This window comes from Triturus cristatus, chromosome 7, assembly GCF_964204655.1.
Source record: "Triturus cristatus chromosome 7, aTriCri1.1, whole genome shotgun sequence".
NCBI classification, from domain to species: domain Eukaryota; kingdom Metazoa; phylum Chordata; class Amphibia; order Caudata; family Salamandridae; genus Triturus; species Triturus cristatus.
This window is the reverse complement of record NC_140590.1, coordinates 113,986,572-114,058,660: the sequence shown is the minus strand read 5'-3', so window position 1 is coordinate 114,058,660 and position 72,089 is coordinate 113,986,572.

Genomic DNA, 72,089 nt, shown 5'->3' with positions numbered 1-72,089 from the left:
TGCCATGTCCCAGGCTACACCAACCACAAACCCAAGACTGGATGTCCGGGAGGCTGGGAGGGTGGGCCTCACAAAACACATTGTGAAAATGAGAAGCAGACACCAATGCCCTCAGCCCATATGGCATAGGTACATACCCATGCACAATGCACAGGGACTGGCAAAGTACTGACAAGGTCGCTGACACTTGGCCCTGCTGTATGCAGCACAAGGCCTTCCTGGGACCACTGTACACTCAAACACCAACTCCCCAAGCACAGGTAAATAGCACAGGAACTGACACTCACTGTCATGCCAGCATTCACCATGAGGGGACACACACATCACCTGGGAGACCCAATGTCAACTCACACTACACCCAACAGCAGTCCCGGTCACACACACCCCCCTTACACAAGCACACACCCCCGGGGCAGGCAACGGATTTACACACTCTCACAATGGACATGTGACACAAGACCAATCCATAGCCAAATAAGCATCCTAGCCAAGATTCTACAGGTCAAACACTCAGGAGAACATATCAATCTGTCCCCCGCAACATACCCATCCCCAAGTGGACATTGAGAGGAATGCTAGGCACATCCAACTACCTGGAGGAACTGTGACAACTTGAATATGTATGAAACATGGATGTCGCATGAAACAGCATTAACATTGTCTCTCTCTCACACACAGGGCAACGTCGTGGATCTCCCCCCAACACTGGGGGGAACAATCACAGTCCCCGGCTCGGCGTGAAGATGACCCCACCGGCAGCGACGACTCTCACCACTCCGTGGATGACCCCGACCAACCTGGCCCCTCTGGTGCCCAAGCCCCTGCAGCACATGCGTCAGGTACATCGTGCCAACCACCACCCCCATTGCTGCCACATCCCAGGAGACACCCAGGAGCCCTGCTCGCACTGAACAACAGAGCCAGTCTGACCAGGAGAGACAAGGTTCTCATGGCACCCAGGAGGAGGCAGGCAACCCTGCAAATGCCATCCCTCAGGGGTTCCGTAGACCCGATGTGCCCACAACGGCAGGCCAGGCTCAAGTGGGCAGGGGTGGTGGGAGTGGAGGCAGGCGGAGGCGTGAACCTGACTAGCCAGCTGAGGGAACCGGTATGTCCCACATATGCCACATCCTGGACACATACCGGCGTGACACCAGGGGCATCAGCCAGGTAGTGTCAAGACTCACAGAGATGCAGGGGACCCTCAACAAGATCAAGAACATGCAGGCCCAGCAACATGCCAGTCAACAACAACACCAAGGATGGATGGAGGCAAGACAGGCTGAGCTCCTGGCGGTGCAAAGGGACATGAGCCATTCACTCCGTCAGATTGCCGACAACATGGGCAACCCTCCCTGTGACAGCAGGCGCAGACCAGCACCAGCCACAGAGAGGGAGGAGGAGGAGGATTCATCCAACGGAGAGTACCAAACATCGTCAAGGCCTGCATCTGAGGGTCCCCGGAGGAAGGTGGGTGGTCCACGGAAAAGACCGTGAGAGTCAGCGGACCATCAACATCTCCCAGGTCACCTGGCCTGGCACTTGGCCCTCTGGCGCAACAGCAGCACCTCATCCAATGACATTCTCTGCCACATGGACTTGCTGGTCACAGTCTGACCAATGATGACCAACACTGTGCTCTGGACTCTGATGACTTCCAATGCCAAGGATACCATCTCCCCCTGTGAACTTTGGATTCTATTCCCCCGCTAGAGCACCTAATTTCACCTACCAAAACACGTACCCCACCGTGAATAAAAATATTATTTGGTTCCTGAGACGTTGCTGTCATGTTGCTTAAAACATATGTGTGTGTAAATGTCAAACTATGCCTGAGTGTTAAACTAACTCCAGCCATCCATACCCTGGGATCTGAGTCTGGTACAGGACACACATGGGTCACAAGGTATCATTCAAAGCAGGCATGGAGCAGAACACTCACCTCTGATGGCCACAAGCTGCTGAGGGGGGCTTGCAAGCGGACAGACCTATTTGGAAGATTATCATTAAGGCGTAGAGGTCATGGCTCATGTGGAGGTTCTCGGGAAAGGAGTCCCAGGTATGTGTTGGCAGGTGAGAGAACTATGTCCTGCATGCTGAAGTACGGTGGATGTGAAGAATGGTGGCCAGGGCAAGGTCGGATGCACGGAGATGGCCCAACGGGGTCTTGTATGACAAGACATACAAGGTTGGTTTTGTGTCAGGGTTGTGGACTGCCTCCTGAGTGTGGTTGGGGAGTGTTGAGGTCCTCCTGCAGCAGACAGTGATCCATTGCAGCTATCTATGGTGGACGGTGATGTGGCTGGGGCGCAGGATGTCGAAGCTGAGGTGTGCAGATGCACCCTGGATGTGGACAAGTTTACCGGGAGTTTGGATGTACGTGCTCCGTATAGGGCAGGCCAGTATTTGACACGGATGTTGTCGTGGACATGGGGGATGGCCTGTCTTTCCTTGAAGTGGATCTATCTGTGGATCATGTGCATAATGCAGAGGGCGTTGCAGCATGAGGTACAGATGCTGTGGACTGACATGGCAAATGTGTGCGAGCAATACATGATGCACACCATCTTGTGTGTGTGGCCACTGGGTGCCGGGGCAGGGTTCTTGCGGGTGGGACACAAGCACTTGACCCAGCTGTATGGGGACAATCCTCACATGATCAGCTCAGTCCTGTACAAGTCCAGCCTCAGGTGGCTCATGTACAGCCATTCATCAATGGATCTCATGCATTCAGGAATAATGGAACTGGCAATGTCTGCGTCTTTGGTGAGGGTGAGGAGCACTTGGCTGTCAATGGCATACCAGCTGATGAGGTGCTGTGCGCATGTGATGGTGGAGAGGGGGGTCCGGGACACATTGTAGATTGACACGCTGAGAGAGGATACCTCTGCCATGTGCCAGATGACGACACCATACTACATGCTGAAGCCTTGAGTCCCACTCCCATGGCCTTGCTGGGGTACAGAGCCGGTGGAGAGCAGGAGGGACATGACCTGGTTGGTGTGACAGGGCCTGGAAGGCGTGGCAGCGCTGTGTAGGCTGTTGGAGTAGCACACTCAGCATGCAAAGGTGTCGTGTGTGCGCTTAGGGTATGTCTGACAGCATGCGGTAGATTTGCGGATGGATATTGCTTGGAGTGTGGCTGCTACATCAGACTGTAGTGTGATGTGTGTCATGCAAGGACATGAGGGTCGTGCAATGTGCACGTTGCATGTGCTGATGGTCCAGCCTTTGCCACCGCGTGGCGCCATCTGTGGCATAGACTAGCTGAGGACAGCCAAATGAATGGGTGGAGGGAGGAAGGGAGGAGCATCTTTGAGGCGTGTGTGTTGCCAAATCAGGATACTCTGTGGGCCCTTGCTGCAGGGTCCGCAGCAGCAGGCAGCATGTCCTTGAAAATATTCCACAATTTGCACACAAAGACTAGGATGTTTGAAGGACAACTGCAACAGGCATGTGTAAAGGAAGGAGTGTCCGGTTGTACATGGCACACCCAGAGACAATGCATGCACAAACACCAAAGATGAATGACACCGGATCAGGGAACTGAAGACCGAGCTGCGCACAGGAGACACACCCTCAGCAGGTGTTGATGGCCCATTGTGTGGACCAACATGCCAAAATACATACACAACCATGGACTTCATGCACAATAGGGATCATATTCCATGAGGTACTGCATGCATGTTGCTAAACTACACATGGACTCCTCTGCACAATCTTTCACAACTATGCCAGAGATGCCGCATGCAAAGTGGCAAGAGACCAGCATTGACAGAGATGAGGCACCTTGGAGTGTGAGGAACACCTTTATTACTCAGGCTCACACTAAGGGAAATGCATCCTTTTGAACAGACTCACAGGTCATTCCTCTGACCATGTGGGACCTACACTGGACACCCCCTGCAACACACAGATGTGTAAAACCCTACTGAGCTGGCACACAAGTGAATTGTGTGAGCCAAACACCACTTGCTCCACACGGAGAGTCTGCAATCCGCCATTGAGCCTCTTATGGGGATGTCCCACACTATGTCCACCATCAGCATCCCGTTTGTTCCTGAGGGACGTTTGACACACATTGATGCCTTCATCACATTCCACAAAACATTACTGAATATCAAGTCATGGGAGCCATGCCACATGTCATGTGCCCCATGGTGAGTCGACAGGTATGCATGGTAACACAACATGCACAGGAGCAGTCCCAACATAAACCAAACAAGTACCACACACAAAATGCCTTGCTGCACTCCTTACCCAAAATGACTTTTCACCATGTCCGTGCATGGAACTCTGATTCAGCACACGTTGCAATACTCATGAGGAATAGCTGGAGGCCAACGAAGACACGAGCAGACGACATGCGCAAGAAACTGTGGATGACAGACACACCACAAGTCAGCAAAGAGCTAGTTATCGGCAGACATGGACATGTACTCGACAGGAATGATGTTGTCACCATGCTAATTTAACAAATTAGTGTCCATGCTAAAATGTGTGGAATGACATCATCACTTGAATGACACATCAGAACACACCTCCAAGTCACTTAGCACACAGTCAGCTGGACACACACATTGAAACACATGCCACACAAGGCTCAAAGCGTGCACACTCAGACACAGGGACTCACCATTATGAGAAGAAGTTGCGGATGAGCTGACTCCGGATGTCCTCCTCCTCCTCCTCCTCACTTTCCTCATGCCCAAGCCCTTCATCCTCCATGGGTGGATGTTCCTGCTCATCGGGATCCAGGATGAGTGGCACTGCCTTCTCCACCGCCATGTTGTGCAGCATGCAGCACACAAGGAAGATTTTGCAGACCTTCACCAGGGCATATGGGAGGGACCCGCCGGTCTTGTGGAGGCACCGGAATCAGCTCTTCAGGAGGCCAAACGTCCGCTCAATCACACGCCTGGTCTGCCCATGGGCGTCGTTGTAACGGTGTTCTGTGGCTGTTCTGGGATTGCGGAGAGGCGTCATCAGCCATGGCATGTTGGGATAGCCAGAGTCCCCTACATGGAAACATCATGTGAAGAAGTGGGTCAGGAGATGCCGTAAGATACAAAGATACGGCTAAACAGAGGACAAACAGAGTATACCCACCAACAAGACATGCTCGTTCGTCGTGCAGCCGCAGCATCATTTCTGGCACCCTGCTACGCCTCATGATGTAGGCATCGTGTGCTGACCCTTGAAAACGGGCACAGAAATGGGAAATCCACATGTTAGGTAGCCACACCACAAGGGCATTAATAGAGTGATAATGTTTGTGGTTCCGAAAGGCTACCTCCTGTGCCTGTGGTGGTACCAAAGCCACATGTGTCCCATCAATGGCCCCAATTACATGAGACATCCCTCCCAGGGCATAGAACTCACCCTTGACACCTGTCAACTGCTCACGAGTGGGAAAATGGATGAATTCATCCAGGTGCTCCAACATGGCTTCTAAAACATCATGCAGGACACGGCTGAACATTGTCTGGGACATGCCACCGACATCAGCTATGGTGAATTGAAAGGTACCGGTGGCAAAAAAATGTAGGGCTGCCATCACCTTCATCTTGGGGGTCAGAGCAGTAGGATACCTGTGTCGCGGTTGGAGGTGTGGTTCCAGCCGGGTGGTCAAGTGCTCAAACAACTCTTGCGAGAAGCGGTATCTTCGGACGCAGTCATGTTCACGCATGGCACCCAGGTCTGGCATTGGTCGGGGGAGTGGCGGTGCCCTGCAGAGATTTGGAAGGAATAACGATGAGCGAGTACATCACAACAACAATGTCAATGAAATGAGCACATGTTCAACAGCTAATACACATCTGCTAAATACAGAGTCTGGTCTGTGCAATACATCCAGCACACGTATGCCAGCAAGGTGATACTCCTACGAAGAGCCAGCTACAATAGTTTATTTGCAAGGTCGACGTGACATGCCATGAAACGAGCTGTGTGCCAGTGTAAGTGAACAGCCAGAGACATTACAGGAGTGACAGACATCCACATATCTGCATTTGAAGGATGTAATCCCATACAGCCAGCAGGCGGGAAGCTAGACGCACAGGTCAGATGTCATTTAAAAAGGGCAGATCACACACCTTTCCATGAAGGGGTACATGTCAAATGCTGATAACCCAGACATTGAGACAACGCAGATATGTCCTCAGGTCGCAATATCATGTTCGATGCATGCAGACACATGTCACGTGGTATTGCACATGTGGCATGGTGTGCGTAATTGTGCACCATGCACATATGCACACAGACACATGTTGGATGCTGCAACAGCAGATGGAGTTGACGGAACACCAACTGCAAGCTCATGGGAACACATGACACACACATGACATAGTCACATCGTGGCACGCTGGTAGTCACATGTCAGGTGAAATTATCCATGTACCTGCCATCAGGGGATAGTTGCGGGTGTTGGTGACTGTGGCATACCAGTGATGCTGTGCTTGACACGTTTGTACTACATGCACACATGTGCAAAGTGTGAAGGGGAAGTGTGCCACGTAGTGCCCCATCACACATGACATGTGTAAACAGCTCATCACACATCTATTGTGCCACAACATGAGGAGACATGTGCCACATCACTGCTTGACACACCTAGGCCCTGCACATGAAGGACTGCACTGAGAATGACTTGATGTACAGCCTTGTGCGAGTCTGACACCTCCATTCCTTTCGTGTGCGCCTCCTATCACCAGTGTAAGCTGTGAAACGCAGTACACACGCTCTGAGGCCATGAGTACGGGCCGTACACGCGTGAGTACGGGCCCTACTCGCGCGTGTACGGCACGTACACGCGTGAGTATGGCCCCTATCACTATAGTTGTGTTACCGTAGGCCATAGTGATAGGGGCTGTACTCATGCGTGTACGGGCCGTACGCGCGTGAGTACAGCCCCTATCACTATAGTTGTGTTACAGTAGGCCATTGTGATAGGGGCCGAACTCACACGTGTACGGCCCGTACACGCGTTAGTACGGCCCCTATCACTATAGTTGTGTTACCGTAGGCCATAGCGATAGGGGCCGTACTCACGCGTGTACAGGCTGTACACGCGTGAGTACGGCCCCTATCACTATAGTTGTGTTACCGTAGGCCATTGTGATAGGGGCCGTACTCACGCGTGTACGGCCCGTACACGCGTGAGTACAGGCCGTACACATGTGAGTACGGCCCCTATCACTATAGTTGTGTTACCGTAGGCCATTTTGATAGGGGCCGTACTCACGCGTGCACGGCCCGTACACGCGTGAGTACGGCCCCTATCACTATGGCCTACGGTAACACAACTATAGTGATAGGGGCCGTACTCACGTGTGCACGGCCCGTACACGCGTGAGTACGGGCCGTATCACTGTAGTGATGGTGCCCTAGTGGTACGTGTGAAACACGCCGTACCTGTGTGGGGATTTAAACATTATAATGGGGACACATGAGGGACAAGTATTAGGGCATAAATGCATGTTGGTTGTCATGGATAGCAAGTTTCAAGTTCAAAACTTTACATCATGTGGTCTGGAAAAAGCAGTTGGCCACATTATACATTGTTGCAAAGTGGTTGTTGACTTGACATTATGCTGCAAATTCGAAAGATGCTAAGGCTGTCACTGGTGTATGTTTAAAGGGATTGGAGGAAACGTAGGATGCAAATGAGTCTGACCAATCACTCTGTACTCCTGTAAATGAAATAGGCCAGCAATGCAGATATAAGGCAGGCAGAACCCATGAGAGGGCACTTGCCTGCACAACATGTCAGTCGATACCACTGCTGCTGTATTGTCTCCCTCTGGCACCATGTCAAGGACTGTGGAGAGGGCCCAGCCTTTCACCCAGGAGGAGAACGAGGCCCTGCTGGATGTGATCCTCCCACGGTACCCCATGCTGTATGGTCGACCAGGGGAGCAGGTGAGTGCTGACTCCACTACCTTTGCCTGTGCACCTTTTTTGTGTCTGTCACTTCTGGCATTGTGTCCAGGTGTGAGAGACATGCAATGTTGTTTAGAGTGGGTCCCGGGGGGGGGGGGGTGCATGGCTTATGTCTCTCATGCAGGGCTTGATGTAGTTCATGTGTGCACTCCTCACCTGCATTGTGCTTACTGTGACATTCACCATTAGTGCATGGCACATTCAGCCTGGCTAATCCTCTTGGGCATTCTTGTTCTATTGTCCTGTGGTGATTCAGTGGTCACCCCGGTGTGACAGGTGACTGCACCCACAGATGTGTGTGAGTTGAGTGGAGCTGTGGTGAGAGTGGTGAGAGTGTCCAAATGATGTGTACGCCCCCTGGACATTGATGTGTGTGAATGTTCCTTGTCATGTGGGTGAGTGTCTATGTGGAGTGTTGCACCACAGCTGCATGGAGGAGGCAACTGCTCGACCCATCTGATGTGAGAAGGAAGCCGTGCTGTGTGTCTGACTTGCTGAGCTAGCCCCACACCTGTGACACCCCCCTGGCAAGTGGCACATGTGCAGAGTGAGCTTTGTATCCGCTGTTGACAATGGCAGGTGATTGATCTGTGCCTGTGTGTGTCTGTGTACTTTGCTGCGGTTTCGCAGTGGCCTGGGGCATGTGACTGCTTTGCAGTGCTGGCCATCAGCCTTGTATTGCTTGGGATGCACAGTGTGTGCCATGATCAGGAATTGGTTCGCACCCCTCATGCCACCTGTGTACTTACTATGCCATGTAGTGCATTGGTGCGTCCACAGTGGCAAATGTCCATATGACTAAGGTGCTATTACTTGCCAGCATACTATGCCCTGTTCAACAAATCAAAGATGTTAAAATGTGTGTCTCTGTGACATGGTGCAGGTGTAGTGATGTTGTCCCACTTTGTCATCCTCACAGGTACCCGCCTACCATAAGGGGAAGATCTGGAAGGAGGCCGTCAATGCCGTTCAATCGGTGGAGGGTCGCAGTCGGCGCCTGCCACAAGTGAGGAAGAGATGGCAGGACATCCGGTGCTGGACCCGGAGGATCGCCCGGGTCATGCTGAAGGAGGAGGCTCCCCGCAAGCATGGCGGGCGCCAGCGCCTGACCCACCAAATGAAGCGTGTCCTGGCGGTGGTCTTCCCTGACCTGGATAGGCGGATACAGGAGTTACAGCAGCAGGAAGGGGGTAGGTACATGTGTGTTTGTTGTGTGTCGCCAGCTTTTGTTGCTGTTCAGTCGCCTGGAGACACTGCCAGGGTATATATGTGCAGTGCATATCCTGTTCCCCCAAGTCAACCTGTGCTGTTCTTCCTCCCTTCCCTTCCTTGACATGTGTTACCTGGTCTGTGTGTTATCACTATTGCACATGGTCATCTAGGCTGCCAGTTAATCAAGGTGCACACTGCTTTCAGCATCATGTGTGGGGGTGGTCGGCCTGTGCCCTGTTCTGTTCAGTCATTTGGGGGTGCATAATTGTTGGCACTGATGCTGAGTCTCAACATAGGGGTGTGAGGTTTCAAAAGAACAGACTTGCAGCATGCATTACCAATGTTGTGGCCTCAGACATGATGTGCATGAGTGGGAGATATGTATAGTGCCAGGACGGTTGCTCCTGTTACAGTCAGCTCATTCCAGGACCATGGAGCAGTGTGCCCACTACAGTCCCCTGACACAGCCTGCCCTCCTAATCATGTGTGTCATCCAACACTGGGCACATTCACTGTGGGTTCAGCATGGCCCTGCCTCTGTGGCATTCTTCCCTGGCCTAGGTTGTATTTTTCACATGTGTGCTACATGTGTCCACTGGACAGGGATACACCAGTTTGCTTGTGCATACTCACACTGGGCAGCGCCTGTGTGGCTATTCACAACAATCTGTTGATGGTTGTTTATGACAAATATGTTTTGCCAGCCCTACAAGGTGATGTTGTCTTAATGAAGCGAGTTTTCAAGCACAGTTATTGTAACCATGAATAGGAGGTATCACTTCTTGATCGGTATCAGTCACATTGACTCAGGTATGGGTGGGTGTGTGCGGGAGGGGCGTACATGTTCAACCCTGATTGTTCATTGCCAGTTCTGACTCGTGTGTGATAATTCGCAGTACAGAAAGTCACCGTGCAGTGCCCCCATGATTTTGGCCAGTGCTTAATGTTTGTGCTTCGTAGCCTGTATCAGTTTTTGACAATCATGTATCCTGCTTGTACATTTTTTGCACCTGTGTGTGGTTCAGATGCTACACAGTTGTGACTTTGTGTGCTGACATCTGTGGGTACATTCTGGCTTGCCATGAGGGTGTCCCCACAGTACAGCTAGGCTGTTTTACAAAACAATTGCAGGCCCATTAGCTTATTCATTGTCCTGGGTGTGGACATGTGTGCCACTCCATATGACAGTCAGTAGGTCATATGTGTAGCCAACTGTGTAATCAGGTGACGGATAGCCATGTGACAAATGACATTATTCAAGTTGTTACTCAGAGAAATTGTCCCTTGGCAATCACTACACCTGTCAACATGTCTCAATGCTTCATATGCTTGACCTTGTTGTTTTGTTGTGAAGGACAATAATGTGCCTGCATGACAGATGTCTCCCAAGGAAGTGCACAAGACACCACCTTTACACTTTCCTGGGACCCGCTGGCACATTTTAAAGTAAGGCACAGTTTGAACAAAACTTGTTTAGAGTTCATACATATACATGTTCCCACAGTGTGGTTGCATTTGGGTTAGTCCTTGGTTGTTGCCGATACCAACTTACGAGTGTCAAGTCATCCAGACCACCGTGGTGCCATGTATATGTACTTACTGATACCCCATTTCTGCCTAACAGTGGCTTATTTGAATGAGTCTGGCAGCTCAGACAATGACTGTGTACATGTAGTTTGGTGTGCACCCCCTTGTGTGACTTCTGTTATACAGACACGTGTGTGTTCTGTTCACAAAGTGGCACATTCACACATTCTAGACATGTCCATTGTGTAAAGGGTTGTGATTCTCCAGGAATCACAATGTATTTCTTTGGGGTTCCTAAGTACTCACAGGTCTCTGAGTGTGGGGACACCTTCTGCATTGGCATGTGGTATTTGGCCTTGGGTGCGACATTACCGTTGGGTTCACAGTGAAGAAGAGGTGGAATGCCTTCATAGACTTGCTGTGCTCAACTGATCCCAGACAGTAGCTTCTCAGGATCCTGGGATTTCAAGTTATTTGCTGTTGTGTCCTAATGTTCATTTTTTCCAAGTGGCATGGTGGGTCAACCAACTGGGGAGTGCAGGGCTTACATATGTGGGGAGTATTCTAGATGTTACTCATGATGCCTTTCCTGTTATGCACTGTTGCCTATTTTGTTTGGACTCATGTGTCAGATGTATACAGGTGACTGATTTTTTCCTGTCTCTTCACCTTGCCCTCAGCATCATCGGAGGACACCGAGGGAGACACCGGCACGGACGTGGAGGAGGGATCGAGCACTGGTGCCACCACTGCTGAGGAGTCGGCGGAATCTAGTGGCACGGAGGGCGAGGGGAGTGAGGTGGAGGACCTGCTCAGTACCAACACTGACTACAAGGCTGACGGGTCCGAGGCTGAGCTCCCAGAGGGGGCAGAGGCTGCTCCCACAGCTGAAAGCAGCAGTACATCTCTCGCCGCCCCTTCCATTCCCATCACCGCCCTCCCACTTGCTCAGGTCCCTTCTGTCCGTGCTAGGCGACCACATGTCTCCTTCATGCCAGGCACCGCACCCCCTGCCCCTGTCCCCCCTGCTGCCCTCACTGCCGAGTCTGTGGACATTCAGCGGCAGTTGCAGGTTGGGCAGACATCGATCCTGACTGTCCTCCATGGCCACACCAGACTGCTGACCTAGATGGTGTTGTACATGGAGGGCATGTCATCAGCGATGTCTGACCAACGCATATTGCTGAGGTCCCTGGACTCGTCACTGACGGCAGTAGTGAATCACCTGCAGCGCTGCGTCTCCCCCTACCCCTGCACCATCCACAAGTCCCACACCCATGCCTGTCCCAAGCACACCAAGACATCCACACACACGCACCCCACCAGACACAAGCAGCACACCACCACGTAAGGGCAAGCACACACCTCCTGACACGCACACTCAGGGAGAAGCAGGCACACCCACTGGGTCTGGGGCACACAAGCAGGCACGCAGCCACAGTCCTCGTCCACATGACTCACTCCCCAGTCCCTCCGATGTCACTTCCCTTGGCTCCCCTGCCCCAGAATCGGAGAAGGAGGCCTACTTCGCTGGGCTGGGCCTCAGCCCCACTAGTTCACCTGGCCGCAAACGGTCAAGGCACTCCACGGGTAGGGGAGTTAAGTCCCCCAGCCTGTCCACCACCTCCCCCAGTAGCGCTGCAGGCCATCCCTCCGACCCCCCCCCCTCCTTGGGGCCTGGTGTTTCTCCGGGTGCAGGGGAGACGCTTGAAGATCTGGCAGAAGTGTGCAGCGCCGAGCTCGCCTCCACCTTTGGTGCTGCCCCACCCCCTGTGGTGAAGTCGTCCGTCCCTGCACCCACCACACCTACCCTTCCCCCTCCTGCCCTGCGGTGCCTGGTCCTTCCCCACATGATGCCCCCCCCCCCCAGTCGCTGAACCAGAGGTTTAGTATGTGCAGGCAAGCTAGGGAAGACGCGTGGCCATGTGTCCCCCCCAAGGACTTCATATCTGGACTGGCCATTAGCCTTTGTACATAGTGTTCTTTACTACATCTTTTTTTTCATGCTGAATAAAGCATTTTCTTTTCCATTTTGAAAAGTCTTGCATTTCATGTATTGATGTTGATGCTGAGGCTTCAGGACTTGGGGTTGTGGGAATGTGCTATGTTTCATGGAAATGTTGTAGTCTGCATCTCATGGGGTGGAACCTGGTATCTGCGTGCCCTCACAAGGTCTCTGCAAAGAATCTTTGGTCATGTCTGCTCTTTGTGTTTGGAGACATTGTCCCTAGGAGTGTTCCTTCCTCTGTGGCACCTGACATCTCCCCTGCAGAGGGTTGCACAATTGTTGTGTTGCCCTGTGTCTACATTTCCTTTGTTGGTGATGGATCTCTTCAACTCTGGCCATGCCTGCTCAGCAATGTCTCCGGCTGCATCGTCTGTGCCATCCTTGGTACTCACTGTACTTGTGTATAGAGTATTTTGCCATGCCTTCATGGAGAAATTGTCCCTTTTCCGCACAATGCATGTGTGTAATCCCAGCCTAGCACACATATGGTACTTGTTCTGCTGGGTATTTGAACACCTGACTCACAATTGTGGGCATTGTATCTGTGGGAACTCCACCCTATTCCTTCCATGACAGACAACATCTTGGTGGCTGTCCCAGCACCTGTACATTCCTATCAGTCCTGGGATGTGCGTGACAGTGTGTGTTCCCTTTGTCTCTCTTACTTTAGTAGGCATTGACATGACCATCCAGTCTTGTGGCATGATCTCTGTGTGTGTATTGTGCTGCATCCGCCAGGGGTGGGTATGCATGTGTGATTTGTCCTCACACCCACATGTGGTGTGTCATGCAGTGGGGGAAAGACATCCACCCTCATGGGAGTGGGACACTGCTGTCAGTGATGTGTTGTTATGGCACTATCAACATAGTCCAAATATCGGGATGCGTACATACACCCAGGGTATTGGGATCATCTGATAAGGATGTACACACCCCCATGTCTGTGTCCACTGCTGGTATTCCTCTGCACCCACCCCTCACATGTCACTGTCCACTGCTGGGAGTGATAGGCACCCACCCCCATGTCTCTGTCCACTGCTGGGAGTGATAGGCACCCACCCCCATGTCTGTGTCCACTGCTGGGAGTGATAGGCACCCACCCCCATATCTCTGTCCACTGCTGGGAGTGATAGGCACCCACCCCTCACATGTCTCTGTCCACTGCTGGGAGTGATAGGCACCCACCCCCATGTCTGTGTCCACTGCTGGGAGTGATAGGCACCCACCCCTCACATGTCTCTGTCCACTGCTGGAAGTGATAGGCACCCACCCCCATGTCTCTGTCCACTGCTGGGAGTGATAGGCACCCACCCCCATGTCTCTGTCCACTGCTGGGAGTGATAGGCACCCACCCCTCACATGTCTCTGTCCACTGCTGGGAGTGATAGGCGCCCTCCCCCATTTCTGTGTTCACTGCTGGGAGTGATAGGCACCCACCCCTCACATGTCTCTGTCCACTGCTGGTATTCCTCTGCAGCCACCCCTCACATGTCTCTGTCCACTGCTGGGAGTGATAGGCACCCACCCCTCACATGTCTCTGTCCACTGCTGGTATTCCTCTGCACCCACCCCTCACATGTCTCTGTCCACTGCTGGGAGTGATAGGCACCCACCCCCATGTCTCTGTCAACTGCTGGGAGTGATAGGCACCCCCCTCACATGTCTCTGTCCACTGCTGGGATGACAGGCACCCACCCCTCACATGTCTCTGTCCACTGCTGGTATTCCTCTGCACCCACCCCTCACATGTCTCTGTCCATGCTGGGAGTGATAGGCACCCACCCCCATGTCTCTGTCCACTTCTGGGAGTGATAGGCACCCACCCCTCACATGTCTCTGTCCACTGCTGGGAGTGATAGGCACCCACCCCTCACATGTCTCTGTCCACTGCTGGTATTCCTCTGCACCCACCCCTCACATGTCTCTGTCCACTGCTGGGAGTGATAGGCACCCACCCCTCACATGTCTGTGTCCACTGCTGGGAGTGATAGGCACCCACCCCCATGTCTGTGTCCACTGCTGGTATTCCTCTGCACCCACCCCTCACATGTCTGTGTCCACTGCTGGTATTCCTCTGCACCCACCCCCCCCTGGCCCCCTTGCTGTGGTACACTGCTGTCCTGGGCATACACCACCCCCAATTTACAGCTGATGTGCTGCACCAAGCGGTAGACCAACTTTCGTGGCGTGTGTACGCCTTGCATCCATCATGTAATGGGGCCGTAGGGGTACGGGTGGTACGGCCCGTACCCCTGCATTCATAGGGTGTGCACGGGCCGTACCACGTGTACCCCTACGTCACCTCTACAATGGTGGTACGGCCCGTACCCACGCTCTGAGGTGCGTGGGTACGTCCCGTACCACCATTGTAGTGGTGATGTAGGGGAATGCGTGTACGGACCGTACCCACACTCTGGGGGGCGTGTGTACGGTCCGTGCATACGTACCCCTACATCACCACTGCAATGGTGGTACAGACCGTACCCACGCCCCCAGAGCATGGGTACGGTCCTTACACGCGTACCCCTACATCACCACTGCAATGGTGGTACGGACCGTACCCACGCCCCCCAGAGCGTGGGTACGGTCCGTACCACCATTGCAGTGGTGATGTAGGGGTACGCGTGTACGGACTGTACCCACGCCCCCCAGAGCGTGGATATGGTCCGTACACGCGTACCCCTACATCACCACTGCAATGGTGGTACAGACCGTACCCACGCCCCCCAGAGCATGGGTACAGTCCGTACACGCGTACCCCTACATCACCACTACAATGGTGGTACGGACCGTACCCACGCTCTGGAGGGCGTGGGTACGGTCCGTACACGCGTACCCCTACATCACCACTGCAATGGTGGTACGGACCATACCCACGCTCTGGGGGGCGTGGGTACGGGAAGTTAAAAAATTATAATTAATTATCATTAGTTATTTATTACTAAGAGCCTGATTATGAGTCTGGCGGTCTTGCAACCTTCAGGCTTGTGGTGGCGCAGGAGTGGCAGTCCACCGTTATGCCGATTATGACTTTGTAAATCATATTGGCGGTGGAGCAATGTTGGCAGTGGCGCAGGAGCATCACAACGCATGGTGGAGCCCCGCCATAAAAAAGCTGGGGGTGCAGGAACAAAGGGGGCCCTACAGGGCCAACATGTACCCCCGCCATGGGGATGCATTCAGGGGGGGGCACAAAATGTGCCCCTCCTGTCTATATTCTTCCCAGTTCCAGCATGGCATTGACGTCACCGTGTTTTCAAGGCACTGCCATGGGATAGGCCAAAGGACCATATTAGGAGTTGTACTTTTACAACTCGTAATACAGTCGGAGGTCCATTCATGGGTTTGGTGCAGAGGAGCCGGTGCCGCTGTGCCAACCTCTTAATCAGGGCCTAAATATTTAATTGGTAATAACTATGTAAATTGTGTATAATTTGTAATATATTTCGGTGTGGGTTGTTGTGTTTTTAGGGTTACAGGGTGGAATGTTTAAAAATAATAAATTTATGGATGATTAATTATTACCTAATTATTAATCATTTAATTGATAATTATTACCTAATTTTTAAATGTTAATTGTGAATGCATTGTATTTTACGTGTGTGTTGTTTAGTTTGTAGAGCAATAGGGTCAGAAGGTATTTAAGTAATCATAAATAAAAAAATATTAATTTATTCTAAATAGTTTTTTTAATTGTTTATGTACATGACATTTTAATTGTTGACTGTTATGTTTGTGGGAATTTTAGGGCCTGATTATGATGCTGGTTGGAAAAGCCGGCGTGGTAGGAGGAAGAAATCCGACCGCCAGGGACTACCCAACGGCCCCATTACGATACATGCACTGGTAAACTCCGACAGTTGGAAAGCCAGTGATTTCATATACAGCAGGAATGGTGGGGTCCGCAAAGGCAAGGAATGGTGGGGTCTGCGAAGGTATCGGATTTTGTAGTGATGGAGCAGGTAGTGCAGCAGCAGGTTTTGCAAGACATGATCCATGGTGTTCCAGGATGTGGAAAGGTGTGTGGAGTTGAGTTTGTCCTGTCTGTCCCTCTGTTTCCGCCAACTCTCATGAGTTGGTTTAACCGCCTTGGTCGGATGGCCTGATAGGCGCATCGTAATAGGGTGGGCGGTCGTTGAGGCTTTTCACCCATCTGCCTGTCTCCATTGGCGCCATCCGACATAGGGGCGTGGTCGGACTTTACTGTCGGAGTCGGAAGGGCCACATCGAACGGAAAACTGCCTATCAGTGGCCATTGTAATATGGTGGTTGGGAGGACTTCTTCCGACATGACTGCATCACTCTTTTCCGTCTGTGATGGTACCGCGGAGGCCCTTCCGAGTGCCATCGTAATCAGGTCCATAGTGTGGTATTTTAATTATATAAATAATTTTTGTTCTAATTGATATTAATTATTTACATTTTTTTATATTTATGTCATTTTTTAAATTCTAGTTAAAATGTACACATTTTATTTTTATGTTTAGAATATTTTATTTTTGGGTATTTAATAGAGCTGTTAAAATATGTTATTTGTGAAGAACTCTCTCTGTACTGTAGCAGTGAATGGTGTGGGAATAGTAAATGTTGCCTCATATGAGTCCCATGCTTTCCCTGCTGTTGCACCGACTAGAATGGGAATATGACATTTTACCACTTCTTAGTCCAACGCTTTCCCTACTGTTGCACAGACTGGATTGGGTATAGTTTCATTACACAAAAAAGAACAAAGCAGAAATGCCCCTTTCCACATGCACATCTACCCCCTTCATCCGCCGGAAAGTGATTTCTCCGGAATTTGGTATGCTGCTGTAGTGCTCTCCAAGCAGAAAGCCTCCCTCTGCCTATAGGAGGCTACATCAACTCTCAAGGTGGAAAAACGTCCCACTTGAGGTTTATATACAAGATGCACAAATGCCTTGGCACAAAAAGAAGTCCAAATCTGTACAACTGGCTTTAGCCACCCAGGTATGCAACAAGGAAGTCCATAAGACGGTCTCTATTTTCCTTTGTATGTAGATCGGAAAAAAAAATACGTTTAAATGAAAATACCAATAAGAACATGTATTGTGTGTGCAATGAAACGAGAAGTGTAAGTTACGAAGATGTCAGGCATTAAATAGTGAAAGCATACATTCTATTGGGCTCTGGATCTTTGTTATAACAAGGTCTCAGCGATGCTATCTATAGAGAATTTGAGAAGTGAAAAGGCAAGTTTATCGTGATTGCATCACAAATGAGGGCGATTCCACGCATCTGATCATTTTTTAACTCAAAATTATTCAGATGCCAGATATTTAAGATAAAGGGGCAATTTTATCAACAGTTTGCACCGCTTCAGAGTGACAAAGAGCTTTGCACTTTGTTCACACTACTTTAAGACAAGGGAGTATTCCATAGTGGTACTTGGGCGTTCCCACGCTACCACCCATGTTTTTTGACGCAAAGCTCAATTTACAAACGCACAAAGTCGTTTGGTCAAATAATAGTGCTTTCTTGAAACAGGTTTTACGTAGGAGAAATGTTTACATTTCTCTATACATGTCGGTCATGTGTACTGTACATCACACAGTAAATCATGAAAAGATTTACACTTTGCTTACGCATAGCATTTTGTACTGGAAGGGCACCCTTACGGTACAAAACCTATTCTACACCCCCGCCCTCTTCTTTCCTCCTGTGTGTGTAGCGCCAGGAAATGTGTCTGTGCCCAAGCGCTTGGGAACATAGTGACGCATTGTAGCAACGGTTAACAACTTCAAGTCTGTGGGTGCCCTGGGGAGGTGGGGGCTTGTAGTGGGCAGTGTTATTTCTTTGTTTAATATGCATATATATATTTTAAAAACGGAGTATCATGTAGAAACTCAATGCAGTGTTTTTCTTCGCGGTCTCAGAAAAGGAAACCCCAAACTGTAGTAGTTCCGTTTCCTGTAAAGGCGCGAGTGATGCTCTCACGCCACATGCAGCTTGTGGCTGTGATAATGAAATGAGTACAGAGATGTGCGAAATGTGGCCGCACATGCGCTGTCGGGAACAAGTAAAGCTTTCTTGAACAGCAACAGAGTTTGCACAGAAAAGTATGATGATGAAGAAGCGTTTGCTTGTCTGCCAAGAAAACTAGTTTGGGGAAATGTCATGAATTCCAAATGAAGATGTTACTCTTTGGATCTGCTGGCTCTGTGGGAAATCTGGGACATTTCAGCACAGTGACATTTTTACTGTTTAGAGAAAAGACACTCTTCCGAACTTCAATAACATATTGTAGTGGAAAATGATTGTAGTTTGCCCTTGCGCAGCACCGGCGAAAATAATTTTGGTTTGTTATCCGAGCAGCCGTACAGCTCAACATTAAAACGAAAAAGTTTGTAATGAGTGACGCATCAACAAAAAATGGCACAACAAATGCCAGCTCTGGCAGCAAAACACATCTTACGACAATGCTTCACCCTTCACTGCTGACCCATCCTGCAACTATGTGAAAACGTGGCAGAAAGTGGCTCACCATATCGTTGGTGAAAATGACCAGCTCTAGAGCTACCTGGGCCACCACAAGCTATGGAGCGGCTCTGACAGGATATTCTGCATACTATGGACCCCGCCGTGCACACTATGAAGGTGAGATTATCTTAAAACGAAAGTAAAAACTCAATGACACTGACCATCACATCGATACACTGGCCACTGGAGGACCCGCACCGCTGTGGCCCTTGCCTTGATTGACACTGGAACCAACTGTGATAGACGGCTCAATTGTGGTTGGGTTGGAGACTGGAGGAGTGCAAGGGTAAGAGCTATGTGAGAAACCTTAATACACAGCTTGACCAGTAATCATTACAGGGATACCCTGGCCACTGCACGAGGACCTGATTTAGTGATGTATCTGAGACCATTAGATGTAATGGAACGAATTATGATTGATGGATTGTTGGACCTGACTGACATCCTAGGCATGGTTTTCCCCCAACTCTTTGCCGTCTACCCTCCTGTTTTGCTGACTTTGGACCTCATTTATGAAAAGTGATGCATCACAGCGTGAAAACAGTGATGCATCACTTTTCACTGCGCCCTCCTAGCTACATGTTGGATGCGTCATATTTACAATATGAAGCATCATGTCGGAAGGAGTTACAGATACGTCAGTATTTGTGACGTATCTGTACGCAAGGGCTCATAAATAAGCCCCTTTGGTTTTTCTGCCTTTACGACTCTGCTCACCTTACTAGTGATAACACGTAATAAAGTGCATGAGCACTCGCCTTTAAACATGGTAACATTGGCTAACACCCAATTAACATATTTAATTTACTTTTAAGTCCATAGTAAAGTGGTACTACATTAAACCAGGGTCTGTAAATTAAATACTCCTAGTGGGCCTGCAGCACTGCTTGTGTCACCCACTTAAGTATCCCTATAAACATGTCTCAGGCCTGCAATTTCAGACTGTTGGGCTACTTACGATGTCGGGTGGACTTACGCCCACCCAACACCATTGCAGACCTCAGGTTGGAGGTTCTGACCTCATTTTTTGGATGCGACGGCCTATAGGGCAGTCGGAAACATCTATTTTTCAATGCAAGCTTGTGCGGCGGGCAGAAAAGGCCTGCAACACAAGCTTCTATTGAAAAAAGGGTGTTTACGACCCACCATTTGGCTCCTTGAGCCCGTTGGAAAGCTTCAAACTGTCCCTCTGCCTCCTGCCTCTGACAGCACGCATTGTAATGCGTTGGTCAGACCGCAGCAGCAGATAGCGGTCGGACAGTTGCGGTCCGACAGCCATCGTAATCGGGCCTTGTGTTTGCAGTTTTAAACAACCATTTCGACTTGGCAAGATAAACCTCTTCCCACTACCAAACCTCCTGTTTAAATGCATGTCACCCCTAGAGCAGGCCCTAAACAGCCCACAGTACTGTGTACTTTTAGGTTTTACATGTCCCGTTAGTGAAACACCCATAAATGTGTGTTTTACTACTGTGAGGCCTACCAATTTCAAAGGATAACATTGGGATAACCTATTACTTTTAATAAGTGATAACTTTGAATTCAGACTAGGTAGGAATGTCACGTTTGGTGTCTATCGAATTGTAATTTTAAAACCTCTTTAGTGGTAAATTTGGATTTTAAGTCACATTTCTGAAAATGCCACGTTTAGAAAGTTGGCCCTTTCTTGTCCTAACCTTTGGTGTCTGCAGACTGTATCCTGGGTCACATGACTAGGTGAAGCCAGCAGTTGCTTTATGTGTATTGCTCCCAAACAGCGAGACAAAGGACAATAAATGTTGGCGGAATGAGCCATCTCTGACTTGAGGGGAGGAACTGTCCCCTACCACTCTTGTACATCACAAAGGCTCTGCCTGAGCACACTTATAAATGGTATGGCACTGGTCTTTTTGGATCCCAGACAAGCTGGGGCAGGAGGAATTTCCAGACACTTCTGGGTACGGAAACTTCCAGAACCTTCTCTGACTTCAAAGTGTGCCTGAAGTATAAAAATACAGGACCCTCTGACCCAACTCTTCAGTACACCTTTGCACCTGTGGAAGACTCAGAAGGATTGCATGCTGTGCTGCAAAAAAGGATAGTTACTCTGTTGCCCTGCTGCCCAAGTAAAAGAACTGGACCTGCATCTTGATCCTAGGATCACCAGAGTGACTCCTAGGACTAGTTCACTGTCCTTCTGATCCTCAGGGACAGAAGAGGTTACAGTTACCTTTAACCCAGCACATGTACTCTGTCTGCAATGAGTCCTACCTTCAAGTGGTTCCACCACAGTTCTGGACCTTTGGAAGTGATCTTGAATGTACCCTGCCAGCCCACTGTGGTCTGGTGAAGCAGAAACAATGCAATGCAATGCATCTCCTCACATCTCCACTTAGAACCGGAACAGCGTGAGGCATCCCCAACGCCAAACTCACATCACAGCCCGCAGTCCCCACGTAACCGCCACTGTTTGATACATCCTTGATTCAGGCCTTCACATTAGAAGCCCCTCGTCAATGGCATCCTCAACGACAAAGCAGGACTCTGCATTGCAGTGCTGCTGCTTCTTCGGAACTGCAGGTGCTCAATGCATCTTCGATGCAGGACTGGCCCCTCGTCGTTGGCATAGTTGATGACGATGCAGGACTATGTGCCACAGCCCGCTGCTCCTCGGAACCATTGCTGTGTGATAAATCCTCAATGCAGGATCTTGCAAGCTCTGAAAAACCAGGATTTAACGTACTTTGTTCAATGCCTGTAACTTGGTCCCTGTATGCGGTCTAGGCTCCATTGCTGTCAGCCTGAAATGGCGACTATGTCCCGGACAGGCGCGATCACATAAACACAGTTGGCAATTTGTGCTTTTACCACTATTTTCACTTATATATTTAAAACTGGATATCTCCAGTTTTACTAATTGGATTTTTGTTGTTTTGGTCTCAAATAACGTATTAAATTGTACTTTATGTTTCCAAAATGGAGTAGGATTTTTCTTGCATTCACTGTATTGCCGTTTGAAGTGCTGCATAAATACTGTACACACTGCCTCTGGGTTAAGCTTGACTGCTTTTGTGCCAAGGTACTAGAGGGTTAAGCACAGGGTAAGTTGGGCTTTCCTTGTGTTTCATCCTGACAGAGATATGAGCAATTTTAATTCAAACCTTGACCAATAATCATTTCCAGGTCTCTCTGGCTGCTGGAGGAGGATCTGCACCAATACTGCGGCTGAGACCATGAGATGCAATGGAGCTAAATGTGATTGATGACTGAACTTTATTCAAGCTGTAATCTGGAGTAGTGGAAGGGAATGAGACGTGAGAACTCTTATTACAAACCTTGACCAATAATCAATGCAGTACATCCTTGTTCCTGGAGGAGGACCTCCACCTTTGCTGCAACTGAGACTAAAAGATGCAATGGAACTAACTGTGATTGATGGCTGAACTTAGGTACAGGAGGAGTGGAAGGGCATGGGACATTTGAGAATTCTTATCATAAGCCTTGACCAATAATCATTATCGGGGCATCCTGGCCGCTGAAGGAAGGTGTGCACCAATGCTGCGACTCAGACCACTTGGTGCAATGGAACTAACTTTGATTGATGGCTGAACTTGGAGACTGAAGGAGTGGAAGGGCAAGAGACATGAAAATTCTTATTCTAAACCTTGACCAACAATCATTACCATCCTGGCTGCTCGAGGACGACCTGCACCTATGCTGCGGCTGAGAGCATGAATGGCAATGCAGCAAAATGCAATGGGTCAACTATGGTTGGGTTAGAGACTAGAAGGGTTCTTAATGCATAGCTGTACCAACAATATAACTGCAAAATTGTGCACAGCACATATGTGCTCAACGAGAAATGGTTTCTACATAGTTTAAAGCATGGAAATTCAACCAAGTCGCGAATCACCCAAAACTATGCCAGCAAATAAATGACTTATAGGGCCTGATTCAAAAATTGCCCCTTTAAGTAAATTTGCCACTTTTATGTATTCACAAACTGCAATTTCGTAGTAATGTACACTTTTTTTAGTAAGTCTAGCACTACACATGGCCAACCACTGGTACAGCAAGGCCTTCCCATAGAAAATAATGGGCCCGATTCACAGAACTAACTTAAGACAAAATCCTAAACTTACTACTTTTGGTATTCACAGAAGTTAGGATTTTGTCCTAAGTTTGACTTAAGACAAACTTAAGACAGACTTAAGACAAACTTAAGACAAACTTAAGACAAACTTAAGACAGACTTAAGACAGACTTAAGACAAACTTCAGACAAACTTAAGACAAATTCCTAACTTAAGTCTGTCTTAAGTCTGTCTTAAGTTTGTCTTAAGTCTGTCTTAAGTCTGTCTTAAGTCTGTCTTAAGTTTGTCTTAAGTTTGTCTTAAGTTTGTCTTAAGACAAACTTAAGACAAAATCCTAACTTCTGTGAATACCAAAAGTAGTAAGATTAGGATTTTGTCTTAAGTTAGTTCTGTGAATCGGGCCCAATGATCCTAGCAACACATTAAGAAATAATGTTACATTAAATGAACATTTTTAAAATAGTTAAACATGTAAATAAATATAAACTAATGTTAATTTATATATCTCTACTATTTTTACACATGGTTGGCCTAGACTTACTACAAAAGTGCGAGGGCCCGATTCCCAGAACCAACTTAAGACAAAATCCTAAACTTACTACTTTTGGTATTTACAGAAGTTAGGATTTTGTCTTAAGTTTGTCTTAAGACAAACTTAAGACAAACTTAAGACAGACTGTAGACAGACTTAAGACAGACTTAAGGCAGATTTAAGATAGAATTAAGTTAGGATTTTGTCTTAAGTTTGTCTTAAGTTTGTCTTAAGTCTGTCTTAAGTCTGTCTTAAGTCTGTCTTAAGTCTGTCTTAAGTTTGTCTTAAGTTTGTCTTAAGTCTGTCTTAAGTTTGTTTTAAGTCAAACTTAGGACAAAATCCTAACTTCTGTGAATGCCAAAAGTAGTAAGTTTAGGATTTTGTCTTAAGTTAGTTCTGTGAATCGGGCCCTGAGTGACTACAAAAGTAGTTTGTGAATACACGAAAAGTAGTAAACTTGCTAAAAATTGTGAACTTACTGAAAAGTGTAAGTTACCTGTGTTAATCAGGCCAATGATGTGCATCATCATCTTAGAAAATGTGCAATGGTCATGGCATTTTAGCAGCTGTACTTGGTATTACTGGGAATGACATATCCACATCTATTATGATCAAGGTACTCAGAGGTCATTGTCATTCTTTCATACTACATATGGTTTGATCTGTCTTTGATCAAATAGAGCAATGTACACACACACACACAGACACAAACCTACTGCTATGCACATATATTCTAAATTATACATTTCATAGGCGATATGTTGTGGCACTGCACCAAGCACCGTAACAGGCACTGCACTAGGAAGCAATACATGTTTGGACCCAGACGTAACTCAGGACCAAAATAAGCACATGTGGCCAAGGCACGACCACCAACATATTCACCATAGGTACAGGAACAACGCTGATAGAACAGGACCTATCGTCACTCCATGATTCACTTGGAGGTTTTCCAACACTTGCATTCAGAAGGTTATCAAAGTTTGGACCCACATGTAGCTCAGGACCAAGATAAGCATAGGAAGCCAAGGCACAACTATCAGCACATTCACCACAGGTGCAGGAACAACAGCACTATGACAAGACCTGTAATTATTTTAAGATTCCTCAGAGGTCTTCCAAAACCTACATGTCTTCAGATATGCAGAGGGTCTTCAACTGTACTGGTAGGAACAGAGGATGGACAAGAGCCTGCACCAATGGTGGCTGCAGGTGGAGGGAAGAGGGACATTTCCATTCAACCATGGTGTGTGCCAGGTATGATCAAACCATCACTTTTGTCTTATCTGAATAGTGAATGAGTGCTTCCACTGCTTCCTTCGATCAATGTTATGATCATGAGAAACCTCCACCTCTAGGGGTGGTGATCCTAGGTAATACTAGGGCGCAAGCGTACACCTCATAGTCTGTGGCCAGGGCCATTGGGGTGGTTAGAGCACACTAGCTGCATATCCTCATTGGCACGAGAAGCTTGAGTGGAGGATAGATACCAAAGGCAACACACCATCGAAAATGCACATTCAACGCACCATTTTATGGACTGCCTAGGAACATCATGAGCATTGCACATCACATGACCAATAACTGCAGTGACACCCAAGCAAATATTTATAATTTTGCAACACTCCTGTGTACTGTGATCTGTGCTAGGGGTAGTAGTAATCCCACAGTCATCAGATCTTTCCATGACTGTGACATCACCCAGGCCTGGTCGTGATAAGTGGAAAACATAAAGAGTCCATATCCTCTCAAGAGGTGTTTGGGCTTCCGAGGAGGGGGAGCAATTGGGTTATGAATCATGGTGTAAGGTGGGGAGAAAAATGTGGTAGGATGAAGGTGTTTTGTGGGATGCATTTGCATTACCAGGATGATATGACATGCTTAGTTATACAAATATTTATATATGACATTTTCACCTCTTAGTGTACTGTCATCAACCCTGGTCTTTGGTTTCTAGTAGAGAGCTTCAGTCTGTTGTATCTTATAGATGTTGTCTTTTGCTTTGATCACAAGATGTCCATTTTGCACTCCTTCTCAGGTGCATATTATAGAGTCAGCCGCTGATCTTTGAACATGTGAATCTAGACATCAGCAATCCAAGGGTCTACTCGATAATGTTCCAGGTCAGTTCGTTTGTGGGCATCACAGAAGAACATTTTCCTGTTGTGTGACTGGTGGACTGCCAGGCCTACGAAGGGGTAGACAGTGTCACCCATGTGAGCTTATTACCCGACACACTGCTATGGGTATCCCTTCTAGTGTAGCTCAATGTACATGTAACTGAGTGTGACTATGTCTCTATTGATGAGTCTGATCTTATTTTCAGTCAATCAATCTTGATTTGTAAAGCACGGCTAATAACCTGTGAGGGTAGCCAGGCATGAAATACAAGTCTACATGTGTGCCCTTGTATTCTGTAACATACATAAGAACCATGTTCCCTGCTGAAATTGTCTCTTCATCTTTTCTGAAATATTGCTGTTCGGAGTATGTATGGCAGGTGAGCATGGACATGCAAACAGTAACTCAACATTCCATCTCCATATGTGTGGTTTATTTCATTCTTCAGTTACTGAACACAGGCATCCTTGCTTTTTATGCTTGCATTTGGAGCAATCATTACAGTCTATTGCACCTACCACATTTAGGACATAAACTTTAACAGATAACTAAATTTTCTGATATTAAGCTTGGTGAAGGGGAAAGCATGCACAGGTGTTCACTTGTGGTAACAAGGCATCCAAGACCTAAGGATGTTTGAGAAGCCTGGCTGTGAAATGCCTGTGCCAGGCTAGGGTGTTCTGAAATGAACCACTGACACCATAATGCAGGACAGTCATCCACCACTAGGGGTACTGCAGTGGTAGGGCTTCCATGTTCTGGATATTAGGGTCCAGATTTATCATACTTTCACGCAAAGCAATTCAGCAAGACAGCTTGCTGCGCTGAATGAACAAAAGAGATCAGAATTTTGAAATATTTAACATTATATGGTGCAATTCCTGTCCTCTCCTTACTTTGGCATACAATGTACTGCTTAGTATTAACTCAGGCACCCTTGTGCTGAGTTGCAAGGGCCCTGCATTGTAGGCAGGATTGTTTTTTGCAGGAAGGATTACCTAGGACTGTTGCTCTCTCCTAAAATGTCCTGTGTATCTAGATCTCTTATTTTTTCTAATTCCCAAGTCTCCCAACATTTTTCAAGTGAACATTTTTACTATCTTATTACTATTCTCATAGGGCCAGATGTACAACCAGTGTAAATTGCGACTCGCGATTTGCGCTCAATTGCGAGTCACAAATTGCGAGTCGCAATTTACAATGTACACTAGTGTCAGAGACACTGATTGAGATTCCCAATGGGGTCGCAAAATGCAAGCTTCATGAATATTAATGAGGACCTCGCAATTTGAAACCCCATTGGGAATGGCTGGCCCTCCCAGGGATGGTGGCCTGCTGGGCTCAGCAGACCTCCATGTCTTGGACTGCTTTTCAATAAATCTTTTTTCTTTTCACAAAATACAACCCCTTTTCCTGAAAAGAAAATGGGATGCATTAAAACAAAAAAATAAAACGTTTTCTCTGGGACCACTGCCTGCCCCTAAAAAACATGTTCCCCTGCATTTGCAAAGGGAAAGTGGTCTCCTGTAACCCTGGGCGTAGTTCGCGAAGTAGCACTTCGCGAAGCTACGCAAAGTGCACTTCGCACTACGCGAGCTACGCGTAGCACTTCGCGAACTGCGTAGTACCTTGTTCGCACTGTGCCAGATGTCGTTTTCAATGATTGCACAGAGCGGACTAGCAACCGGCACTGTGCAATCATTGAAAATGGCATCTTGCACAGTGCGAGCTGTAGTTTTCTGCTGCTCGAGTAGATTTTTACTCGAGCGGCAGCTTTCTCAACGCGAACTGGTAGTTTCTCATCGCGAGCGGTCGTGAGCATACGCGACCACTCGCAATGAGAAACCTGACCTCCTCGCCTTGGGAATCTCGCCGGGAGGTTTATTTTCCATGCTCGCGATCGCCAACTTGATGTTGCTGATCGCGAACAAGGAAAAAGTCTCGCCGGGATGTCATTTTGCTTGCTCGCAGTCGCCAACTTGACGTTGAGAACCGCGAGCAAGCAAAAAATGACCGCAGCACTACGCAACACTACGCTACGTGTGTTCGCACTGTGCTACGTGCAATTCGCGTAGTGCGAAGTAGCGTGAACTTCGCAAACTACGCGAGCGTAGCGTAGTGCTTTGCCCAGGCTTAGTCTCCTGGGGAACCCTTCCCATTTGCAACTGCATTACCACCGTCTTGAAGAGGGCGATAAATTGCGAGTGAACATTCATACAAGGCTTGTGAGTTGCTATTAGGAAGGGAACGCATATTCCTAATAGTGAGTCGCAAAACACTATTTTGCGAGTTGCTAACTATTTGCGAGTCACAAAATAGTGTTAGTACGTGGCTCAGAGGAACATTGAATGTGCAAACGGGTTGCAAACGCATTTGTGCATGCTATGTTCCATCGTACATCTGGCCCAAAATGTCTTGGTTTGTAAATGTTAACATTTCATTTTGTCTGTATAAAGAGTCAAGTTCTCTTCACAACTGGAAGTCATGCCGGGGCCAATCAAATCATCACACCAACTCTCTATAGTTTACAAAGTAATTAAGGCCATTCCTTTAGCACAATAGCTCTTTCTGTTCCACTTTTTTTTTTACTCCTATGCAAAAAATTAAAAACTAAAGTAAACATTCCAATTCTTTATCTGCTTATCATTGGTCCGACTGATGTCTGACTCTTGAATAGTTGCTAATAAGTGCTGTGTTGTCTCCCTCATTCAAGGTATGAAAGAATACCCTGCACGCTACCTTAAAGCTGTCAAATCAACAATTGATGTGAGGATGCCTACCTCTTTAAGCTCTTCCTGGAAAATCTTAATTTCTTTAGTGTTCAATTTGTAATGAACACTGTGCCCAGCTGAGGTATATGGTGGTGGTGGTGGTGGGGTGGGGGCCTGCCAAACTGAGGGAGGGCATAAAGCAAACTAGGCACCATGGAAAAAATTTCAAAACAAAAAGAAGGGATGAGGTTGGCCCAGCTAAGAATGGGCCATTCCCCTAGCCTGGAACAGGCCCAGCAGTTTTTCTGCCCCCAATCTCCGAATGACAGGTCCAGCCCAGATAGACTAGGGAGTAGGCTAATTAACATGGCTCAGTAGAGGGGACAATGCCCCCCTACTGGAATCTGATTATGAGCTGAGCCAGAGAAATTTGGAAATTCTCATAAGATCTGGATTTAGTTTGTTGGAAATTGCAAATTCAAACTCAGTTTGCATGTTTTGCCCCAATATGACACCTTGTTTTGTCTAGGTCTAATGGGAGTGAAACTGTACTTCAGGGCACGTTTTGCCTGTGTGTATAATACTATGAAAACACTACAGATCTTTCAGTTAGCCCTATAGACCTACTCTAAGAATGCCTACTTGTATTTTAAAGCCTACCCTGGGTCAGCAGCAATGTTTACAGAGTCCCTTCGGTGCCAGGATACCTGTGTGCAATTACCGGGCTGCATACAACAGTAGTTTCCCATGTGCAACCCATACATATGCACACACATGTATTTACCTGTGATCATGTTAACTGGCCCAGTGCCTCTTACCCTAGCTGTGCAGCAGCTGCCCTATGTTAAACTCACAGTAAACATACTCAGTCCAATTAACGTCACTTTACTGTGAGTGAGACTCAGTAGTAAGTATCACTCATAGTAAAAAAGTTTAAAAAACGGGTAGTCTAAAGCAAAAACTCCTAGTTGATTAATTGGACAGAATCCATTTGCTATAACTGCCATTCAAAAGGGCCAGAGCTAAAATCTATAGCGAGAGAAACCACATCTGAAGCTTTTCAATTTCTCATAGACGTGTTTAGTAAAGAATGATACCCTGAAACTATTTTAACTAATAATGAAGTACAATTTACATCAAAGTAATTGTCAATGTGAGGACAGCTTTGTATGATTCATGGTATAAAAGGTTACAGGGATGTTATCGTTTGGAATTAGCATTTACAAAACCTTAGACATTCACTGAAAAAAAACAAAGGTTACAAGGATGTTATAGTTAGCAAATAGAATTGAAAAAACCTTAGAAATACACAGAAAAAAACAAAGGTTACAGAGTTACAGGGACGTTATAGTTAGGGTCAGATTTCACTCTTACCAAGCCAGTGAAATTCTGCAGTTATAGTTACCTGAACTAACTATAACTCATGCCCGCAACGCACTGCTTATGACCTCACATATTACATCACTCATGACATGATCAGTGACATCACTGATGACTTCTGAAATGATCAAGATAACAAAGACTCAGTCAGTTCAGCTGTTACAATGTTGGATGCATATGATGCGGCTATGCAGGATAGAATCCAAAATATCATTGCCTTCAAGAAAAAGAAGGCAAACCTGGAGATAACTAGAGACACAGCTGCTAAAAGCAGGAGCCAAAAACTTTCTTCTATCACACTCTCTCTTAAAATTAAAGATCGACACCCTGCACCCTGAATCCATTGAATTGGACGCTGATGCAGTATGCCACCACATGCTTACCACACAACATCGTCTCTATGAGGTTGGCGACAAATCCAGGAAATTGCTGGCCTGGCGGAGCCGGCGGGAGATCAAAGCCAGATGATAACGCAAATACAGGGTACGGAGGGCACCCTATAAACCACAGATGGAGAAATACAAAGGGATTTTACGACATACTATACTGCCCTGTATGAATCCCGACTCTTGGCAAACTCTAAACAAATCGATGATTACCTTGCGGAGATTACACTACCGACCCTGCCCAAAGATAACCGCGATTCGCTAGAGGCGGGTATTACTCTGGAGGAGGTCCAAAATGCTGTCCTTCACTTGAAACCCAGAAGAAGTTGCCCAATGGCCTCCCAGCTTAATTTTTTTGAGAAACAGGCAGATATACTAGCTCCTCACATACTCCACACATACTACAAAGTGCAGTAAGATGGTATCCTTCTGCCAGATCTCCGTAGAGTAACAATAGTAGTCATTTACAAACTAGGGAAACCTTCCACCTCCTGTGGCTCCTACCACCCTATTTCCCTGATAAATGCAGAGACCAAGGTCCTAGGTACTATTTTAGCCACCAGATTTCTAAAAGTGATTACCTCATTAGTCCATAATGATCAACCCGGCTTTATGCCAAAAATCTCCAAGAGAGGGAACTTGTGTAGACTCCATAATAGGATGGCAATGTCTCAACATAGGCAATACCCCCACCTTTTCATTTCACTTGATGCCGAGAAGGCCTTTGATGCGATTTACTGGCCTTTCATGGACCAATTTGTCCAGAATCTAGGATTACGACCACCCTTCAGAGAGTTGCTAAACCTACTCTACACAGATTTGATTGTCGCAGTGAAGGTAAATACCATGATGTCTCCTGTCTTCCCCATAAAGAGAGCGACCCGGCAGGGATGCCCACCTTCCCCACTCCTTTTTGCCCTGACTTTGGAACCCCTAAGATGTCTGGTTTGTACTCAGACTGATATTAACAGCTTCCCATCCCCCTCAAACATTGCCCTGTATGCAGATGACATTCTGCTTTATCTCAGTCCACCCACAGACCCGATCCCAGCAGTCTTATATATGTTTGAACGTTACTGACAACTTAAAATATCTAGGGAAGGATTCCAGTACTTAGGGATCTATTCCACAACAGACTCTGAGCGATGCATAAATTAAAATGTAAAAACAATATTAAATGATTTTAAACTAGATGCGACATGCTGGAAACTACTTGCCCTAATACTCTTGGGAAGAGTGGGAATATTTAAAATGATCACCCTTCCAAAATTCATATATTTCATGAAAAAAACATAATACAGATGATATTTTTACTTGAATCGAGAGCGAACTTAGGAACTTCCTGTGGATCGACGGCCAAGAATAGCCCTTCATAAACTACAACGCAATTCATATAATGGAGGCATGGGCCTCCCTGATCTCCGGGCCGATTACTTGGCATCCCATTTAATAGCCAGCAATGACTGGGGATATTTGGGTAGGAGTTATCCCACTTATGCCCTTGAACAGACCCAATTCCAGACACTCACATATCACCACATTCTTTATGGCAGTACAGGGAGATCCACTCTCCTACCAGCTACCAAGATCACTTTGGAAGCAAGATACTCCTTGGAGTGATAGTTGCGCTATAGAAGTGGATTTTTACATTTACATTTACATTTACATTTACATGGGATAAGGCAAATTCTTATATGGGATGGAAGCGAAAAATCACTTGAAATGCCATTTTTGATTGGCAGAAATCTAAAAGAAATTTCCAAACTCAAGGACTTTACATTCTGGGACCGCATAGGTATTTTCAATGTAAGCGATCTTTTAGAAGGCGGCACTCTAATGCCCTTTAGTTCTCTCCAGTAGGAATTCTAAGTCCACGACCAACAGCAATTCAAATACTTACAGCCTGGAAAGCCGAAGAAATTTCCCAGGATCTCCCAGAATATGCCCCTTAGTAAGGCAGACTCCTAATTGATGTGCTAAATGAAAAAGCAGTATCCTACACCTATAAAACTATTAACAACAATATGCCTGATATACTCCAAAAACTGAGGCTAGCATGGGAAGTGGACATATGTATATTTAAAGACATTGACTGGGAAGCTGCATTAATGTTCCCATGAGAGGAGGCAATTAGATCCTGGTTACATCTCATACAACTGAAAATCCTGCATAGGACTTATTATGACAGGGCCCGCCTTCATAGAATGGGTGGAGCACCCTGGCCGGATTGCCTGCAGTGCGGGAGGAATCAGGGAGACTTCATTCACACATTATGGTTATGTCCACTTATACAGGAATACTTGCGCCAAATATGGTCAGAACTAAGTACAATATTAGAGATAGAAATCCCTGATGATCCCAAATGTATCCTTTTAAGAATACCTAACAATGTTGATAAATCATGAATGAAGTTACTGCTGTGCAGTCTGGGACTGGTGGTAGCCAAATGAGACATAGCCAAGCAGTGGGGAACCCCTGAGGAACCCAGTCTTATTGAATGGAAGAAGGGTGTGGACTTAATTTTTGCTGAGGAAAGAATAACCTATAAAAGCAGGGGGTGCCCATGTAAATTCCATAAAATAAGTACTATGCACTTACTTGTAATGAGGATGATGCTGCCATGCCTTCTTTGTAATGATGTAGTCCAATTCATGTTATTATATTGTATTATGATGCAAATGATCATGTCGCTGTCTCTCGTCCCAGCTGAACTGCCCGCTGACCTCAGACAGCTACTGTATTGTTGTCTTAACGCCATGATTATAGGTTTTGAAAATTAAATGTAAATAATAAAAAATAAAAAAAACAATTGACAGAGTTGCTGGATACACCAGGCTAAGCAAAAGAATTACGGAGAAAATCTAGATTGGCCAGCGTGGCATCCGGTTTAGTGTTACAGTCCCCACACACCAAAATGATGGGACGTCTTGCCCCTGGAAGACTGGTTTGAGCTGGTGGCATATAGTTACAATGGAGAGTCCCAACACATTTATCTAGCTGATCAAGGTGTTGTGAAAATCTGATGAATGCCCCAGATGAAGATACACATTCAGAATTTCCAATTTACATAACTTACTGGAAATTCACAACAGTTCGATGTTGCCAATTTGAGAAGATACCTTTTTGACTATGTCCAGCATGAGGGATACCCAGATAGCTCGACCACCTCTAGTCTCCCCCTTTGTTTCCTTTATGCTGTATGAAGAGAAACCATCCAGGGTTATGTCATCTGTTCACCAAGTCTCCTGAAAGCAACAGATTGTTTTTGATTTTATGTATATGACCTACTCCTTGTGCTTTTGTTGTAAACCTGCAGTATTCCAGTTTAGGACTTTTATCTGAGCCTGGGATGCTATGGACAGGGCTAACTCCTATGGACAGCACAGTGCAAGAGTTAATGATCCTGGGTTTAAGGTCCCACCCCGTCCATTTAGTACAGTCTCAAATAGAATGGAATTCCTATCGACTAGTCACTTAGCATTGCCTTGAATCTGGGCATTCATCCTTGCTGTTAATGGCCTCACATATATATCCAGGCTGCAAAATTCATTATTGAAATTATGACTAGAGACCCCTCAGGCTGATACAAAGGCGGAGGACTTAGGGATAACTTCAAGCTGGGCGAGACTTAACCCTTTTCAAGAGACATCGGATATGGTTCAGGTAAACGATGCATACTAATATGCACCAATTAGCAAGGGCAGCAATATTGCTCAAGACTGAATCCGCTGTGGCGTTATTTGCCCACCACGTTATGGTGGGATAATAAGCTATTGTTTGTGTTGTTATTTGATTCAGTGGAATTCATGTGAACTTGGGGGGGTAGGGCCTAGTTAACCATCCTAGGTGCCAACCTTATACCAGTAGGAAACCTTTGCATGTGTATGTGGTCCTGACTTCAAGCTGTGGATTCGTGGTAGCAATTGTTCCCTGTTTATGCTTTTCTCAATTGATTCCAGTGATTTTCCAGCTTGCAATTTTGAACTTTCTGTCATTTATATGATTTCCCCCACGACTGGCTGATCACTTATAGTTAAAATTCTAAACAGTTTTAATTGAGACTTCCTATGGTTCTTTTTTTGAGGCTATTGACTGCCTTAGGTGATTACCTCCCAACTCCACAGAATAATCAATTCACCTCAAGGCCACATGCAGTGGGTGAGCTGATATCAACAGAGCCTTGTTTAAATCCCTGTGTGTTAGACCTGGCAGCCTTCCCCCAACTTTTTGACTTCCTCTTTCATTTTTTCTTACCTTGGTTATGCTGGCCTTAGGACTCTGTGCACTTTACCACTGTTAACCGTTGCTAAAGTGCTTGTGCTCTCTCCTCCAAACATGGTAATATTGGCTTACTTAAGTGGGTGGCACAACCAGTGCTGCAGGCCCACTATTTTTTTTTATTTTTTATTTTATTTTACTGATTTGTAGAGCGCATGGCTGCCCGTGAGCATCCCAGCGCTAAGTGACAAGAACCTGCTGAGGGCGAACCTCATGGAAATAGCCATGTTTTGAGTGCTCTGCGGAATGAGAGAAGGTTGGGTTGAGCTCTGAGGTTTGGGGGAAGAGTGTTCCATAGTTTGGACGCGTTGTATGAGAACAGTCGACCGCCAGAGCGAGCTTTCCTAATTCTAGGTACAGAGGCTAGATTGCAGTTGGAGGATCGAAGCGTTCTTGTGGTGGTGTGAGGTGAGATGAGGTTTTGTAGTATAGGGGGGGCCTTACCGTGCAGAATTTTGTAAGTAGTGCAGAGAGCCTTAAATTGTATTCTTTCCTGGATGGGAAGCCAGTGTAAGACACTCAGGGAGGGTTTGGCTGAGCAGCGACGATGGGTTTCTGTGAGAATGCGGGCTGCGGCGTTTTGTACTGTCTGAAGTTTTGACAGTACTTTTTTGGGGGCACCCAGATACAGGGCATTCCCGTAGTCCAGGCGGGACAGCACAAGGCCATGAACAAGGAGTTTGCGGGACTGTGCCGGGAGTAGGGGTAGGATTTTCCTAGCTGACTTTAGGAGGCCGTGGCATGTTCCAGCCGTTTTCCTTGCCTGGGCTGAGAAGTTGAGGCCTTCGTCTAGCCAAATACCCAGGCTCTTAATTTCTTGTTTAGGAACAGGGGGAGGACCCATGGTTGGAGGCCATAAGGATGTGGAGTGATAGAGGGATTTATTACCTAGAATCATTATCTCTGTTTTATCGTTATTTAGTTTGAGGTGGGAAGTGTTCATCCACTTTGTTATTTCGATAAGACAGGTTTGGAGGTTGGGGAGGGAATGGTCTTGCTGGCTTAAGGATACCACCAGTTGAGTGTCGTCGGCGTAGGTCAGAAGCTTAATTCCAAAAGGAGCGACGACTTTCTCAAGGGGGGACATATAAACATTAAAAAGGGTCGGGCTCAAAGATGAGCCCTGAGGGACCCCGCAGCTGATGGTCGTGGATCTGGACGTAAAGGTGCCATCGGCCACCTGGAAGGATCTGTTCTCGAGGAAGGATTCTAGCCAGGCCAAGGCCGTTCCTGCAATACCAAGGTTACAGAGCCTTTGGATCAGCATTGAGTGGTTGACGGTGTCGAAGGCAGCGCTGAGGTCCAGGAGGATCACTGCCACTGATCCTCCTGAATCCATGATTTTCCTTGCCTCTTCGACTACCGCCAATATTGCAGTTTCTGTGCTCTGGCCTGGCCTGAATCCCGTTTGAGAGGGTTCCAGTAGTCCATTAGTTTCGAGATGATGGGATAGGCTGTGGTTGACGTGCTTCTCGGCTATTTTACTAATGCCTGGGAGCAGGGAGATCGGTCTGTAGTTACCTAGTTCCAGCGGGTCAAGATGAGGTTTTTTGAGCAGTGCTTTCACCATTGCTCTTTTCCAGCTAGGAGGGACGATGCCAAGGGTGAGTGAGCTGTTGATTAATTTGGTCAGATAGGGTAGAATAGTGGGTCCGACTAGTTTCAGAATGTTAAGTGGAGCAGAGTCAGTGGGGCTACCACTTTTGATGGAATTGAGTATGAGAAGAGTGGTGTCAGTTGTCAGAGGAGTGAGGGCTGACAGCTGAACAGTTGTTGCTATTTGTGGATGAAAGGGCTGATCGGCGTCGGGGGGGGCTGAGTAGGCGTCCAAAGTAGTAGGAGGAAGGGATTTGATGATGTTGATGATTTTCAAATTAAAGAATTCTGCAAGTTCGTTGCAGCAAGTGGCTGAGGGTTCTACCAGGGGAGGGGGCTCCGGCACTTTGAGGAGTTTCTTGGCTATTTGAAACGTTTCTCGTGATGAGTTGGTAGATGATCTTATTTTCTCCTCGAAGTAGTTGACTTGAGCGGCTTTAAGTGCTTTTTTGTAGATAAGGAGGGTTATTTTGTATTCGGTTTTTTTTGTGGGATCAAAGTTTTTCCTCCAGTCTCTTTCTGATCTCTTGCAAGCTTTTTTTAAAAGCCGCATTTCACCCGTGAACCAGGGGGAGGTGGCTTTGCTCCGTGGGTTACTGGAGATTTTTTTCGGGAGAGTTTTGTCCAGAGTATCGCTTATCCAAGCTGAGAATTCTGCGTCAGCGCGAATGGGGTTAGTATCAAGTTCACTAGTAGCATTCAGATGGGGATCTGACATATTTCATTAACTTACACCACTCTAGTAAAGTGGTACTACGTGTACCCAGGGCTTGTAAATTGAATGCTACTAGTGGGCCAGCAGCACTGGTTATGCCACCCACTTAAGTAGTCCTTCCAACATGTCTCAGACCTGCCAAGTTTAGAGCCTGTCTGTACAGTTTTAAAATGAGATTTCGACCTTGCAAAATAAACATTTTTCCAGGCCCAAACCTTCTTTTTTATTACATACGTCACCCCTAGGGTAGTCCCTGAACAGCCCAGAGGCCAGGGTGTAATGTATTTATAAAGTAGGACATGTACTCAAGTAGCCCTTTAATACTTGTCTCTGGCCTGCCATTGCAGCATGCTTTTTTTTAATACATATAAGTCAACCCTAAGGTAGTCCCCAAACATTCCATAGCGCATGGTGCAGTATAATTAAAAAATTGGGAATGTACTTTTAAGTATTTCATGTCCTGGTAGTGCCAAACTCTTAAATTAATTTTTCACTACTGAAATGCCTATCTGTCCCATAGAATAACATAGGATAAGTGTAATACCCAAATGGGAAGTGATAACCAGTTCCTGTTTGGTGTCTCTGGAATCATCATTTAAAATCCTAACATGATGAAGTCGGATTTTAAATTGCATTCCTGAAAATACCCCTTTTAGAAAGTTGGCATTTTCTTCCATTATCCATTTAGTGCCTGTGGCCTGTCAATGGTCACATGACTGGGTTTGGCTAACAGTTAAGCTTTGTGTAGTCCTCCTAGACGCCACACACACAAGGGGGCTTAGGTGTGTCTGGATGGGTCATCACTGGCAGGATGGGAGCGAAGAGCTGGGCACAGCACCACTTGCAGCCCTATAATTAGTCTGGAGCCAGGGCAGGGGAGTCAAGATACCTGGTTACCTCAAAGGGAAACCTCTAGAAGCTTCTCCTCTAATTCAAAAGCGCAACTGGACCTCAGCCACCACCACTTCTGCACACCTGTGTATACTCTGTCAGCAAGAAGGACTGCTGGGTGACTGCAGTCTGCTGGACTCCTGCATTGCTGGGATGAACTGCTGCCTGCTGCCCTCCAGCCTGGCTGAGAAGCAATAGACCTGCATCTCTTGAACCCAGAACCCAGAGTGACACTAACGACTAGTGGCCTGGCTTCCTGATCTGAAGCCTCAGGAAGATAAAAGACTTCCAACAGATTTGCATCTGTGCCTGGATTCTGCCATTTGTGAGTGAGTCTACCCTGCCCATGTGGTGCCACCCCAGTCCTGGACCTTTGGAAGTGGGCTTAACATGCTTTACCAGCCTCTAAGGATCAAGCAGAACCAATGAATCTCCTCTGCTGTGTGGCGCAACCCCCAAGCAGAACCAACACATCTCCACTTCTGAATGGATTGGACCCAAAGTAAAGACTCACATCGCTTGCACAACCCGCAACGCCTTCAGAACTGCCATAGCATGACGCATCCTTGGCACAAGCACTCACATCTCTTGTCAATGGCAGCCGGGACAATGACGCCAGACTCCGTATTGCAGACACACAGCTCTTTAGAATGAAACATCATCCTGACTGCGTGCCATATACTCAACGTCAGACTATGCATACTAAGCCCCGTCAACGGGTGCCTAAACGATGAAACAGGTCCTCGTACAGCAGCCTCGCCGCATCTTGGAACTGACGCATTGCTTCAAATGCGCAATGCAGTTTCTATGTGGATCCACACATCACTATGCAAACCAGGATTGAAGGTATTTTTGTTCACCAGGCCCAATTGGATCCCTGTAGCCAGCCCACTCCCATTGTGGTTGTCCTAAACTTGTGACTTTGTCCCGATCTGGCATGACCAGATATCCACAGGTGGCACTTTACGCCTATTGCTGCTATTTTCTCTAAAAACTTGAATAGACACAAGAAAACATTTGGAGCTCAAATATAGCACAAATTGACAGATTTACATTTTTTGTAATTCTGTATAATTCTCAGCAGTGGCGGCTGCCAAAATGAAATGGTGAGGCTGCGCGGGGGCACATAATTAAAAAAAATGCACTTACCTGCTTCTCTTGCTGCTGCTTTGTCTGCCTGATACCTCAGTGCTTCTCTTCCAGAATTCCTGGGACAACACAGGATCCCAGACTCCCCATCGAATCCAGACACTGCTCTCATTCTGTGAGAGTAGAGCCTGAATTGGTATGAGCGACCTGCTTAGGCACTTACATGGAGACTGGGAGCCTGTGTCATTTCTCCACCAGCTGTACATTTCAGCTAGGTGGGGAACATCCTAAGTGTACATGTCTGTTTGCTGGCCTACGACGGCCAGCCAAACAGACATGCACACTTACAAGTGCCCTCCACTCCTCCTTCCAGTCCCTTACTAGTGTTGAGAAGATTATCTGGCCCTGGTCTACACTCTGCAGTGTCAGCTGCCAGTGAAAAATAAAACAACAATAACATTGTTTTGTTGTTGTTTGATTTCTTATTCTCAGTGGAGCGATGCTCCTCTGCCATTGCGGAGGAGCCACCAATTATTATTGTTGTTATTGTTATTGTTATTTTGGATTTATATCGCGCCCAATCACCTACAGGTCTCTAGGCGCGCGGAAATCGATGGTAACAGACAATAAACTCGGCAAACACAGAATGAGAGGCACTTTTTGGTCTAATTTACATCCAGGGTTCTTTTAAACAGCAATGTTTTTAGCGTCCTTCTAAATCGCAGAAGATTCCCCTCCCTGCGCATCACCTCAGGCAGTGTGTTCCATAGCTGAGGGACTAATACAGAGAAGGCTCTTCCTCCCTTAGTTAAAAGTTTGTAACGGGGGCAGACCAAAAGCTGAGAGTCTGAGGATCTAAGTGTTCTCACTGGACTATACACCTCCAGACGCTCAGTGATGTAAGCTGGTGCCTGACCATAGATTGCCTTATGAACTATGCATAAGTTTTTGAATTCCACGCGCTCTTTAATGGGGAGCCAATGCAAGCTGTGTATCAGGGGAGAGGCCTTAGTTCTCCTTGGGAGTCTAAAAATTTGTCGTGCAGCATCATTCATCACGACCTGCAATCTGTTAGTGAGAGTTTTGGGTAGGCCAAGGTAGAGAGCGTTTCCGTAGTCTATCCTTGAGATGACGGTTGCTGCTACAATTGAACGCATCATTGACTGGGAGAGGACAGGGGTTAACTTTCGTAACTGTCGGATGATGTTTGTACAGCTCCCCACCACAGATGAAATTTGACTGGCCATTGACAAGTCGCAATCCAGTTTGATCCCCAAACTCTTTACGTTCATGCTTGGTTTTGGAGCAGGGCCCAACTCAGCTGGCCAATAGAGGCCACTCCAGGGTGAGGCGGTAGAAGGAATCACCAGTACCTCGGTCTTATCTGGATTGATCTTTAATAGGTTTCCAGTCATCCATTGCACAGTGTACCTCAATATGTTCTGAGCATTGAGTTGTGCGGTACTTGAATTATCGACACTCAGCAACAGCTGAGTGTCGTCCGCGTAGTTAAAGACTCTGCAGCCCCTGCTGGCCAGTGATGCAATCAAAGGTTGTAGGTAGATATTAAATAACAGTGGGGATAGGGCAGAGCCCTGTGGCACCCCACATTCCAGGGTCCCCACCTCAGATGTGTGTTCCCCCAGTTGTATCCTTTGTGTTCTTCCCAAAAGGAAGGATTGCAACCACTTAAAGGCCAAACCTTTGATCCCAAAGTCTCTCAATCTCTCCAAAAGTAAGGCATGACTGACCGTATCGAACGCCGCTGATAGATCTAACAAAATCAGGGCGCTTGGTTTCTTATGGTCAGCCATGCCTCTTAATTCATCCAGCACCGAGAGCATCACCAACTCGGTGCTGTGATGAGCTCGAAATCCCGCCTGCCGCTCAAGGAGTAGATGGTGAGATTCCAGATACAGGGACAGGGATTTTAATACATGTTGTTCAAGTATTTTGGAGAGGAAAGGCAGTTGGGAAATAGGCCTGTAGTTCTTTAGCACTGCAGGATCCGCACCGGGTTTCTTCAGTAGTGGCCTTACACGTGCCTCCTTGAATTCCACCGGTATATACCCTGTTTCCAGAGATCTGTTGAGGAGAGAAATGATACATTTCTCCAATAGAGGACGGGCTACACGAAAGACGCTGGGTGGGCACGGATCTGCTGGAGAGCCAGATTTAATTTTTCCCATCAGTTTCTCCAGACTCAACTCATCCAGCTCTGGAAATGTTGTAATAGTACAGTCAGCTAGATTATGCGAGGTTGAAGTTGTGGCAGTTCCGTTTAACAACCCACTCTTTATTTCCGTGATAATGGCCTTCACTTTTTCTAAAAAGTACGCCTGAAAGGAGTTACAGTTTATAGAGGACTTGGAATTGTCAGATTTTTTACTTAGCTCTGACAGGATTTTAAAAGTCTCTTTCTGAATGTTGGCTGCCTTATTTAGCCGGGACTCATAATATTCCGCTTTAGCTAGAGTGGTAAGCTTTTTATAAGAATTAAGGGAGGCTTTGTAGAGGTTTCTAGCTGTGTCTTGCTTGGTTTTCCTCCAACCCCTTTCCAAGGCTCTGAGCTTTCTTTTATGTTCCCTTAATAAAGGCGTGAACCAGGGAGCCCCCTTACCAGCACCCCTTATCAGCTGTGATTTTACTGGCGCTATTTGGTCAATGGCCTGGGCCAGGCTCTGTATTAGACAAGTATATTCTTGGTCCAGGCTACGTTCCAAATCTGAGGACTGATTCAATGGCAGTAGTACCTTAGTTAAGGCCATTAAATCAACCTCAGTCCAATTACGGGTACTCCTGGTTTCTGATGATGTAATATGTATATGGCCATCAATGGGTATCTTACAAGAGACTAGATGGTGATCTGACCATATAATGATATTTTTGCTAAAGTATTGTGCTATCATGAGAAACGTGAATTCCTCACATCCCTAAAAACAATGTTATGATTTATAAGCAAGAAGTCCTAGCAAACATTACCGGACAAAACTGCTATCTTTTACTACCATTGCTCATCAGCCATACCATACCTTACTTATGACACCTAGCTGCCTAGGACATATACAGTACATTTCTACTACACCTACCACACTTAAACTAACTGTTACTAACCTACCATAAGCTTCATATCTACTGTATCACATCTAATTTACCTACCATACTGAACATAACATAACTAACCAGTCATGCCTCCCAAACCTATGTAGCATACCTACTTACCATAGCCAGTTATCTGCCATGCCTACCATACATAGCATACCGACATACCACACCATAGCTATGATAGCTGCCATTCATCTCTATCTACCATTACAACTGTACTACAAATAATGTACCATACCTATTCTACCGTCCATACTTAATTAACCACAACTAACTTATGATACCAACCTGCAATATGTATTGGGCATACTTATCATAGCTACCTCTAACCTACCTTACTACCCCACATACCTACCTCCATACCTACCTACGACACTTATCACACTCAAAATACTTTTCTAAACCATAACTAACCTATCATACTGATCAAACCATATTGCATATGACAACTATATACATCAACTTATCCACAACACCTATCTAGTAAACTACCACATCTACTATCAGAAAGTGCCTCCTTTGCATGGTCGCCCTCATGGACTGATGCTGCTAGTTGTTTGACATGCGGCACTGGAACTCTGCTAATCAAGCCCCAGTCTAGGTGCTCTGGCCCCTAAAACATGTTGTAGTTGGCTTACTCCTAATTGGCCTATTTAACTGTCCTATAAAGCCATAGTACATGATATCCCAAAATACACCTATTATGGCATGGAAAGTTAAATGTCACTGATGGACTATTGCACTAATGGGCCATTTACTAGGGTGACAAGACACACATTCCTACAGGCCTACCATTGTAGAATGGTTGCTGCAATTTTAAAGCTGCAGGCCAAACTGTCAAAATTATTCAATTTGGCAGGTGAGACCTGACAGGAGAAACCTTAATTTTAAATATTAGCAAGTTATCTCTATGGGGGCCTTGTAGCGAACAAGGCAGGGTGCAAGGTATCTAAGAGTAGGAAATGTAGAAATGTAAAAATAATTTGTTCTTATAGTGGCTAGCATTTAAAAACAACGTTTCCTGTAGGAAGACTATCTGTCCCATAGAAAAAACAATTAGAAGCAATATTAAATAGTAATATCACTATCTGAAACAAGGGACTAGCTAAAAAAAATTTAAAGGGCTATTTTTCATTTTTATTAAAAAGCCAACATTATTGTGAAGTTAAAGTTTTGCTAAAAAGCAAGGAACATTTACTTTTAGATAGTTACCTTTTCCCTGTCTGAAACTCCTGGAGGCTAATTTATGTAAGTCACCCACTGTCAACCAAATGGTGAATAGATATGATGAGGTGAGGAACCTCATTAGATCTGTTAAGAGAGCAGGGACAATAGCATGGGTTTAGGGAAGCGTTTTTTCCCCTGGAAGGAAGATCAGTTGGACTTTGCCCAGGAACCTAATTTACTTCAAAGGGGCCTTTTCTGTCACAAGCAGATGGCACCAGCACGGGCCTTTCATTGGTCCTCCAAGTCAGGGAGGGACCAAACCAGTAGAGGGAAAGCTGCCTCCAGAGCTGGTTTTGAGTGACCCCAGAGAAGGGGTTACTAATTATCCTGGCAAATCCTCTTGGTGGGTACACAGGCTCTGCACAAGGTAAGAAGAGTCTCTCCATTTTCAATCTAGTAAGTGAGAGTCACTGTGTGATTGTTTGCCGTAAAACACACAGGAAGTGCGGCAAAAGTGGGTAGAGTTACCGCTACTTTTTTAGCCCATTGGTTATGGAGTGGCCAGGAGTTGTCACCACCCACAAGCTAGAAACCGGCATACATGTAGAATACCAAGACACCTTCTTGTTAACACTATGGTTCTTTGGAAGAACAGGAGAAGAACTGCATCAGCTGTTTGTGAACTGTGAGGAGACCTGAAGGGATGGGCTGGATCCAACTTGTACTCAGGACAAAGAAATGGACTCTAAGAGTCAATTGACTGACTTTTTGTGTGACGATAGGGTCAAAACAAACTGCAACAGTTATTTTTCCTGAAGTGCCTGGCAGACCAGTATCAAGTGGATCTGGCCCGGATCTTGCTAGTGGCTTGTCCTGAGTGAGTCTGGACTCCCAAGTGAAGGGGTCCTGGGACCCTTGTATGTGTCTAAATGAACTTCTCCCAATCGGCCCTGAAAACCTGGAACTTTAGAAAATATTTAGACTCCAAAACCCTAGAGGACCAGGACAAGCCTGAAAAATAGATACGCCCAAGGTTGAACCTTGCTTGGCTGACAAAAATAGGTTTCCTCTGCTCAGAGCTTCTCAACAGCAGCAAATCTGTTTCAGTAGGACCTCGGCAAGAAGGTATCCATCCTTGTGGAACTCTCATCATACATAGCCCGTAGACTTTGCCCGCAAGAGGAATCTGAGATGCAAAAAGTGAATAAGTCCAAAGGTAAAAAAAATCATGGTGGGGCAAAGGCTCCAAAAGGTTTAACTGGCGAGATGAGTTTCCTTGGCACACAATTCGAATTTTGCTGCTTTTAACTTTTGTTGTCAAAACCAACTGTTTGACTGGGACCTCGCCTGACTCCTATCCGACGTCATGGGGCTCTCTTCAGCTACAGCATTCTACCTTCTTTGTTGAAGGAGTCTGATTTTCAGAAAGAAAACTAATCTCTAACGTAAAACCTAAGATCCTGTCAAACCTGGTTGGTGTATCAGACCTGCGATCTATCACGTTTGGCCGCAAATTGTGTCTAGGTCCTGGTCTACTCTGACCATATTTACTTAAAATTTTCAGAATTCATATCTCTGTTTCCTTTTTTGTATTTTGTCATTTCTGTGTCATTTTGTTCATTAAATTAGCCGTCATTTAAAAAAATTGGAGGGGGTCTTTAACTGTGTGTATGCTATTGACTTTTTAACTGTTTTTGTATTACTACATGCTTTATGGAATTTCTCTTAGCTAAATCAGCCTTCTCTGCACAGTAGCTACAAAGGGTTGAGGTCAGGTTTAAATTGCTGAAACATTGTATTATACCTATCAAGAAGTTCCATGTATTACTTGTGGTGTACATCAGTCCCCCCGACTGATATATCACTTTCTCGCACCAAAATACCATCACTAACGTTCTGTAAGGAATTGGGTTTTTGATTGAGGAAGGTGAAAATCTGTGCTTAGTACTCTGGTAGCTCTGCGCAACACAGCCAGGCTTAACCTAAAGGCTCTGTGTTAAGTATTTATGCAGCACTTAAACAGAATAAAGTGAAAATACAAGAGATAAGCCTGCACCAATTTTGAAAAAGCTAGATTAAACTTTTATGAGTAAAATAAGACCAAATGACAAAAATCCCCTGAAAAAAATTACCTTCTCAAAGTCTGGTGCGCAATGTTCAAAACTTCAGCATTTCGCAGAAGGAGCTCGACTGATGGCAACCATGGGTCCAGGGCCTGTGGAAGTTCCTTTTGGGATCAGGAACTAGGGGTGGGCGAAATTTGCGAAATCCACTTTCGCGAAAATGTTAAAAATTATCGCAAACACGCGGAAATATCGCGAAGATGCGGAAGTTTTTTTCCCGCATGTTCGCGAGATTTTCTGCATGGTTGCGGCTCGCCAACTTACCCATTCGGTTGCTCGCGGGTGCGGCCATCTTGTTTTCAGTTGTCTCGCTGTGCATGATCGCGGGAAGAAAGACGTGAGCGCGTGACGCATGACGTCACTGCGGGCGCGAACTGTCGCGAGACAGAGCAAATGGCTAAAAACAATACAACATCTCATGGAGAACGCGACCGGATCAAGAAAACTTGTTGGCGAACGCAGGGATTCAGGTAAGGCGATCGCGCGCGCGCGAGAATGTATTATTTTACAGCGCGAGCAAGAACCAAACTATCGCAAAGCTGCGGAATGCGGAAATTTTGACATTTTCGCGCTTTCCGCGGAACGCGAAAATGTCAAATTATCGCAATTTCCGCGAACGGAACGGAATTTTAGCCCAGGCCTATCAGGAACTCCCTGCAGCAGAGGCAAGAAGGGCTCAGGCAGGTCTAGTTCCAGGGTCAGACAGGGATAGTGGTAGCAGGTTAGATGGGCAGTGGCAGGGAGGCACCTGAAGCTTGTTGAGTCCCTATAGTTTAAAACAGGTCAGCCAAGTGACCCTTGGAGTCACACTGGTAGTCCTGGGTTCAAGGTCTTCAAGCTGCAATGAAGGCCTTCTCTCTAAAGAAAAAGACAGGCCTCAAGCAGCAGGGCAGTCCTCTGAAATACAACACAGTTCTTCTAAAGTCTTCCACAGGTCCATGAATCTACTGAAGAGTTGGTCTGTGGGCCCTGGTTTTATACTTGGTGCCCTTTTAAAGTGGAAAAAACCTCAAGAGTTTTCACTCTTCAGCTGGTTCTGGAATTTCCTTCCTCCCTGCTCAGGTTCCATGGGGTCAGGGGTGACCGACCGTTGATGTGAAGTTTCTTGTGGGTATGCTGTGGCAGCTTCTTTGAAATGTAAGTTGGGCAGGGATCAGTTCCACCACTCCCCTCTTGGCTGGGCGAACCAATCTGCCAACATCTAGTCACCCTTTGTCTCACTGTCTGGGAGGAATACTCAAAATCCAAGCTGCATTTACTGAATGTGGGAGAGCAAAGTAACACCCCCCCCCCCCCTCCCCCCTTTCATTTGATAAAATGAGTACCATTGACTTGGGCAGCTGTCAGCATCCGTGATTCAGCACCGAGGTGCCATCAAGGGTGAACGTGTGTTTTGTACAAACTCTGGCAGGTTGATAGAGCTGGGGCAGGGTTAGTCACATGTAAGGCAAAGCTTAGGCTTACATGGGACTGGCTGTGCCCCAGCTCTCCCGGCTTTTCAGCAGCATCCTGATGCGACTCACTCTGGGCTGGCTTTACTGGTCCTTACTGGTATTTGCGCATCAGAGCCCGACAAGTGACTGATTATAATGCTTCACTACTGCTTGTTCAGGATGAAATGTGACATGTCCCCTGCCATCATCAGTTCTCTAGATGCAACTCTTCGGTCCTTTCCGAGGTAGCAACCTGCCGGATTCTGGCAGTAACTCAACTGAACGCCTTTCTCTCCCCACCGCCTGCCCTGCTGCGGCAAGAAAAGAAGACGTGCGTGAAATCAAGGTTTGTACAATCAGTTGTACTTGATATTGCGCTATGGGTTGAAGGTTCGCGACATGGAAGCTTGTGATATAAAATAAAACTTGCAGCTAGAAGCCAAATGCTTTAGGAATAAAATAAAAACTTGTGAGATAGAAATAAAAGTATTACCAGGAAATGCAGACGCGTAATATGAAATAAGAGTTCCCAGAGTGAAATAACATCTGCAGGTGTTCAATATTATACTATTTTTTGTAACAGGAAATAATCTGAAATTGCGCTTTGCAACAGGAACTGAACGCTTGCAGAATAAGACGAGCGTGAGACGTGAGGTAAATTAAGGTCTGTCACACGAACCGAAGAATTGAAGCGTCCAATGAAGACGGGCAACAGGGAACGCTGGTTTGTAACATGAAAAGAAGTGACATAGCATGAAGAGGTGTCACATGACACGCAGGCGGGTCACCTGAGGAAGAAGTGTCGCATAAAATGGCGACATCCTTGCAACACACAATGAAGGCTTGCAACACGAAACGAGAGCTTGCAACATCGAGAGCTCCTCGGTAAGGTTGGTCTGGACTTTAATAACCATTTCCTGCCTTTCTTGTCATTTCTGCAGAATGGTATTCAAAGGCTTCCTCTTTACACAGAGGCCCTGAAGAATAACAAAAACGCAAAGAGGAAGCAACGAGGAGAAATGGTAGAACATTCAGAAGCTGGATGCAGGCCAGGAAGCGCTTAGCAGCAGAGTATGACAAAGCGTCAGCGTGTTCCCCTCTAGACATCAACGCCCACGACATGAAATGTTATTATTGGATTATAAGAGGGATGAATAGTAGAGAACTGCAGGCGTACACCGTGTTTCCAATGGACTTTTCATGACAATTTTTTTTTATCATTTAATAAGTTTGAATGAAATGAGGTTCTTGTTAACATTAAATCGATCTAGAAACAGAGCTGACCTTCCTTCGTTTGTGATTAGTTTTTTCTTGAGCCTAAGCCTGTGGTGAAGAACCTGGGGGTTTGGATGGACAAAAAGGGTGGCAGGAACTTGTTTCGGTCTGTTGCGCGGGCTCAAACCTATTCTGGCCTTTTTTGATGCTTCGACCAGGCAGATTATTATTCAGGCCCTAATTTTGTCCAGGCTGGATTGTGCCTGTTGGCTGTACCTGGGAGCGAATAAATCTGAAATTCAGAGGCTACAGAGAGTCCAGAATGCGGCTGTAAGATCTCTTTTGGGCTTGCGCAGAACTTGTTCAGTGACCAGTGCAATTCGCCGCCTTCACTCGTTGCCTGTAGCCAGGCAAATTGAGTTTAAGACATTGTGTATTGCCTTCAAAATTCTGAAATTGGCATCTCCCCAAATTCTGTCTGACCTCCTTCTACCTTACACTCCTACACGATCACTTCGATCTATGGGACAATGTCTGGTAGTGATTCCCCGGGTGAGAAGAGTCCGTGCGGGTGGGCGCTCTTTTCGCAATAGAGCTGCCATTCTGTGGAATTCTTTGCCGGTCCGCATTCGTGGGCTTACTAACTACTTTCATTTTAGGAAAGCCATTAAAACATTTGTGTTCCCCTCCCTGTAGGTCTTCAGTGTTTTATGCGTACGTCTCTTTTGTTGCTCAGCGCCGGAACGCCTCTTAGCTGAGGCAGCTGTCGCGCTTTATAAAACCTGTTAACATAACATAACATAACATGAAAGTGAAGCATTGGGGACTGGGAAGGAGGGTGCACACTCCCTGCAAGGAGCAGACAGCAGGCTCAGCTTCTCAGGCTTTTAAAACCATATACTTGTTTAACTAAAAAAAAGCAGCAGTTCAAATCATGGGTAGGTAATTTGTTTTTCTGATTTAAAACCATATATGCATCATTACATCTCCAACAATTTGACCCGGACCAAAACAAAAATTTAGACCGATCTAGAAGCCAAGGAGTAAATTACAGTGCATTCAATGTGTATTTTGTAAGTGGTACATTTACCCGGTGCACAGATATAATATCGAGTTTTTAATATCGACCTACATTAATATTGAGTTTTAAATATCGTAGGGACAGAATATCGACCTCAAGAATATCGACGACCAGAATATCGAACTGAAGGTAAGAAATATCGATTTTGTTAATATCGAAGTTAGTAATATTGATAGCAAAAATATCGATGTTAATAATATCGCTTCCGCCTAGGCCTTTTATTAAAATTCTGAGTCTTAATTGCCGCTCCCTGGCTAAACACTATTTCAATGTACATGACCTAATACAGGATGAAGCTCCTGATGTTTTTTTCTTAACGGAAACCTGGATCTTTGATGACATGGTTGCGGAGCCAGGCTTAGCGCTTCCAACTGGTTACAGTATCTTGATGTCGAGAGGCGGCGGTATCGCGGTCATTTTCAAATCCTGTTATGGCTGCACGTTTGTCACAGAGCCCGTGGCAGGTTGTGAATGCGCTCGCTTCACAATTTACCTCAGCGCCAACCACACCATGTCAGGGCTGCTGGTCTACCGTCCTCCTTGCTCGCAGACCTTGCAGCCTGTCAACTAACTCAAATAGTTTCAGGTCCTACTCATGCTACAGGTCACTTGCTAGACCCCGTCTTTTCTAACCTCCCTTAACTTATTGTTAATACACCTAGCCCGGTATGTTGGTCAGACCACTTCCTGATCTCATTGTCTTTCCCGGCCTCTGAACCCCTGCTCAGAGCTGTTCAGAAGTCCTCCCGTAAGCGCCCTTGAAGTAAACTGAATCTTGAGCAATATCATGCTCTGCTTGCCCTAGAAACCCCAAAGTTGCCTAGTGTTCCAGACGTGGCATATAAAACACTTTGCGACTGGATTCTTCAAAGACTAGACGCTCTCATTACGGCCAAATGGTCCAAATGCCGCAACTCTAACCCCAACCCTTGGTTCTCTGATAGACTGGCCACAATGCGTAAAGCCTGTAAAAATTTGGAGCGGGCAGGGCCGGACTGGCCATAGCGGGCACCGGGCAATCCCCCGGTGCGCCGCACGGGTGGGGGCCAGTTTTCGGTCCCTGGGGGCCGTTATTGTTACATGGCCGTTTTTGCAGCGGAGCTGCAAAATCTGCCCTGTAACAAAATCGGCCGAAAACCGGCCCTGGAAAAGAGCTCGGCGGCACCCCCAAACCCCCCCATGGTGGGCGGGGGGATCGGCCGAGCACTTTGCCAGGGCCGGTTTTGGTTCCCAGTCCGGCCCTGGGAGCGAGGTTGGGGAAGGGATTACGACCTGGTGGCCAAGAGATGCTATCAAGCCGCCATTAAGAGCTACCATCGGGCTATACAATCTGAGCGGGCTACCTAATTTCATTTGCTAATGAAATTAAGTCAAGCAACAATCCAGGCAAGTGTATCTTCAAAATACTTAATTATCTTAAGCTAAGGAAAACCCCTCTGGCTTCTGTGATCACGTCTAAGCAGCAATGTGAGGACCTTGCTACTTGTTTTGTCAAAAAAGTGTAAACCATATATAAGTCCTTCCCTTTAGTTTCTGGTTATCTTAGTCCCATACAGACACCTCCCACTACCCATCTTCTTACAGCCTTTCCTTCGGTCTCACAGGAGGAGCTTTGTCTGCTATGCAGCAAAGTTAAATCTGGCTCTCCTGCAGACCCTCTTAAGCCAGACCAGTTCATGGACTCTCTGCCTGTGCTCTTGGCACCTTTGTGCCAGGTGATTAATACGTTTCTCTCCACTGCAGTGGTTCCCAGGCTGTGGAAACAGGCAATGGTAGTCCCCCTACTTGAAAAACCTTCACTGGATCCAGCCAAATTGGAAACCTTCTGTCCGATATCTCTCTTTCCCAGGGCGGCTAAGATTGCTGAGGCACATATTAATACCATCCTTAAAGCTTTCTTGGACAGTCACGATATCCTGGATCTCTTGCAGAATGGTTTCCGCCCAGGTCACAGCACGGAGACAGCTCTCTTTGCTGTGGCCGAACATCTGCGGACCATTCTGGTTGCTGGGAACACCGCGGCACTGATATTGTTAGATCTTAGTGCCGCGTTTGATACGGTCTCCCACCAGATTCTTCTACATCGCCCAGAGGAGGCCGGTATCGCTGGCACAGCGTTAGAGTGGTTTAGATCTTTTCTCTCTGAGAGAACATTCCAGGTGACCGCTCCGCCTTTTCTTTCACGTGTCCAGTCTATCGGACAGGGTGTGCCACAGGGCTCGGCACTGAGTCCTGTATTATTCAATCTGCATGTTCAACCTTTGGCTGCGGTGGCGAGGGACTGGGGTCTCACCATTGTCTCCTACGCTGATGACATGACACGCAGTTGGTGGTGGTTCTCTCTCACAACTCTGCGCGGGATGCTCCCAAATTCAGGAGCGGTCTACCGGCAGTCGTGGAGTGGATGACCGCCAACTGTCTCCAGCTCAACACCAATAAATATGAGGTGTTGCTGGTGGGGAAAGATATTGAGCTATGGAGTGAGCAATGGTGGCCAAATATCTTTGGGAGTGCACCCACCCCTAAGTCGGTGTTGAAAAATCTAGCGGTGTGGATGGACTCAACCCTTAGCTTTCAGGACCACACCAAGAAAGTGACGTGTTTCAGCTTACTCCGGGGACTGAAACCCCTGCTGGGGTACTTTGACCCATCCACCCGACAAATGAATGTCCAAGCAGCTATCCTGTCAAGGCTGGACTATGCCAGTTTGCTCTACCTGGGGGTTAATATGGCAGAGGTCATGCGTTTGCAAAGGATCCAAAATGAGGCAGCCAGAGCCCTGCTTGGGCTCTCTAGAAGCTGCCCGACAACTGGTGCAATTCGATGGTTAGATTGGCTGCCTATGGCCAAGCGTATTGAATTCAAAGCCCTATGCCTGGCCTTTAAAATTCTGAAGTACTCTTCTCTGGGTATTCTGGCCAATCTGTTAGTGCCATACACACCCATGCGCCATCTGCGCTCCACGGGGCAATGCCTGGTTATCGTCCCTCGGGTGAAACGTGTTCGTGCCGGGGGACGGTCATTTTGCAGCTTAGCAGCTAAGCTTTGGAACACCCTTCCCTTCCAGATTCACTGTCTTGACAACTATCTGGCGTTTCGGAAGTCCATCAAAACCTATCTCTTTCCTCCGGCTTAGGCTTTAACCTATATGTCTTGTTGCAGTTCAGCACCGGGACGCCTCTTTGCTGAGGCAGCTGTCGCACTATACAAGTTGGGTTAACATAACATAACATAACATACCATGTATTTTAGTATGTATTTTATATGTATGTATTCTATATTTTTTGTTAAGTATTGTACTATTTTTTAAATATATATATATAACATTTTTAGAAGTTAGTAATTTTTTTTAAAGTAAATTATGTGTTTTAGTACCGTAGCAGGTTGTGAGTTTATAGGGGAATAGGTTGTGAAGTAATTTATTTATAGTAAATTAAATAATAATGTTTAGGAATTATTAATTATTTTTAATTAAATTTTGTGTTTTAGTTCTGTAGCGGGTTGTGGGTTTATAGTGTACTAGGGTGGGAAGTTATTTAATCGTAATTAAGTAATTATTATTTTTTATTTATTGGTATCACTAATTTATTGTTAATTAATTATTAATTGGCAATTCATTTTTATTGATTGATCGATAATTATATTAATTGTATTAATTTTGTATTGGAGCGGGTTGTGGGTTTATAGGGGAATAGGGTGGGAAGTAATTCAATTGTAATTAAGTAATTATATGTTTTTATTTTTGGGTATTGATAATTAATTTATTGTTAATTATTAATTGGTAATTTAGAAATTATTAATTGTTATGTTTGGGTATTGATAATTAATTTATTGTTCATTAATTATTGATTGTTCATGAATTTTTATTAATTGATTAATTGATACTTAATTGTGTGAAATCTTATTTGGAGTGGGTTGTGTGTTTATTAGGGAAAAAGGTGGGAAAAAATTTAAAATATTAAAGTAATTATTAATTTTAATTTATTGGTATTTTTAATGTATTTATTGTTAATTTATTAATCAATCATTAATTAATTACAAAAATTATTTTATTTATAAGTATGTTATTTTTAACCCCTACGCTATCCAACGCTTTCTCTACTGTACCACTCTTTGGAGTGTGAATAGTAATTTTTACCCCTACGCCATCCAACACTTTCCCTACTGTTTCACTCACTGGAGTGGGAATAGTAATTTTTACCCCTACTCTATACAACACTTTGCCTACTGTTGTACTCTCTGGAGTGGGAATAGTAATTGTTACCCCTACTCTATCCAACACTTTCCCTATTGTTGCACTCTTTGGAGTGGGAATAGTAATTGTTACCCCTATGCTATCCAACACTACCCTACTGTTGCATTCACTGGAGTCTGGAGTGGGAATAGCAATTTTTACCCCGACGCTATCCAACACTTTCCTTACTGTTACACTCACTGGAGGGAGAATTGTAATTTTTACCTCTATGCTATCCAACACTTTCCCTAGTGTTGCACTCTCTGGAGTGGGAATAGTAGTTTTTACCCTTACTCTATCCAACACTTTCCCTACTGTTGCACTCTATGGAGTGGGAATAGTAATTTTTACCCCTACGCTATACAACACTTTCCCTTCTGTTGCACTCTTCAGAGTGGAAATATTAATTTTTACCCTACGCTACCCAACACTTTCCCTACTGTTGCACTCTCTGGAGTGGTAATAGTCATTTTTATCTCTACGCTATCCAACACTTTCCCTACTGTTGCACTCATTGGAGTGGGAGTAGTAATTTGTACCCCTACGCCAGAGGTCTTCAATCTGTGGGGCGCGACCCCCACGGGCGTTGTGGAGTCATGGGAAGGGGGGTCGCGCATTCCCGGGCCTCACTTCTGCCTCAACTCTGAAAAAAAAGAAAGTCCCCAAACAGTTCATTATGAAATTAAAATACTAAAAGCTGCCTGCTTGCCTGAAAAGAAGAGAAATATGCGCTACGAGTTAATCTGAAAACGTAAAGGGCAATTTGCAGCTGTAAAGAATGCCTGGGAGCCGGTACTGGCTTTCATTGATCAAATCACTGAAAGCTTTGTGATGAGCTGTGAAGTGCGCGCTTCGAATTGTAAATATATTTTCATAGCGATTACTATCCCAGAGGAGGTGTTGAAGGCCAGTATGGAGCAAGAAAAATAAACATTTGGAATGCAGTAGGTCTCGCAATTACGCAAGTTTGAGCTATTGGCATTGTAAATAACAATGCCTTTTATTTATGTTTTGGTTATTAAAACTTAATTAAAAGGCATTTGTATTTACAATCCAATAGCTTAAACTCGATTAAATGCGAGACCTATTGCATTGCAAATCTATTGTAAATAATTGTCCCAGTTTATTCTCAAGCACTTTTCTGTCATGGAATTTTCCTCAAGTATATTACTTACCAACTGTAGCAGTTTTTCGAGTTTGAAATACCACATAATTAAAATAAATAAAAGTACTCCCAGTATTTCTGAAATCTGGGTGGGTGGCCAGATCTTTGGGTGTTTTGAAGTCTGCTGTCTAGGCTTAGGAAAAAGATGCGTGGTGTCTTGCATGTCCTCCATTGTGTCACCCATCTGCTCTGCTCAACGTGGAGCATAGCATCGTGTCAGACGTCACACATGGGGCGGGGCACTGCCATATGTGTCAGTAGCAGGGATGCCTGGCAGTGAAGTTGTGCTCAAAGCTAGTGCAACACTAAGGCCAGGGCCTCTGGAATTATGTGATTATGAGGCTGCAGCGATTTTCATATAATTATACTTTTGCCACATAATCCAACATCATCTCCATAATATGCAGATTTTAACATAAAATAATTTTGAGCTCAAACGGTTCAAAGGTTATTAAAAACAAAGCAACAGGTGTTGCCGCGGGGTGGAAGATCCTTTGTAAAGGTTGACTTTTCATAATTCTGTAACTTATGGCTGTGTTTGGGTGTTAAAGTGGTACTAATGAGTTGCAACTAGTGCCCAGACAGTGTTAACAAGTTTAGAAATGTCAAAATAATGAAGTGATACTTCCCCAAAATGTGCTGCATAATTTGCCTTTGCTTGCCACATAATTTACCCAACCTTACTGCATAATTTGGGCCTCCCCTGCTGCATAATTTCAGTGGCCCTGATTAAGGCCAATGAAAATAGCTGCCTTACGGCCTGCATAAACAAATGACCCCAAAAGGGGGCCATATAACAATTGTGTCCTCTAAAGCCCTTGTTAAGGAAAAATGAGCACTCAAATGGGAAAATGTAATTTTGCGTAGGGCTCCGCAGATCTGTGCAGCGAGGCTGTTTGTGCTGCTCTCAGTAGTGCAGCATTTATAGTCTGTATAAGTCATAAATACAAGGCCTGCTGCCTAAAATATGAGGCAGATTAAGGGACCATGCGCTGCTGCTACAACAATGAATCAGTGAACACTTTTTTACAAAACAAGCAAACCTTCAAAATGCTGGTTTGCAAACAGCTGCAACACCAGTGAGCGACGGACAGTGCACAGGCACAGATAAACATCGTATGCACACTGTAAAATTAGGTCTGAAGGCCCTCCAGCTGCCCCCCAAACATGAGTGAAATCAACAACAGCGGCAAACTAATATAACCAGGAGTCAGTTTCTGCTAAAATAGAAGTGTTTGTTTTCATAATGTTAAGAATAAAACCTTTTTAAAAAAACAGTGTGAAAGAAGCTTAAGGGACCACTTCCTCTCCCTGGAATTAAAGAAAGCATCCTACTTGGACGTTAGAGTTCATCATTAATGACTGTAAATGGTATGTTTCAATGATGATGAATGATGTTCAGCAACCTCCAGTTCCATGCAGCTGTAAAAGCCAAGCCACCAGCATCCCATGAAATCTACTATGGTTCTTCTTGGATGCCTTGCACTAAAGTTGCAGCCCACGCATTACAGCCATTATACACATGGGCACTGGGATTATGCGATTGTGCAACCGCATCGATTTTCACATAATTATAGATTTGCCACATAGTCAATCATCTGCCACATAAGCTGCTGATTTTAACAAAAAAAATTGATTTTTAGCGCAACTGGTTCACTAGTTACTAAAAATCAGCAACACGTGTTGCTGCGCACTAAGGGCCCTGGCAAAGCGGGACTGGTCACCGTTTTGTTGCTTATTGCTATATTTGGGTGTTAAACTGGTATTTATAAGGTGCAATCATAGATTGACCTTCTCTCTGGAGAAAAACAAGCACGCTCAACACTTTAGTTCAGAAAGGTGTTATCATCCAAATAAGTTTTGCCAGAATATGTTTTATTTCTGAAAAAGTACCATTGTGAATTTGGGGAAGTTTTTTTGAACTGTGTAATAAGCCTCTGATACCAATCCACAGTCACCCACAAACTTTTGGCTTGCTAGACACTGTTTAATATTGTTTCCCCACCATAAAAATGATTTGCTGTGGGAATTGGGGACGTTTATGGTTGAGGATGAGGAGTACCAGGTTCCAGAAGTATTTGTCAGCAGGGGGTCCTTACGCCTCCAAAAGTTTGACAGGGGGTCTCGGCATCAAAAAGTTTGAAGACCTCTGCCCTACGCTATCCAACACTTTCCCTACTGTTGCACTCTCTGGAGTTGGAATTGTACTTTTGACCCCTACACTATCCAACACTTTCCCTACTGTTGCACTCTGGGGAGTAAGTATAAATATTATTTTATATATGTATATATATTTTTTTTTTTCCCCAAAACCTTTATTTTGCAAATCAGTGACACAGCTATTCAGCCGACAACACGGATATACGGCAGCTTTAGAAACACAACATATACGAGCGTCCACATTTCACTGACAGGGTAGTCAAAGGTTCTGTTTTAAATAAACACAAATCCAAACCAAAACACAAGCAAGGCGATAATTACTATAAGCACCAAAAGGGTTCCCATCAGGGGGAGCGAGCCCCATTTCGTCCAACAGACACAGGTTTATAGTAAGGGAAAGGAGGGGAATTCAGGGACTCAAGAGGACAAACACATATCAGCAAGGAGGTCAAAGCCGGAAAAAAGGGCTAAGGGGAGAGCTGCTCCTCGGGCGGGTCCGGGTCTGGGGGCAGGAATATGCCCCCTCTGTACTGGTTCCATCGCCCCCATACAGAGTGCCATTTCCGAGGGCGCCCTCGAGCACAATACACTGTCTTTTCCCTAAACATGCTCCAATCCATGTTTTCCATCCACGCTGTCAATGTAGGTGGCCTATTAGAGCCCCACAGACGTGCGATGTCGCGCTTGGCTACCATATTCCCTAGTGTCACCCATTGAGTCTGTGCCGCGTCGTGGTCAGTAGGACCCCAAACATTCAGGAGACAGCACCGCGCCTCAGGCTGCATGACGATGCCCGTCACCTCCCCCATCACCTCGTGAACTCGCCTCCAAAACTCCATGATCACACCGCATTCCCAAATAATATGTAGGAAGGTGCCCACCATACCACAGCCTCTCTTACATAAGCCCTCCTCAGAGAAACCCATATGAACCAGCCTAGGCCCCGTCACGTAGACCCTATGGAGTATTTTAAGCTGCACCAGCTGCAGGCGCGTGGGGATCGCGACCTCTTTGGGAGAAGAAACTGCATACTGCCAATCCTCGTCATCCAGTTCAAGGCCATCCCTGATCCATTGGCCGCGCAACCCTAGAAGAAGATCCGCCCGAACATTAATAAGTTTCTTATAAATGAGCGAGATCGTACTCTCTGGCATATGGCCATCCAGGATCCGGTCCTCTAACGGGGAGGACTCAGGCACCTTCTCCCCTTCTACCAGGACTGACCGCAAGGCGTGGCACACCTTGGCGTAGCGGAAGAACTCCGAGTTCCCTAGCTCATATTCCTTCTGCAGTTCCTCGAATGACTTTATCCTACCCTTAACCAAAAGGTCTCCAACCCTGGATATACCGATCAGGTCCCACTTCGCAAACCCTTTTGTATGCCAAAGCTTTCCCAGAATATCGGAGTCAAACAGAGGGGTGGCAAGGGTAAGCTTACCCCTCCAGCCCATTGAATCCGTCGCCACCTTCCATACATGTACGGCCACCCTGGTGGGCCCCGTAAGGGTGAAGTCCGACGACTTCGAGTACAACGCTCTGTGGTAATTACCCCCACGCAGTAACCATCGGTCCATGGCGAAGCCGGGGCTCAGCGCCGGACCATATACACCACGGGAGCGTCAACTTAGCAATCGCTAGACGCGGACGCCCTTCCCACAATAGCGCGCGCTGGTGGCTTTCGACCTCACGGAAGTAGCTGGCCGGGACCAAGTCGAGGGTATTCTGCAGGGCATAGAGGAAACGGGGGAGAGACATCATTTTGAACAAAGCGGCACGGCCAAGGAGGGAAAGAGGCAACCGCCGCCAGCCCGCCACGTCCCGCCGCAAACGTGCCAAGGGAGGGAGCAAGTTCTTCTCGTATCGTAAAATGGGGTCGGTGGAAATATAGATCCCCAAGTACAAAAAGCCCTGCTGGGCTATCTGGATCGAGCAGTTGCGCGGGACAGGCGGGACATCCCCACACAGGACGTACAAGTATGACTTACCCCAATTAATGACAAGACCAGAGTTCCTACCGAAAGAAGTCAAGACGTCACAGACCACTATCAGAGATTTCTTAGGCGAGGCGAGATATAGCAGAATATCGTCGGCGTAGAGTGAAATACGGTCTTCGTGGTCAGGCGACCAACGAATCCCACGTATATCCGGGTGCCATCGTATCCACGCCGCCAGCGGCTCAAGAGTAAGGGCGAACAACAACAGCGACAGGGGACAGCCCTGCCGGGTGCCTCTCCCGAGCTCGAACGGTGCCGACGCCCGCCCGTTCACCACGACGCTAGCAAGAGGCCCCTCATAGAGCAACCTCACCCAGCCTACAAATCCAGGCCCAAAGCCGAACTTGGCTAGCACAGCCCACAGGTATGCCCACTCCACCGTATCAAAGGCCATCGTGGCATCGAGGGACGCCACAATAGCTGGCTCTCGCATCGTGCCCGTCCTGGCAATCACTCCATGGAAGATTCAGTGCAGTGTTACGGTGCGGGATAAAGCCCGACTGATCCGGGTGGATCAAGTCGCCAAGCACCCGGACCAAGCGGTTAGCAAGGATCTTAGCAAGGATTTTCGGCTCGGCGTTGAGAAGTGATATCGGCCGATAGGAGCCACACTTGTCCCGGGGCTTACCGTCTTTATGTATTACCACAATCGTCGCCAGCCGTTGATCGAGCGGAAGAAACCCATTCACCCGCGCCTCCATGTACATGGCGCGCAGGTGAGGAGCCAACTTATCCGGATGGAGCTTGTACAGCTCAATCGGCAAACCATTTGGGCCCGAGGCCTTACCGGAGCGCAACGCACGGATAGCACACGCCACTTCATCTACAGTTATATCCCCATCGAGATCATCCCTATCAATGGCAGAAAGGCAGGGCAGAGTGATGTCTCGCAGAAGGTCACACGAGTCCTCAGTGGGCCTGTCCGAGACCGAGGTGTATACCGTATGAAAATAGTCCGAGAAACACTGAACTATACCGTCGGGGTCAGTGACAACCTCTCCCCCATCTGTCGACAACTCCGGCACCACGCGATTAACACGCTCTTTTTTATCCAACCACGCCAGCAATTTCCCGGCCTTATCACCAACATCGTACAATCGACCCTGCTGCTCCCTATTGAGGGTCTTGGCGGTGTTCGTCACCAGGTCCCTATATTCCAATTGCTTCAAGCTCAAATCATGCAGTGTGGCCGTTGCAACATCCTCTCCCAAGGCCACTTCTAAAGCCGCTATCTCGTCCTCTACTTGTGTCACCTCAGCGTCTCTCCGCCGCTTGGCGGCCACTACCAAGGAAAGGGCCTCCCCTCTCAATACAGTCTTAAAAGCTTCCCACAGGGACACCGCAGATTCAACTGAACCCTGATTTTCTTGAAAATAGTTGTCAACTGTCTTCAGCAACGCACTGCGCATCTTGGGGTCACGAAAGTACCAGGGGTTAATGGGAGCCACCCTGCCCCCCACCACCCGGCCACTATCAAGACGGGCCCACACCGGTGAATGATCAGATATGCCCCGTGCCATGTGCCTAGCCTCAGATACCAAAGAGGCGTGGGCAGCCAGAGTGAGCAAGTAATCAATCCGAGAGAGACTCCCGTGGGCCCCGGAATGAAAGGTATATTGTCTCTGAGTGGGGTGCCGTAGCCTCGAACAATCTACCAGACCAAAAGTATCTATAAAGTCGGGAAGCCACTTCTGAGCACCCCCGGTGTCTCTGGGCGGGTGCCTATCGAGCATTCCAGAACCAACCGCATTGAAGTCTCCTCCCACCACTAGCATCCCTTTGGGGAGTTCCAACAAGGCCTTGCCCAGATCAGCAAACGTGGAGGCCTGCAGGGCTGGAGGGACATAAACAGAAACCAATACCAACGTTCTGCCCTCCCACCTCCCCGCCACAGCCACAAAGCGCCCCCTGTCGTCAACAATGGTGGAGTCAACCTCAAATGGTAGGGAAGCTCTGACGAGTATGCCCGCACCCCTGGAGCCCGTGGAGAACCCCGAGTGAGCAATGAATTTGTAACCCTTTCTGTTAAGTGCATAACACATATTCCCTATAAGGTGGGTCTCCTGCAGGAGGACCACATCTGGCGAGGTCCGTTTCAAGAATTGCAGGACTATCCCCCGTTTAATACGATACCCTAAGCCATTAACATTCCAGCTAATTATGTTTAAGCCCCTATCCCCCATCCCTGAACACAAAGAGACCTCCACCCCCCCCCCGGAGACCCACGATCGGACAATACTGACAACCATTGCTACGCCTTGCAAGAAAAAGGAAACAACCCCCAACAACAACCCCCACATCCCGAATCCCCCCCCCTCCCTGCACCCCTGCGTCAGCTTACTAAGCCCCCCCAACTTGCAGTGTGCCTGTCGCCCTATCAAAAAACAAATCTACAAAAAGTACCCCAAGGGAGGAAAGAGCTCCTATCTTCCCCCCGCCGCCCTCCCATTACTGCAGTAAGGTGCGAGTCACTGTCCGGAGCTGAGTCAAAAGCCAGCCGACACCGGAGATATCACTTCTGGCCATCTCGGTCGCCTTCCGCTCCATCCACGCTGTCCCGGCCAGGCTGTCGCCGCGGGAGCGCATCCAACCAGTCCCCTGCCATGTCCGGTGATTCGAAGAAGAAAGTCCGATCTTCATACACCATATATATGTATATTTTTAATTTATTCTAATATTATGGTGCCGATTCCGATCCGTTAAAAAAAATTACCGTACGACTCGTATCCGTATTATTTTACCTACGAATCGTACAAGTCCCGTACAAACGGCGAAGTGCGATTTGTACGTGAATAATACATACAAATCGCTTCGGGAAAAGTCTACGAGACGTCCCCGGACAGTTTTACATACAAATCATAAAACTGAAGTCCGAGCGCACAAGTACGATCCGTACCGGCGTCCCGAATACACAAGCGTATGGAAAAGGTCCTGTACGGAGCGAACTTTGCAAGGCCCCTACCCCGGGTACACTTGTGCCCGGGGTACGAGTCGTACGCCCCCCCCAGCCTCCCACCCCTCCCACGTATGTCTGCACTGTACCCTCTACCCCCTGTATGTACGGCGTGTACCCCCAGCCCCCTCCGTATGTACCCGCTGTACCCCCAGCCCTGTATGTATGCGCCGTACACCCAGCCCCCCGTATGTACGTGCCGTACCCCCATCCCCGTATGTACGCGCCGTACCCCCAGCCCCCATATGTACGTGCTGTACCCCCAGCCCCATATGTACGTGGCGTACCCCCAGCCCCCCTGTATGTACGCACCTTACCCCCAGCCTCGTATGTACACGCCGTACCCCCCACCCCAGCACCCGCACATGTACGCGCCATAACCCCCCACCCCAGCACACGTGCATGTACGTGCTGTACCCCAGCACACGCATATGTAAGCACCGTACCCCCCACCCCAGCACCCGCATATGTACACCCCGTACCCCCACCCCAGCACCCGTGTATGTACTCGCCGTACCCCAGCACCCGCGTACGTATGTGCCGTACCCCCCCACCCCAGCACCCGCGCATGTACGTGCCGTATCCCAGCACACGCGTATGTAAGCGCCGTACCCCCACCCCAGCACCAGCGTAAGTACGCCACGTACCCCCACCCCAGCCACGTACTTGGATGCACCGTACCCCAACACCATACCCCAGCATCGCCTATGTATGATTCGTACAACACCATTGCATATGTGATGACTGTACAACAACATAGCTATGGACGCACCTTACATACGCAAAAACGACTTGTACTGAACCAGGACACTGTAAAACAGCCCAAGGAGGGTCAATTTGACTCGCACAACACCACAAAACACGTCTACAGGACAAAAAACATCTAAAAGACTGACCTGGCACATCCAAACAGGCAAACAGAGGCCCAAACTCACAACCACCTCTTATAACACACCCACCAAAAGTTCAAACCCAGCCACACCCACAAATGGACCAATAAAAAGGGCCCACAATCACAAACCATGAGCCTTTGCAACAAACCCACTGCTGACAGACATCACACACAAACAACTGCACCCATACACCTTAACTTACACACCTTCACACAACCTCCTTCACACAGCCCCCCTCTACACATCCACACACACCTACACATTCGCACCCACACACCCACAACCATCCACACCCACACCCCACACCATACCCACAGACAAGAATCCAAAGTTCACAAGGGAGGAGCTGGACATCCTTGTCAACGAAGTCATCAGAGTCGAGCCACAGCTCTTTGGAACATTGGTCAGACAGACCAGCATATCCCAAAAAACTAGCCTGTGGCAGAGGATCGTCGATCAGGTGAATGCTGTTGCGCCCATCAGAAGGACCAGGAATGAATGCCAAGCCAAGTGGTACGATCTGCGCAGGGCAGTCAAGCGCAAAATGAACGAGGACTACGCCCAGGAGGTGGGCTGCCCTGCAGACTGGTACATTACCATCCCTGGGAGGAGAAGGTGATGGCCCTGCTTCCGCCGGTGGGAGTACACGGAGTTGAAGGAGTTCGAGAGCCTGGTGAGTACACAAACAACTTACGTAACATGGGGGGAATGGCATCCACACCCCAACTACAACAAATGTACTCATCTACCCCCAAGCCCTCACCTGACACAACCACACTCTAAACAACGCTCATGCCACCAACATGAGTATGCCCCATTCACAAAGCAAGGCCATGCCATGTCCCAGCCTACACAAACCACAAACCCAAGACAGGATGTCCGGGATGCTGGGAGGGTGGGGATCACTAAACATATTGTACAACTCAGAAACAGACACCATTGCCCTCAGCCCATATGGCCCAGGTACATACCCATGCACCATGCGCAATGCACAGGGACTGGCAAAGTACTGACAAGGTAGCTGACACTTGGCCCTGCTGTAGGCAGCACAAGGCCCTCCTGTGACAACTGCAAACTCTAACACAAACACAACAAGCTCAGAAATCTAGGACAGGAACTCACACTCACTGACATGGCAGCATGCGCCATGGTGGGACAGATACATCACCTGGGAGACCCACTGCCAAATCACACCACACCCACCAGCAGGCACCATCAATCAATCAACAATCGATCAGGGTACTTGTAAGGCACGCTACTTACCTGTGAGGGTCTCAAAGCGCTGAGGGGGGGGGGGTCCACCACTGCTCGAAGAGCCAGGTCTTGAGGAGTCTCCTGAAGGCAAGTAGGTCTTGGGTCAGTCGTAGGTGGGTTGGGAGGGTCTTCCAGGCGGCGAGGTAGGAGAAGGATCTGTCGCAGGCAGGCATACGTTGGATGCGGGGGACAGCTGCAAGGGCTAGGCTGCCGGAGCGGAGCTGGCGGGTGGGGGTGTAGAAGCTGAGTCTGATGTGCAGGTAGGCTTGTCCGGCGGTGTGGAGTGCCTTGTGTGCGTGGGTGAGGAGCTTACAGGTGATCCTCTTGTCGATGTGGAGCCAGTGCAGGTCTCTCAGGAGGGGGGTGATGTGGCTGTGGCGGGGGGCGTTGACGATCAGTTGCGCCGAGGCGTTTCTGAAGCGTTGTAGCTGCCGTTGGTGTGTGGATGGGAGTCCTGCGTAGAGTGCAGTGGCGTAGTACAGTCAGCTGCTGACGAGGGCCTGTGTCACTGTTCTACTTGTTTAGGTCGGGATCCACCAGTAAATCCGGCGGAGCCTGCGTAGGGTGTCCTAGCAGGAGGAGGAGACACCGTTGACCTGCTTAGACATGGAGAGGGAGGATGCGAGGATCACTCCTAGGTTGCGTGTGTGTTTGGTGGGTGTCGGTGATGTCCCCAGAGCGATCAGCCACCAGGAGTCGTCCCAGGCTGAGGGTGTGGGTCCGAGGATGAGGACCTCCGTCTTGTCCGAGTTCTGTTTCAGATGGCCGCTCCGCATCCAGTCGGCGATGGCCCTCAGACCCTCGTGGATGTTTGTCTTGGCGGTGTGAGGGTCCTTGGTGAGGGAGAGGATGAGCTGGGTGTCGTCGGCGTAGGAGATGTTTTTGAGGTTGTGGTGGCGGGCCACTTGTGTGAGGGGGCCATGTGGATGTTGAACAGCGTCGGGCTGAGGGATGATCACTCACCCCTTACACAAGCACACACCCCCGGGGCAGCTAATGGAGTTACCCACTCTCACAAGATCAAGCCACAGCTAAAAAAGCATCCTAGGCCAAATGCGACATGTCAAAGACCCTGGATTACATTTCAATCAGTCCCCTGCAACATACCCATCCACAAGTGAACATTGATGTGAATGCTAGGCACATACAACTACCTGGAGGAACTGTGCCAACTAGAACATGTATGAAACATGGATGTCACATGAAACATCATTAACATTGTCTCTCTCACACACAGGGCAACGTCATGGATCTCCCCCCAACACTGGGGGGGAATAATCACAGGCCCAGGCTCGGCAGGAAGATGATCCCACCGGCAGCGACGACTCTCAGCACTCTGTGGATGCCCCCAACCAACCTAGACCCTCTGGTGCCCAAGCCCCTGTAGCATCTGCGTCAGGTACATGTGTGTCAACCACCACCCCCATTCTTGCCACATCCCAGGAGACACCCAGGAGCCCTGCTCGCACAGAACAACTGAGCCAGTCTGACCTGGAGGGACAAGGTTCTCCGGCCACCCAGGAGGAGGCAGACAACCCTGCAAATGTCATCCCTCAGGGGTCCCGTAGACCTGATGTTCCCACAACGGCAGGCCAGGCTCGTGTTGGCAGGGGTGGTGGGAGTGGAGGCAGGCGGGCGCGGAGGCGCGAACCTGACCAGCCAGCTTTGGGAACCGGTATGTCACACATACGCCACATCTTGGACACATACCAGCGTGACACCAGGGGCATCAGCCAGGTAGTGGCGACCCTCAACGAGATTAAGAACCAGCAGGCTGAGCAACACGCCAGTCAACAACAACACCAAGGACGATGGAGGCAAGACTGGCTGAGCTCCTGGCGGTGAAAAGCGACATGAGCCATTCACTCCGTCGGATCGCCGACAACATGGGCAACCCTCCCTGTGACACCAGGCACAGACCAGCACCAGCCACAGGGAGGGAGGAGGAGGAGGAGGATTTGTCCGACGGAGCGTCCCAAACATCATCAAGGCCTGCATCTGAGTGTCCCCGGAGGAAGGTGGGTCGTCCACGGAAAAGACCGTGAGAGGCAGCGGACCATCCACATCTCCCAGGTCACCAGGCCTGGTACCTGGCCTTCATGCGCAACAGCAGCACATCATTCACTGACATTCTCTGGCAAATGGACTTTCTGGTCACAGTCTGACCAATGATGACCAACACTGTGGTCTGGACTCTGATGACTTCAAATGCCAAGGATCCCATCTCCCCCTGTGAACTTTGGATTCCATGCACACTGTATAGCACCTATTTGTCCACACTACACTGGCCCCACACCGAGAATAAATCCTAATTTCTTCAATGAGATGTTGCATTCATTTAGCATGAGTGTACAACCTACATGTGGGGAAATGTCAAACTATGCCTGAGTGTTGAACTAACTCCAGCCATCCATACCCTGGAATCTGAGTCTGGTACAGGACACATATGGGTCACAATGTATCATACAATACAGACCTGGAGAACAATACTCACCCGTGATGGCCTCAAGCTGCTGAGGGGGGGCATGCAATTGGGAAGATTATCATGAAGGCGTAGACGTCAGGGCTCATGTGGATGTTGCCAGGGAGGGAGTAGCAGGTATGTCTTGCCAGGTGGGAGAACTATGTCCTGCATAATGGAGTACGGTGGATGTGAAGAATGGTGGCCAGGGCAAGATTGGATGCACGGAGTTGGCACAATGTGGTCTTGGATGACAGACGTGCAAGGTTGGTTTGGGGTCTGGGGTCGTGGCCTGCCTCCTGAGTGTGGGTGAGGAGTCTGAAGGTCATCCTGCAGCAGACAGTGATCCATTGCAGCTATCTCTGGTGGACGGCGATGTGGCTGGGGCGCGGGATGTTGAAGCTGAGGTGTGCACATGCAGCCTGGATGTGGACAAGTTTCCCGGGAGTTTTGGATGTACTTGCTCCGTAGAGGGCGGGGCAGTAGTTGACACGGCTGGTGTCGTGGGCCTGTGGATGGTCTGTCTTTCCTTGGAGTGGATCTATCTGTGGATCATGTGCATCATGCAGAGGATGTTGCACCCTGAGGTACAGATGCTGGTAATTAGCATGGCAAATGTGAGTGACAAACCCATGATGCACACCATCTTGTGTGCGTGGGCACTGGGTGCATGTGCAGGGCTCTTGCGGGTGGGACACAAGCAGTTGACCCAGCTGTAAGGGGACAATGCTCAAATGATTACCTCAGTCCTGTACAAGTCCAGCCTCAGGTGGCTGATGTTCAGCCATTCATCAATGAATCTCATGCCTTCTTGAATGTTGGAACAATGGCTGCGTCTTTGGTGAGGGTGAGGAGCACCTGGCTGTCAATGGCATACGAGCTGATGATGAGGTGCTGTGCGCATGTGATGCCAGAGAGGGGGACCTGGACACATTGAAGATTGAAACGCTGAGAGATGATACCTGGGCCATGTGCCAGATGATGCCACTATACTACATGCTGAAGGCTTGAGTCCCACTCCCATAGCCTTGCTGGTGTACGGAGCCGGTGGGGAGTAGGAGGGACATGACCTGGTTGGTGTGACAGGGCCTGGAAGGCGGGGAAGCGCTGTGTAGGCATTTGGAGTTGCACAATCATCATGCAAAGGTGTCGTGTGTGCGCCTAGGGTATGCCTGAGAGCAGGCGGTAGATTTTCGGATGGACAATGCTTGGAGCATGGCTGCAACATCAGACTGTAGTGTGATGTGGGTCATGCAAGGACATGAGGGTCGTGCAATGTGCACGTTGCATGCGCTGACGGTCCAGCCTTTGGCACCGCGTAGCCGCAACAGTGGCACAGACAAGCTGATGACAGCCAAATGAATGGGTGGAGGGAGGAAGGGAGGAGCATCTTTGAGGTGTGTGTGTTGCCGAATCCGGAAACTTTGTTGGCCCTTGCTGCAGGGGCAGCAGCAGCAGGCGGCATGTCCTGGAAACTATGCCACAAGTTGCACACAAAGACAAGGATGTCAGAAAGGACAACTGCAACAGGCGTATGTAAAGGAAGGAGTGTTGGGTCCCCATGGCACACCCAGAGACAATGGATGCACAATCGCCAAAGATGACTGACACAGGATCAGGAAACTGAAGGCCGAGCTGCGCACAGGATACACACCCTCAGCAGGTGTTGACGGCCCGTTGTGGTGACCAACATGCCCAAATACATACACAACCATGGACATCATGCACAATAGAGATCCTAATCCCTGAAGAACTGCATGCATGTTGCCAAACTACACATAGACTCATATGCACAATCTTTGACAACTATGCCAGAGATGTTGCATGCAAAGTGGCAAGAGACCTGCATTGACAGAGATGAGGCACCTTGGAGGGTGAGGAACACCTTTATTACTCTGGTTCCCACCTAGGGAAATGCATCAATATGAACAGACTCACAGGTCATTAGGCTGAACATGTGGGACCTACACTGGACACCCCCTTCACAACACAGATGCTGTAAATCCATTGAACTGGCACACAAGTGAAGGGTGTGAGCCAAACACCCCCTGCTGCACACGGAGGGCCTGATTCACAGAACTCACTTAAGACAAAATCCTAAACTTACTACCATTTTCGTATTCACAGAAGGCACTTACTCATTTTGGTATTCGCAGAAGAGACTTACTCACTTCGGTATTCACAGAAGTTAGGAGTCCTAACTTTAGGACTCCTAAATGCCTTCTGTGAATACCGAAAGTCTTAAAATTAGGATTTTTCCCAGTTTAGGAGTCCTAAAGTTAGGACTCATAACTTTACTACTACTAAACTGAGAAAAATCCTAATTCTAAGGCTTTCGGTATTCACAGAAGGTATTTAGGAGTCCTAAAGTTAGGAGTCCTAACTATACTACTACAAAACTGAGAAAAATCCAAATTTTAAGACTTTCGGTATTCACAGAAGGCATTTAGGAGTCCTAAAGTTAGGAGTCCTAACTTTACTACTACTAAATTGAGAAAAATCCTAATTTTAAGGCTTTCGGTATTCACAGAAGTCATTTTGGAGTTCTAAAGTTAGGAGTCCTAACTATACTACTACTAAACTGAGAAAAATCCTAATTTTAAGACTTTCGGTATTCACAGAAGGCATTTAGGAGTCCTAAAGTTAGGACTCCTAACTTCTGTGAATACCGAAATCAGTAAGTGCCTTCTGTGAATACCAAAATGAGTAAGTGCCTTCTGTGAATACCAAAATGGTAGTAAGTTTAGGACTTTGCCTTAAGTTAGTTCTGTGAATTGGGCCCGGAGGGTCTGCAATTCCCCATTGATCCTCTCATGGGGATGTCCCACACTATGTCCACCCATAGCATCCCGTATGTTTCAGAGGAAAGTTGTACACACATTGATGCCTTCATCAGAATCCACAGTCCCAGTACAGATTACTGTTACGAAGGGTGACTATCAATTCATGGGAGTCATGCAACATGTCATGTGCCCCATGGTGAGTCAACATGTATGTATAGTAACACAACATGCACAGGAGCAGTGCCCACACATTCCAAACACCTACCAACACCAAAATGCCTTGCAGAAATCCTTAACCAAAAAGACTTTTCACCATGTCCGTGCATGGGACGCTGATTCAGCAATCAGCACACGTTGCAATACTCATGAGGAATAGCGGGAGGCCAAGGATGACACGAGCAGACAGCATGCGCAACTACCTGGGGATGAGAGACACACAAGAAGTCAGGAAAAAGATTGTCATCCGCATGCATGGTCATTTACTGTACAGGAATAAGTGTGTCAACATGCTATTTTTAAATTGAGTGTCTAAGCTAATATGTGTGGAAGGACATCATCCCTCGAGTGACACATCTGAACACACCTCTAAGTCACTTAGCATCCAGTCAGCTGGACACACACATTGCAACACATACCACACAAGGCTCCAAGCGTGCACACTCAGACCCATGGACTCACCATTATGAGAAGAAGTTGCATATGAGCTGACTCCGGATGTCGTCGTCCTCCTCCTCCTCATCCTCACTTGCCTCGTGACCAAGCCCTTCATCCTCCACGGGTGGATGTTCCTGCTCATCCGGATCCAGGATGAGTGGCACAGCCTTCTCCACTGCCATGTTGTGCAGCATGCAGCACACGAGGAAGATTTTGCAGACCTTCATCGGTGCATATGGGAGGGACCCGCCTGTCATGTGAAGGCACCGGAATCGGCTCTTCAGGAGGTCAAACGTCCTCTCGATCACTCACCTGTTCTGCCCATGTGCGTTGTTGTAACGGTGATCTGCAGCTGTTCTGGGGTTGCGGAGAGGCGTCATCAGCCATAGCATGTTGGGATAGCCAGAGTCCCCTACATGGAAACATCATGTAAAGAAGTGGGTCAGGAGATGCCGTAAGATACAAAGATAGCGCTAAACAAAGGACAAACAGAGTATACCCACCAACAAGACATTCTCGTTCGTTGTGCAGCCGCAGCATCATTTCTGCCACCCTGCTATGCCTCATGATGTAGGCATCATGTGCTGACCCTGGAAAACGTGCACAGACATGGGAAATCAGCATGTTAGCAAGACACACCACAAGGGCATTTATAGAGTGGTAATGTTTACGGTTGCGATAGGCAAGCTCCTGTGCCTGTGGTGGTACAAAAGCCACATGTGTTCCATCAATGGACCCAATGACATGGGGCATCCCTCACAGGGCATAGAAATCACCCTTGACACCTGTCAACTCCTCAGGAGTCGGAAAATGGATGAATTCATCCAGGTGCTCCAACATGGCTTCTAAAACATCATGCAGGACACAGCTGAACATGGTCTGTGACATGCCACCCACATCAGCTATGGTGAATTGAAATGTACCGGTGGCAAAAAAATGTAGGGCTGCCATCACCTTCATCTTGGGGGTCAGCGCAGTAGGATACCTGTGTCGCGGTTGGAGGTGTGGTTCCAGCTTTGCGGTCAAGTTCTCAATCAACTGTTGCGAGAAGCGGTAACGTCTTATGCAGTCACGTTCCCTCATGGCACCCAAGTCTGGCATTGGTCGGGGGAGAGGCGATGCCCTGCAGAAAATTGGAAGGAATAACGAAGAGGGAGTACATAACAACATCAATGTCAATGAACTGAGCACATGCTCAACTGCTACTACACATCTGCTAAATACAGAGTCTGGTGTGTGCTATACATCCAGGACACGTATGCCAGCCAGGTGATACTCCTACGAAAAGCCAGCTACACCCGTTGATTGTCAAGTTCTACATGACATGCCCCGAAACTAGCTGTGGGCCAGTGTAAATGAACAGCCAGAGACATCACAGGAGTGACACACATCCACATATCTGAATTTGAAGGATGTCATCTCTTACAGACAGCTGGCGGCAAGCTAGACGCACAGGTCACATGTCATTGAAAATGAACAGATCACACACATTGCGATGAAGGGGTACACGTGAAAAACGAAAACACAGACTTGGATATGGCGCAGATATGTCCTCATGTCAAAAAACCATCTTCGAAGCATCCAGACACACATAACGTGTGAATCCACATGTGGCATGGTGTGCGTTTATGTGTGCCATGCCCATCTACACACAGACACATGTTGGATGCAGCAACAGCAGATGCAGTTGACGGAACACCAACAGCAAGCTCATGGGAACACATGACACACACAGGACATAGTCACATTGGGGCACGCTGGTACTTAGATGTCAGGTGTTAGTGTCCCTGTCCCTGGCATCAGGGGACAGTTGCGGGTGTTGGTGACTGTGCCATACCAGTGATGCAGTGCTTGACACGTTTGTACTACATGCACACATGTGCAGAGTGGGAAGGGGAAGTGTGCCACATACTGCCCCATCACACATGACATGTGTACACAGGTCATCACACATCTATTGTGCTAAAACATGAGGAGACATGTGCCATATCACTGCCTGACACACCTAGGCCCTGCACATGAAGGACTGCAATGACAATGACTTGATGTACAGCCGTGCACGAGTCTGACACCTCCATTCCTTTCGTGTGCGCCTCCTATCACCAGTGTAAGCTGTGAAACACCCAGTACACACACTCTAAGGGCGTGTGAACGGTCCGTATCATTATATTGGTGTTGCCGCGGGAGTACGGGTGTGTGTACGGACCGTACACACGTACGTCTACTACCAGTGTGTACACGTACATGTACTACGGTCGTACACGTATGTGTACGACCAGTGTGTACACGTACGTGTACACACTGGAAGTACACGTAGGTGTACACACTGGTCGTACACGTACGTGTACCACCAGTGTGTACACATACGTGTACGACCAGTGTGTACACATATGTGTACACACTGGTAGCACACGTAGGTGTACACACTGGTCGTACACGTACGTGTACACACTGGTT